At 38.0% G+C, this 72089-nt stretch overlaps 5 protein-coding genes across 6 annotated transcripts in view; 3 read left to right on the top strand and 2 right to left on the bottom strand.

Moving 5' to 3' along the window:
- Nucleotides 1-1568, top strand: part of LOC117296043 (COP9 signalosome complex subunit 2) — a 15353-nt gene extending 13785 nt beyond the window's left edge. The window contains exon 12 of the mRNA XM_033778903.1: nt 548-1568. Within this exon, the coding sequence (XP_033634794.1) occupies nt 548-692 (145 nt within the window). The 3' untranslated portion in view covers nt 693-1568. The remainder of the gene's footprint in view (nt 1-547) is intronic.
- Nucleotides 1569-11697: 10129 nt separating this feature from the next.
- Nucleotides 11698-49296, bottom strand: LOC117295891 (non-lysosomal glucosylceramidase-like). The gene is made up of 16 exons (XM_033778678.1): nt 48791-49296; nt 37173-37258; nt 36002-36117; nt 31899-32126; nt 30286-30534; nt 28398-28500; nt 26016-26169; nt 24344-24469; nt 23345-23541; nt 22295-22399; nt 19694-19801; nt 18427-18578; nt 17045-17151; nt 16224-16366; nt 13746-14059; nt 11698-12523 (listed from the first exon to the last, which is right to left on the bottom strand). The coding sequence occupies exons 1-16, from the start codon at nt 48973-48975 to the stop codon at nt 12290-12292; spliced, it is 2607 nt and encodes an 868-aa protein (XP_033634569.1). The 5' UTR covers nt 48976-49296; the 3' UTR covers nt 11698-12289.
- A 2018-nt stretch (nt 49297-51314) lies between these two features.
- Nucleotides 51315-55551, top strand: LOC117295904 (DNA-directed RNA polymerase II subunit GRINL1A-like). The gene is made up of 4 exons (XM_033778690.1): nt 51315-51485; nt 52532-52958; nt 53548-53633; nt 55237-55551. Exons 1-4 carry the CDS (start codon nt 51391-51393, stop codon nt 55334-55336), a joined length of 708 nt encoding a protein of 235 aa, XP_033634581.1. The 5' UTR covers nt 51315-51390; the 3' UTR covers nt 55337-55551.
- A 1926-nt stretch (nt 55552-57477) lies between these two features.
- On the bottom strand, nt 57478-65694 carry LOC117295363 (uncharacterized protein C1orf43 homolog). Of its 2 annotated transcripts, none has more exons than XM_033777969.1 (6): nt 65538-65694; nt 63425-63647; nt 61700-61753; nt 61153-61322; nt 59652-59710; nt 57478-58931 (listed from the first exon to the last, which is right to left on the bottom strand). In XM_033777969.1, exons 1-6 carry the CDS (start codon nt 65601-65603, stop codon nt 58463-58465), a joined length of 1041 nt encoding a protein of 346 aa, XP_033633860.1. In that variant the 5' UTR covers nt 65604-65694; the 3' UTR covers nt 57478-58462. The 2 variants fall into 2 exon arrangements, with proteins under 2 accessions (XP_033633860.1, XP_033633861.1); XM_033777970.1 differs by lacking the exon at nt 65538-65694 and adding an exon at nt 65175-65208.
- Nucleotides 65695-65913: 219 nt separating this feature from the next.
- LOC117295364 (adenylate kinase isoenzyme 6-like) lies at nt 65914-71081 on the top strand. Its single transcript, XM_033777972.1, has 4 exons — nt 65914-66071; nt 68411-68562; nt 69800-69945; nt 70561-71081. The coding sequence occupies exons 1-4, from the start codon at nt 66020-66022 to the stop codon at nt 70748-70750; spliced, it is 540 nt and encodes a 179-aa protein (XP_033633863.1). The 5' UTR covers nt 65914-66019; the 3' UTR covers nt 70751-71081.
- The last annotated feature ends 1008 nt before the right edge of the window (nt 71082-72089 follow it).

Below are 72089 nucleotides of genomic sequence, written 5' to 3'. Positions count from 1 at the left end.
ACCAAGCAATTATGGTTAAGTGCCCTGCGTTTACCTGCATTAGTGTCCCATGAGGAATCACAGATTTCAAGATTTCCTAATTCATGCACAATCACTACATTGCAAGTTGAAAAGACCCTTGGCCAACAACGATTATTGTAGTTTGAATGAAGGTAGTGCATTCTGCTCTACCAGCCAGACTCCTTACTGACTGTGAAGGGGATAACCCTGTTTTATCCCAATGAGCATGTGGCTATGTGCCCCTGGCAGCAGTTAATTTGGACTGATAGCCAAAATCAGTTAAGTAGCTCTTAATTCCTTATTGACTGTGAGGGGGGTAACCCTGTTTCAGCCCCAGTAGTACATGTAGGTGGCTATGTGCCCCTGGTGGCAGTTGATTTGGGTCAATAGCTCAAATCATTTAAGTGTAGCCCTCACCTTGAAGTGGCTTTCCTTGGCTTTGTGATGTTAGCAGTCTATCATTAAAACAAAATCAAATCTCATAATGGTTCCAATGATGAACCATGTAGTGTATGACTAATTTGTTTATTTGTCTTTTTCATTGCAGTACAATATGTGGGCGGATAGACCAGGTTAACCAATTACTGGAGTTGGATCGCCACTCTCAGGACACAGCGAGGTACCAGGCACTGGATAGGTGGACGGCCCAGCTAGCGTCTCTACAACAATCCGTAGGAAACAAGATGGCGTGATAGTAAGCACGTTCTAACCCCCCTCCTCCTTCACCAATCAGATGTTTATAAAAAATTAAGAAGACAAAAAATTAATAATGGATTTTTCATTTGTGTTTTTCTTTTTGTATTTTGGAAGTTCACTTTGTTACATTGGAAAATGTGATGGGAGAAGTTTATTCTGTCTGTGTATGTATGGCCAAAAGAGGGCGCTATTCATACAGCAGAGACGAGCATACCATGAGCAATGGACTCTGCACTAGGAGACTTTGAGACGCTGGTGGCAGCAGACATAACAGTCCTTTTTTGAGGCTCTGTTGCGTGCATGCTCATTATTGCGCGCGTATGCCTGAGCACGCACGCTACTGTGAAAAAGGACCATCTAAAAGTCTCCCATTGCTTGGATATTTTCCAAACCCAGTTGGGGCTAATTTTTTGGCTCTGTCAAAAGTCGGTGAAAATTGTTCTCTTAAGTTTCCAATTTGTATCTATATTTTAAGCAGAAGACCTAACTCGGCACAAACAAAACAGACACTTGCCCAAATTTCATGAAAGCATTGCTAAACATTTAGGCCCTGGACATACCTTGGGACACTCACCACTTGTCACTGATGTAGAAATATAAATTTCATTAAACCCTTTCAGCACCAATGGCAACTTAGTCAACTGTGTATATGCTCTGCTTGAGCCCCATTGGCTACCTTAGTCCACCAAGACACAAGCAGCACATAAGCCTGAGCACAAAGGCCATTTGTCAAAAAGCTTTAGTTTTGTCCATGTTTACCCTCCACATTGAAGCTGACTATGGTTGTTAACAGAAAGATCTGGGGCTGATTTCACAAAGATCTAAGATTGATCGTAACTGCAAATCAATCGTAGTTGCTATGAAAATGGTGATGTCACAATACAAATTACTATGGTGATACTGAAAAATTGTCTTGCGATGAATTTTATTGCTTTATGAAATCGACCCCTGATCTGTCTGATGATGGTGAAATAAAACAATGTTGCTGTAATGCAATCTCTTCCATTTAGACCGGAATTATCAGGAATGGCAAACACCAACAGAGCGCAGTATGGTTGTGTAGAAAAAAAAAGAGTTTGGATTCACAGAACACATAGGGGAAATAAAACCCAAGAACTTGAACAAATATTGGCAGATCTCTCTGTATGTTTGGATTAATGAGAGTAAATTCAGTGAACAAGACATTTTGTATTACTTATTCTTATTTTATTTGCCTCTGGGTTGAGTGGTAAAACAATATGGGCCCAATATCATGGCTCTGCTTACCATAAGCAAAGAATCAACGCTTACGGCGTAGGGATTTCCGAGCTAATGTCAAGTGTATTCTAAGGGTTAGCAGGGAATTTGTGCTGGTGCGTATGCCTACTCCACATAACAAGGCATTCTGTCATGCTATGTAAGTAAAGAATGGTGATCGTTAGTGAGCAAAGAATCAAGGCTTACGGCGTAGGGAATTCCGAGCTTATGTCAAGTGTAGTCCAAGGGTTAGCAGGGAATTTGTGCTTGTGCGTGTGTCTACTCCACACAACACGGCATTCTGTCGTGCCATGTAAGCAAAGAATGGTGATTGTAAGCGCATAATTTGGCAGTAAGCAAAACCATAGAATTGGGCCCTAAAAATATTTTGGTAACGAGGGTTAAGCTCTGTGTATATGCCCGTCACCTGGCTAGTACTCCCCCAAAGGGGTCTGTAAGGAAATGTACAGGGTACTCGTGTGTGATTTGTTACTTTCACTGGTATGCATGTTATGATCATGTCAATGTTGGCTTGATAAGCCTGCAATGAATCCAGAGTCACAATTTGTTTAGTCGGTAAACAACCTATTGAAGCATTGAGTATGAATATTTATAACATTATGTTAAACTGTTTTGGTTGGAAGTGGAATAACAAATCAACCAAACATCTTAGGCAAGTATATGTAGTTTGTATATTACTGTATTCACAGATTTGCCACTGGTACAATTGCATTACTTTCTGGAGCAATGTCTAAACTTTGTTACACATCTAAAAATTATAGTTTTGTCTCAATATGTGCAGTTCATTAAATCAAACATTAACCCTCTAACTACCCAATTTTCCTCAAAATGAATGTCAGAGTTTGTTGGATTCAGTAATGCACATGGAACTTCTTATTAACTCTTTCAGTGCCTGCTAATTGGGGGTATTTTGAATCTCAAATGCCAGCTTTTTGAGCTTAAAAAAAAACAACACTTTTTCTCACCAATCAAAATTTATCTTGCTGATTTGTGTTGCCTCGGTACATCCTAAAGTATTAATGCCCTCTCATGATAGCATGTGTATAACGGGTCATACAAACGATTGATGACACTTTTTAAGTACATAAAATAGGTCGTACATGTACGATAATGGCGCTTTTGGAATATATGAAAGATCATACAGGTACGACCTTGGCGCTGAAAGAGTTAACATAAGATAAAATAGCAGTACAAATTTATAAGGCACTAATCCATTAAGATCATAGCACACAAATTATTAATTAACATAGATAGAGGTGCTTAACTAACAGATTCCCTAATGACAGGAGGAAGATTGTTCCAATCTTTGTTCTAGCCTACCTCCATGGTCCAGCTACACTGTAAGCTTTGCATGTCACCATTGCCACAATCGGAGAGAGTGGACCCCATTTGTTTCGGCCAGTATAAGGGATTTACCATAAATGGTTTATACCATTTCGCATTTACGCTCTGTGACTGGTATCCTGTTTTCTTGTTGCTTAGCAGAAATTGTGAAGCGATATTCAGTTCTAAGGCAACTCCATGAAATTGAGCCCAGGTTCGGCAGGCTCTCTGCAATTGTACCCTCCATTTTTGTCAGCAAGATTTCTGGCAGTTTGACTTGAATCACCAAATGTCATCCTATAGTCACTTGTAACACACTAGTCAAATACAAACAACATTTCATCCCAGTCGCATTCCTATTTTCTTTTGTTAAAAAAATTCAACCTTGTTCAGAAGTGTTGACCTAGGTTTGAATGGTGAAAAGGCTAGTGATACAAGTTTAAGTGATAGTGAAAACTTCTTCACTTGGCAAAACTGCTACTGGTATGTTAGTGTGTCCTCAATGACTAATTTAGTCCAATGACTGTGCAACTTGTGGTTTGTCAGCATTTTTCATTGATTCCATTGCTCATCAAATTTGCATGAAATTGTCAACTTTACCATCACAGAGACGGAAGACTCATCTCTTGTTTATGATCAAACTTGTAGATTTGTGTCAATGGTGATGTCAAGAGTCTATAGACCTCTTAAATATAACATCTGATTTCTTGAGAGAGTTTCATCTCCAGATCGAGGGAATATATTGTCATCTAATGTTCAGTATTTGTCATACAATCTCACCCATACTGTATTTATAAAGTTACAATGTCATCAACATGAGGAACAAATACCAGATGAAAACCATTATAGCAAGACGTATTTGCAAACCATATGACGGCACTGGACATGTTTTGTTAAAAACACTCAAAATATATTCTAGCAGAAAAAAAACAAAAAGCTGTTGATAGTATAAGACATTGTGAGAACCGGTTCCCTCTGAGGTAACACAGTTTTTGAGAAAGAAATAATTTCTCAGTAAAATATTTGAAGGCATCTAAAAGCAAACAAAATTGTGCAACTAGGGTGTTTTTTCTTTCATTATATTCTTGCAACTTCGATGACCAGTTGAGCCCAAACTTTCACATGTTTTGTATTTTATGCACATGTTGAGATACACCAAGTTAGAATACTGGTCTTTGACAATTACCAAACGTGTCCAGTGTCTTTAAAGACAATTTCATTTGACAAGTGTCTTGGTCTTGTAAAAGGAATGTCGGTAGGGAGTGGTCATACACAAACCATTATTTTGCAAAAGATTGTTTTAATAACTGTTGATATACTGCCTGTCTTTCTACCATATTAACAGACCAGTGTAGAAATTAGCTTATTAACATTCAGGAAAAAGCCAAAGGAACTTTTTTCCCCCAATGTTTTTGTTTTCATCCAAAGCAAACCCTTGAGTTATTAATTTTGTAACAGGTGCCCACATATTCTTCTCTTTATTATGTCCATATAGGCTGGTGATTTCCCCAACAATTTATATACGTAGGGTAGATATTGTGTGTCCTGGGCCCAATTTCACAGTGCTGCTTAGCGGCCAATTTTGTGCTTACTGCACGATTTCCGTTTCATAGTGCTGCTAGCCCTAAGCACACGTAAAGGCGGTCTAACCTTTCGGTGCTTATTGAACAAAAATTAATGACGTAACAATCCAAATCTATCGAAACGCACAACATGGCCTCCTAATTTTTGAAATATGCTTGCACCTTAGCAGATTTTTCTGCTACAGTAATCTCAAAAATTTGCTTACTGTTAAGCTGCTCCATGAAATTGGGCCCAGGTGTAATGGTACCATTTTAGCTTGAAAAACAACTACCCATCTTTTAAAGTTTGTCAGACTCCTCCCCTCTCTACTCTAATTGCATCCTTTCTATGATATATTTATAACACATATGGTAGAATCTAACAACTTGATTAAGTTGTGTCAGAGTCAAGCAACTGCAACTGGGTGTGTGTCATTTGACTGCAATACCATTGAAGGATATTACCTTTTGCCAGTGTGGGCATAGCAAATGGTGAAGCTGTTAATTGGGACATGGCCAATAGCCCATATGCAACTTGGGACAGTTTTGGCAGCCATCACGCCAAGTTGAATGATTCCGACATGGCCTAAGAATGGCCCTAATTTAAAAATATTTGTGAAGCTTGGAAACAATCTTTCTTAACAGAAAACACGTTCGAGACAACCTACTATGTAATGTGTACATTGCTTGTGTTCTGTCCCTGTTTATTTAATGTTTGGGTAGCAGTCAAATTATAGATGCAATTTTCTATTACCTTAAATTGTGAAGTCAGGGGACACATAACTCATTTCTTTTCCACGGTGTGGAAACTCACATAGATATTGCTTACTATTGGTTGCAAGAACTAAAGACTTCTGCTGTGGCCAGTTTCTTAACACGAATATTCACATAAAACACAGTGAATTATGTTTACATAAACTTTGTATGTGACTCAAGTATCTTATGTGTGTCTTTATGGATTAATTAGCCGCTCATCGACAAGCAACATACGTGTACAGTGATGCACTGACCAGCAACATACGTGTGCAGTGATGCACTGATAAGCAACATACGTGTGCAGTGATGCACTGACCAGCAACATACCTGTGCAGTGATGCACTGACCAGCAACATACGTGTGCAGTGATGCACTGATAAGCAACATACGTGTGCAGTGATGCACTGACCAGCAACATACGTGTGCAGTGATGCACTGACCAGCAACATACGTGTGCAGTGATGCACTGATAAGCAACATACGTGTGCAGTGATGTACTGACCAGCAACATACGTGTGCAGTGATGCACTGACCAGCAACATACGTGTGCAGTGATGCACTGACCAGCAACATACGTGTGCAGTGATGCACTGACCAGCAACATACGTGTGCAGTGATGCACTGACAAGCAACATACGTGTGCAGTGATGCACTGACCAGCAACATACGTGTGCAGTGATGCACTGATAAGCAACATACGTGTGCTTTGACAGTAGTCAAACAATGGTCGACCAGCCTGGGTTCGAGTCAAAATAGTCAACCTTTAGTTAACCCTGGAGCGCACTTAAACTTGCTCATAGCGCTTGGAACATCTGGTGTTTTTGTAAAGATTTTCCTTTGTTTTTCTTCATATTCTTTCCATCCCGGGGGCCAGATCCTTTACCTTTAAGCATCAGTTAGTTGTATGATAGGACTATAGGGAACACTCATGGGTTTGAATTCCTAAGGATAAATTACATACATATGTCAACTAACAAAATATTAATTTTGGTTTTTACCCATACATCGATGTGTGATTCGAACCTACAACCCTTGCAATTCTAGAGCAGTGTCTTACCAACTAGACCCCGAGTTTGCCCGGTAACTAGAGGCTAACAAAATGTTGGTTGTGTGAAATGGTTTGTGACTTGGGTTATATGATGGGTCTGCGCCATTTAGCCAAAAAGCTTCAGGTCGGACTGTGTCACATGATTATATAACGCATGTATAGCTCAATGGTTTGAAGACACTGGACACTATTGGTAATTGTCAAAGACTAGTCTTCACAGTTGCTGTATCTCAACATATGCAAAAAATAACAAACCTGTGAAAATTTGGTCTCAATCGGTAGTCAAAAAAACACCCTTGTTGCTCCATGGTCACACAAAGTTGTGTGCTTTCAGATGGTTGATTTTGAGACCTCAAATTCTAAATCTGATGTCTCAAAATCAATTGTGGAAAATTACTTCTTTCTCGAAAACTACGTCACTTTAGAGGGAGCTCAACCTCTCCCACTATTACTCGTAATCAAGAAAGGTTTTATGATATTAATTATTTTGAGTAATTACCAATACATGTAGTGTCCACTGCCTTTAAAATGGTCAATAGTTGCAACTGGTTTTACTGAATAATAAGGAACCCTCAGACCTTATTAAACTCTTCATTAATCACAGCTGAACAATTTTAGGGTTGGGGGAAAAGGGGTTAAATCCATGCAGCAAAAAGACACTTTTTCATTTTTACAGTCTAGCCTTTTTATTTAATTGTGTCACAAATATAGTTTTAATTATTAAAATATGCCGAGTTTGTTACAGGCAAATGTTAAAGAAGTACCATCCAATATTCTTGACAGTATTCTGATGTATTTGTAGAGACTGGCTCATACAAACTGAGAACACTAACTCTAACCCTATCCATGATGACATCATGTGAATTGGGTCCATTGGAAAATGAATAAATCACATACATGACATAACTGAATTTCGATGTTGAAAACCCTCTTTAAGCAAAATTAACCCGGCAAAGACGGAGGAAAACATATTTGCATCCTGTGAGCCCATCACACAAATCATGTGGCTTTGATTAAAATAATTGAAAGATTTACACTTTGAATTCAACTTCCCTTTAAAAACAAAATCTATGTCACAGGTCAGAAGAACAAAATAAAAGAAACAAAATAAGTGTTCGGAATTGACAAACTGTTTCATCAAGTCCTTCATTCAACTAATGGAATGTTAAGAGAAAAGGTTTACAGCACTGCATGTAGGCACACTCTAGCTGAAAATTAACATTAAGTAAATCAGTATGAATTGCACTACAACATGAATACTTTGTGAATCTATGGAAGGATGGGAAATAGTTGGGGGGATGACCTCTCTTAATATTCATGCATGACATAATTCTTACCCAAAAAAGGACATCCACCATCACGTGCAGTGGCTACGCCTATGGCCTTGTTTTGGGTAAGAATTGTGACATACTCATGCATAAATATTAAGAGAGGTGTATTGTGCCTTGAATAAAACAAACATGGTACTGTGGATTTGAATTTTGAAAAATTATAATAAATATATTTTTTGAATAGGCTTCCATTGCTTGTTACTGACCCCTTGCACAATGTGGAATGCACCTCCACACAATGTGCCGCATTTCTGCCATTTAAAGAGTCAATTTCTTTGAGTACATTTTAAATCCTGAAGCGAGGACAGGATATGCGAGTGTAAGTGTGTTCCGCACTATGCAAGGGTTCAGTATTACCTAAATTTTTCAACGGACAAATCTGCGATGACTGAACAGCCAAATAGATTTCTCATGATATACTCCAACTGTCCGCCACATTCTATGCTGTATCATCAAGGCACAATCCCATCACTTATCTGGCGTACTTAACCGTCCCAAATCCTTCTCAATTCATTACCTGGAATCAACTCATTTGATAAATACAGTCCTTCACAGCCAAACATAGGGCCATGTCTACTTCTAGAAACTAAGGCGAAGGCTAAGGCTACCCAGTAAGCCTCACGGGGAAGCCTTAAAGTTGAGTTTCTAGAAGAAGGACCAAGTCTACCGATCTTATCAAAACATTTGATTTGGGAAAGTGTCCGGCCAAATCTTGAGCAAGTCAGTATAAAAACAACTGAACTTGTTATTAGCTGAGGTTTGCGGTAGCACCGTGTTTAAATCTCTTTTGGGTAGTGTTGGTTCTGAAAAGAAACCGATGGTTGACAAATTAAGGATTCAATCAGTATGCTCTGATCGCCTTCTCCTCAAGACGATCAGAGCGTACTGATCAAAAAAGGGTATTTTTCAACCATCAGTTTTTTTTCAGCACACTACTCAAAAGAGAACTATAATGGTGCCACGACAAACCTCACCTAATTATCCTTCCACACGGCAAAGTTCCAAATCCTACTTAAAATAACTTTATGTATTAAAATCATTACTGAAAGTTCATAAGGAATGCAAACTACATTGAAAGTGCTCAAAATTGTGCTAATGTGACAGTTATTAAGAAAGTTACAAATAAACTACTTTGGTTGTTATGATTGTGGGTTTACTGCACACAAACCGATAAAGTAAGAAGATTGCCACAAATTAACTTTTAATTATTTGAATAAACTATTAACATCTAAAAACGTTCATTCTATACCCTGAGCAAGTGACTGTTAACTTATCAATCATAATATAATAGAGCAATTGCAGTCTACAAATATATATAATATTTTAAGTTTCTTGGCCATCTTCTCAATCAACACTAGATGGTTACTAAATTAAACAACAAAAATCAATGGGATTTCTTTCCACTCCTTGTTCCCCATGAAAATTGTTTTACAATGGATGGAAAGCATGTTTGTTGTGTTTTAAATCTATACAATTAGAACAATATTTGGTTTGCAGTAACACCATGTGTGTGTCTACTTGCCAGGTAGATTTTGTTCTTTAAAGAACTATCTTGATCTATATTCTACTACCGCTGACAGTTCTTTTCAGAACTGAGATAGTCTCCTGAAAATCCGAAAGTAGTAGAATATATAGCATGACAGTTCTATAAAGAACAAAATCTACCTGGCAAGTAGACACACACATGGTGTTACTGCAAACCATCTCACCATGCAATGGCTCAAATTCCATAAACACAATATTCTTTTAAAACAGGGATGATTTAAAAAAAAACTAAATAAGCTATACTTATTTTGTATTGGATGGAAAACAGTATTGTTTGTTGGGCTTTAAAGCTATAAAAACCAAATGGAAAAACCTCAACTTAGAAAACACAATATTCTTTCAAAACAGGGATGATTAAAAAACCCTAAATAAGCTATTACTCATAAGCTCCAAGATTGTCAGAGTTGTCTACACACTATCAATGAAGGGCAAACCAACAACGATTCCCTGGAAATAGTATACATTACAAAACAATTGAGACATTAAACAAATACCCAAAATCAAGACTCTACCAATATGCAAAATTTGTGATGTTTGACAATTGTCTTGGAATGAAGTTGGAATTCTAGTGAAATTTCTTCATTTTCTTTTGAAAAAAAACCCACCCACATTTTCAGTGTCAAGAATTAGTATGGGGGGAGTGTTACTGACAATTAAATGTGGAGTCGCCCTTAACAACACTTTCTATTTATTTGTTAATAAAAATATGTGACACTGATAAATTGATTCTTTGGATTACTATGTGTTTTCTCTTTTAAAAAAACCCACATTAAACACCTGTAATTGGGGACCTGTTATTGTTCCTCTTCTGTTTGTCTTTTTAGCAACACTTCCCATTGGTTTTGTATACACTTTAAACCTAGAGACCTTCACCAAACCGGGACTCCATTGTCCCCTTTGTTTAAGATCCCCTGTAAGAATGTGAGAACCTACACACACACACCAATGTTGACCCCCCAAAATAGCAATATACTTATATTCATGCATTGTGAAAATTTCAATGAAACTTTACGTAGACACGGAAATGTCAGTTTTTAAGGAAAAAAGACGAGGAAAAATAGGACTTAAAAGTCACATTCTGTCTACATTGTATTGATGCGAGAAAACAACCAATAAATATGGTTAACATTCTTAAATTGAGCAATATTCCTATGGATATTGTTATAAATATTATATTATTAAGATATCTGCAAAAACTTATCAGGAATAGCTCTGACTACAATAAATACACTTTACCATTGCATAGACATTGATTTTAAAATTGTCACAGAGATTTCTGTTGTAAATATTTTGTTTTTTTCAAATTAGTGAAAAAATATACGACTAAATCTGACATAGAAATTTGTTGTTCTATAACTTGGGCTGTAAGATCTACGACTAGACTTAAGTTCCATTATGCTCAACACAAAACATTCTTAGCAGAGAAACTACCCCATAGAAATGTGTCACTATCCTACATTTTATTTAAAGGGAAACTACATCATTTGTAAATGTTGTAGTTTTGGAAACTCGTACATTTGTTGTCTATTTGTTGTGGACTATAGACGATGTGACCTATGTTTACATTCAAACCGCCCTCTGTTGACAAAACACTATATACGTCATGTTTCGCCGGGCACTGAGTTCAGTAGTCGTAGTAAGATTCATACACTTTCTAGCTGGCTGCCAAAACACAAAGGTTTTGCCCAGCGGTATGCGCGCGAATCATGTTATGGTTTTCGTGTGACGTCAGAGGTCACATCGTCTATAGGTACTGGCATACATGTATTCGTGGAAGTGTCGTGGCCAAGCGGTTAAGAGCACCGAATTCTAACTCTGGTGTTCCTGATCAGCAGAGTGTGGGTTTGAATCCCTAGCCGTGACACTGTGTCCTTGAGCAAGACACTTAACCATTGCTTCCTCCTTTGGATGGGACGTAAAGCCGTTTGTCCCAAGTGTTGTGTAACGCATGCAATAGAACCAAGTGCTTTTATGGAAAAGAGAAGGGGATCGCCCCGGTGTTCCTGGCTGTGGCTGCTGTATTCGCCATAGCACCTTGTAAACCCATATAAGGTGCTAACTAATTGGGTCTCAGAATTCATCACTGCAATAATCTATCCTCCTGAAAGTTTGTATATACTCAGCGCCTTAAGTACCTTGTTTGGTAGATACGTGCACTATACAAGACTTTGATATTATTATTATTATTATTTTCTTATTATTTTGTACTCAACATAATTGAAGGATATTTTATTATTTATTAGACTCCGAGTCGACATTTAACAGTATTTTAAAAAGCTTTCCTTTTACTAAACATTGCTCAAATTTAGGTATTGATGATCGATTGTAAAACAAAAGACTGGTCAGGAGTTTACTGGCCCTACCCTAAAGAGTAAAGGAAGAATAATCCATAAATAGAATTCATTCACAATCTGAGATGCATTACTGACAGTAACAATCCTCAGGGGAAAAATAACCTAATTTCCCATAACCTATTTCTCAAAATGCTTAATATTATCAAAAGCTGCTGTACTTCTATCTAACCAAGTAAGTTTTGATTGCCATTAATTTTAGAGTGATTCCCTTTAAACACGACGAGTCAACCTCTTTACCACACTTTGATTTCCTTTTTTAACACCCTCATCAGTTTTCAGAGCTATTTAATTAACAAGTGAACCGCTCCCCAACTTTGTCAGACACCATTTGTCTCATGGAAATGCGCTTAGCTAGTTTGCTTAGCGAGTCTGCACTCTTAGCACACATCCTCAGTGTACCTTACAGTATCAACCCAGTTACTCATTCCCGTTCTCAGCAGTCATTTTCTCTTTGTCACTAAACACAGTGCGGTTGTGTTGGTTCTCTAGTGCCCACTGCATGGACCAGATAGCTAGAGGGCGCATGTACCCAGTGGAGCGGAATGCCTTTTTGAGCATGTAGCCTTCGGGTGTTTGGTAACCCAGCCCTGCTCTCTCATAGCAGGTGCGGTAGATACCACTGGCAGTCTGGAAACCCTCTTTCACTAAACCCTGCAACCAAGTCAATAAGAAAAACATTTCTGTAAGGATTTGAAACTTTGCATGGTGGGAGTATTATCAGGAGAGGTTTGCGTTAGCAACATGTGTAAATTTCTTTTGAGTAGTGTTGGTTCTGAGAAGAACAAGTGGTTAACAACTCAACTTTCCGATCAGTACGCTCTGATCGTAATTGTTAATGATAAGAGTAGTGGGTTCTATTAAGTACATCACAAAACACACCCCATCCGAAGGACAAAGCAATAATGGTTAAGTGTTTTGCTCAAGGACAAAGGTGTCACAACACAAACTCGATCGCACACTTTGCTGATCAGAAACACCAGAGCTTGAGTCCAGTGCGCTTAACTGTTACGCCACGGTACAGCATATGTACACCGTTTGTCTATTAAAAAATGATTTTGGGGGTTGAACAAAGATTTTGGGGGTTGAACAAAGATTTTGGGGGTTAAACAAAGAATTGTCTGGATTTGGATTCGAACCAAGGCATCCGGGTTAACGTGCCTGCACTCTACCAACTCTAGTCAATTCTTTGTTGAACCCCCTAAAATAATTAAAAAATTTACCCCAAAAATAGTTAATAGTCTGACAGTTCGACCCTAGCTGAGTCTTTTTCGAAGGCTAAATGACAACGCAACAAACATGAACAGGTAACTAAATGAAACATAAGCAGTGAAGTGGAAATACATGAATGGGGTTAGAAAGCATACAGAAAAAAGCAAGGGGTAAACAATGAATAGGGGGACAAAAGGAGGGGAGGGGTTCACTTAGTTACCTGTTCATGTTTGTTGTGTTGTCATTTAGCCAGCTTCATGAAAGACTCTGCTAGGGTCGAAACGTCAGGCCATTAACTATTTTTTGCATTTATTCTCTCGGTCCATTTGGTTGGTAAGTTGTTTGCAACAGCTAATTCTAAAAAGCAGGACAGTTCTTTTCAGAACTGAGAAGTCTCCCGAACCTCCGATTATCTACTCCACGGCAGTAGAATAAAGCAAGACAGTTCCCTAAGAACAACTCTACCTGGCAAGTAGATACACACATGGTGTTACCGCAAACCAAATGTACAGCTAATTCTATTTTCTCAAAAATTTACCCAGTCAGTTTTCCTCGTGGTTTACATGTAAATTGATATTTATTAAAAAATGTAAGCAATAAAAAATACACAAATAATCACAATACTACATCTTCCATCTTGGAGGAGTACAGTTTATAACATTACCTCTTGAATCATATTGGCTGCCAATCCATACGTGATCCCGGTCCATACCTCCTCACACTGCAAACTAGTAATATCTACCTTGCCGTTAGGTTTAACCCCATTCATAGCTCCAAACTGACCATCACGGAAACCCATCACATTCATCTCATAGATAGTCTTCAAGGCACTCTTGATGTGATCCGGTGGGAAGACGTCAATGCCATTCTTGTCTTTAGTGAGGTTACAGGCTCGTAGGTACCAATGACCGGCCACCTGGTCAGCCATGATGCTACGGCTTGATTCCTTCGTGCTACTGTCGTAGTTGTAGTATTTGCCTGAGGGAAAAAGTATATAGAAAAGTATTTGAGAGGTTAAAGGGTTTATATACTTTTTCCTTACACAAAACATGATAGTAGAAAGCTTCCCTTGAAACTTTTTACTTACTGAGGTAACTTTTGAGAAATTAGAGAAACAAATAGTTTTCGTCTCAGTTTAAGCATGTAAAAGCGTTTTGACCAGTTATGCTATGGCTTTTGGTATAACATCATAACTGGTTAATGGGATTTTGACATGCTAAAATAATTTTCGTCTTCCGGAGACGGAAATTATTTTGTGACTTGTTTTACTCATTTCTCAAAAACTACACAACCTCAGTTAGTAATATTTGAAGGGCAGCTTTCCACTATCATTATCTTCAAACCCTGTAAGGTTAATGTAAATCTGTGGACATTTTGAAAAAGTACCCGAATCCTTTAAGAGTGACAACCTAAAGGTTCACCTTCTTTTACTACCTTTACTTGTTTAAATATTTGATTATTAACTCAGACTTTTCTGTCTTCTTTTACAGAAAGTTGCACATATGTTTACAGAATGAAGGCAGTGGACGCTTTATCAAAACTAGGTAAGCTAGAAATTAAAATTGTTATTTGAAAGAGGACCTGAATCCTTTAATGGAATTGTACACGCTTGGATATACATGTAGGAGACTTTTAGACAGTCCTCGTCAAAGGAGTGCGCTTGCTCTCCGCGCGCAATACTGAGCATGCGCATGCGAAAACTTCGTTCCAGTTCAAAAGGTCTTCTCATAGCAGCTCCAGTTCACACGAAGTTCTACGGTCAACGTTCCTTCCAATATGCTTCACCTAAACTATGGAATTCTCTTCCCAACAATCTCAAAGACTGTGCCACACTAGAACAATTTAAATCACGACTTAAAACCCATCTCTTCAATCACAGAAGCGCTTAGAGACTTTATTTTGTATTATGCGCTATATAAAACTGTTTATTATTATTATTATTATTATTATTATTATTATTATTATTATTATTATTATTATGCACGCTCAAAGCCGCAAAAAAGGACTGTTACGTCTGCTCCCACTAGCGTCTCAAAGGTCTCCTATAAGCCTTTTTTGAGGTATGGCGGACACAATGCTACACACTGTAAAGTTTGTGCATATTGACCATAGAAATAGAAAGTATGTTATTCAGTTATTCACGTCCGCCATACCTCAAAAAGGCTTATTGGAATCTACTGTTCGTTTCAATCCTGTACAGTTGTAGATTTATACCATAAAACTAACCTGTAGAAATTTAATTTCAAAAGGTGGTTGATTCTTTAGAGAAGATTTCTCTCATAAGTATTCACTATTCAACATAATTATATTTATTAAACTTAAAGTCAACATTTAATCACAAGCACAAGAACACCAGGATTGTCTGATCAAGAGTTTACAGGCCTGATGCTAATAAAGCCACTGGCCTCGAGCCTGTGGTCCATTGGAATATTCAATAATAATAATAATACAACAATATTGAAGTCTTATATAGCGCACACATCTACCAACAAGGTGTTTAAGGTATACCAAAGAGGGGTTATTGCAGTGATGAATTCTGAGACCCAACTATTTAGCACCTCATAAGGGTCTACAAGATGCTACGGCGCATACAGCAGCCACACCCAGGAACATCGAGGCAACCCCTCCTCTTTTCGATAAGTGCACTGGGTTCTCTTACATGCCCTAAAGGCCAGTTTACACCTTACTTGCTCCCTGTACATATCAATACAGCATGAAAAATTATCAGACTGTATTGATCCAATGCACTAACGTCACATGCAAAATGTCGATCATGCTCACCATTTTGATATTCAAAACCTAGGCATGTAACACTGTGTCGCCTAAAATGTGCAATACACTTTGATGATGACACAAGGGCCTAATTTCATGGCTCTGCTTACCGCCGAGTTCTGTGCTTCGATCTCCATCCTCTGCTTACTTGCATGCTCCAAATTTCAGAGCTAGCTGTGTGAGTGTAATATGCCTAGTCATGTCGAGTATGCACAAGCACAAGCCAAGATTCCCGGCTAACCTGTGAAATACCTGTGCGGAAGCGAGGAATTCCCTGCTTCCACAAATGCCAATTATTTGCTGGTAAGCAGAGTCATGAAATTGGGCCAAGGTGAATTAGGTCAACAAGGACATTACAAAACATACTGACCATTCCAAAGCTTCTTCTCAAATGACTCCTTGCCCTTGTCTAGTATCGCTGAGTATTCTAAGGAGTCTGTGATGTGACCTAAAATATCTGCCATCTCAATCATACATCGTAGAGCGGCTAACCACAACCCACCACAATAAGCACTAGTAAGACAAAATACAATCAAGAGGCAACTTAACATCAACGCCTCCATAAAGTCAAAGTTTATTGCACTGTTATCTGGACATGACAAAAATTTAATACCTGAGCTTCATTGAAACTTGTAATATTGATAATAACAACAATATTTGCTTCTTATTAATCGCTCAATTCCGTCATTATGTAATTGTTGGTTGAACGAAGAAATATTGACTAGATAAAGACTCAAACTTGTGACTTCGGGATTAGTGTTTCTCGTTTTGTTATGTAATAAAGCAGTGGGGCATTGACCGGTGGTCTCTGGCTGCACCATGTAGCCTGGCTGACCGACAGTCTGAATCCAGTCAGCTACAAGTCAAGGTCTGTGTGTCAGTTCCGTCTGTACCTGCTTGGACTCCAATGAACTCTGGCCTATGAGCTACGACCTGTGTAGGTAAACGACCAGCCGTCAATTTCACCAAACTCTTCCTAACTTAGGATTAATCTTAGGACTTAGGACGAGTTAAGTTCCATATACAAAGACGTTAGGATGCATTGAACCCAACCTAAGTTAGGACGGGTTACTCGTCCAAACTCGGGATTAATCCTAGCATTTTGTGAAATCGGTTGCTGTATAAAGGCCACTTAATACAACAAACCTAATGTTTTGAAAGCCACTCTACTTCAGTTGTTATTGGTCTCACCTTGCTCCTGTCATAACCCAAGCATCATACGTTTGATCAGGTGAGCCAGAATTGTCAATCAAACCATCGTCATCTGTGTCGTGCAATTTGGATGTTTCAATAACAGCCTACCAGTTACAAAACAAAAAGTAAAAATGTTCCTTTTTAATATTAACAACTTCAAAGTATTTTTAGCAATGTCTCAGAGCAATTATTTGTGCGTGACAAGCAGTGTATATCCGGTGCTCTCCCAAGTCCTCTGGAAAAAAAAAACAAGTAAGTTTGAACCTACAACAGTCTAGCTCAGAGCCCAAGCTTAGGTGTTGTTAGCAGCAGAGTGTGGGTTCGATACCCGGTCATGACACTTGTGCACTTGAGTAAAGCACTAAACCATAATTGTTTTGTGAAAAGTTTTGCTCTACCAGCCAGGCTCCTAGTGGATGATACCCATGCCTACATCCTTACTGAGTATGAAGGGGGTAACCCTGACTCAGCCAAAGGAGTAGGTGGCATTGTGTCCCTGATCAAACAACTAAATCAGTTAAGTATAGCCCTCACCTTGAAGTGGCTGTCCGGCCTTGTGATGTTAGGTAATCTCTCATTTAAAAATAAATAGTAGTAAACTTGCGGGTACAACTATGGTATAAAAATAATAACCAGTTCTTATATAGTGCTTTTCACACCAGAAAGGCGTCTCAAAGTGCTTCCAACATCAATACCCCATGCCTGGTCACTGGGCATTATTTAATTCCTGAAACCATCTCAGCTCCCTGGGGAGTATACAGCCTGTGCAACAAATATGCGCTTTTTGGCTAAATCAATCACAAGAACCATCACTGCCCTCACAGGAACCCACTTACCCCTGGGTTGAGAGGATCAATTATAGTTAAGTGTCTTGCTCAGGGACACAAGTGTCATTACATGCATTCAAAACCACACTCTGCTGAACAGAAGCACCAGGGCCAAATTTCATAGCGCTGCTTAGCGGCCGCTTCTGTGCTTACTGTGCAATTTCTATTTCATAGCCGTAACCGTAAGCACCAAAAAAAAAGGCATGCTAACCTCGCGGTGCTTACCGCACAAAAATAAACGACGTCACAATGCAAATCCACGGTAAACACGCAATATGGCCGCCCAATTTTTCTGCTAACCTGTGAAATACGCTAAGGCTTAAGCAAATTTTTCTGCTATGAAATTGGGCCCAGAGCTTGAGTTCAGTGCTCTTATCCGCTCGGCCACAACACCCTACATAAACTCTTTTCTTAAATGAACCGGTGTGGTCTCAACGTTTTCAAACAAAATACTCTGCTGTTCTTCAGGAGGTAACACATTTTTTTTTAAATAGAGGAAAATCAGTATTTTAAAAGGAAAAAACATGTGGCTGAAACTGCTCTTATTCTGACCTTGCATTTTGGATACATCTCCCTGAGAAACACATGATCCTGAGTCTGATAAAAGTCCCTGTATGTCATCAAGACAAACTTAGTGTTTAAATCCTTCCAATGGCAAGTATCATGCTGGTAGTAACCGTTTATTCTCTTCCATGGCTCCTCTTCTGCATAGTTAGAACAATTTATTTAATTATTATCAATAATAATAGTAATAGTGGCTTCTTATAAAGCGCTCATATCCGTACGCTCAAGACGCTTCAACATTCAGTAATTTCCTGCAAGATAGATGGGACTACGTTTGATTTATGAGACTTTTGCAAATCTGGAAGCACAATTTGGTCAATAACAGGATGAATGGGAAATGAGAAGAGATGTTCAGTTTTAGATGTGTGAGGAAACCCCCAAATGGGGGAGAAAACCAATGCAGTCAGGTAGAGACTGAAAAACCCAATCCACATGCAAGGCTCCGGTCTGAGGTGGGATTCAAACCGGGGTCCACAGAGATGGGGGAAGAAGCCACTGAGCCAATCTGATCCCCCAATAGACAGTATTAGTAACCCTTTTGTTGCTATGAAAGTCCCCATCATGCAGGGCAGGCTGTACAATGTATGTGCGTCTAAACAGGTACATCAATGAAGCATGTATCACACAGCACATTTCTACGGTACATGCACACACACACGTACACGCTTTGCAGACGCCATGTTGTAGGGCAGGTATTTGAGTGATAACATTATATTATTCGATACAGTCTATTCAAGCTGATTGTCAAATCTGGGCACATCCTATTGAGGTATCCCTAAAGGACTGTCACTGTCGAATAAATACTACAGTGACATCCTTTCAGAGCAGAATATTTAGTTTTGTTTTTTGTACTTTTTAGCCTTGTCGATATATTAAAATCTGTACATCTCACAGACAGATACATTTTGGGAAGCTGGGGTGTATTCTATCTGTTTCCCTTGAATAGTCTGGCCATAACATTACACAAGCAATTTTAAAAACTAAAATAATATAGGTGGTGGAAAAAAGAAGTGTGGAAATAGATCAAGATGCATTTAATCTAAACGGATTGTTCATCAATTCAAAATGTTTCAGCACAATAAGTTTATGCCGTTTAATTTGCATAACAAAGCCATAAACAAATTTTATGACATTGTAAATGTGTTGCTTGTTTTGTTGTTTCCTCATTTATTTGTTGTTTTTTACACTGGATGGAAAAGTTAGAGTCGGTGGGTGGTTAGGCTATAAAATGAAAACGACAATATTTTGAACTAACCTGGATCACCAATGTCATGTGGTACACAGCCAACCAGCTTCCGTTGAGCTACCTTACCGTTGCCGATCTGAGAATAGGTCTCTTCATCCTTAACGTTAACACAGTTACCTAACAATATAATATGATTTTGCGGGTTGAACAAAGAATTGACTAGAGTGAGACTCGAACCATTGACCTTTGGATTAACGAGCCAGCGCTCTACCAACTGAGCTATCTAGCCCTATATTGATGGTGTCCCTATTTTGTCAATATCTTTGTTCGGGGGTGCCAGTCAGAAGCCAAACAACCGTTAACTGCCGTGTAGCCAGGGATAACGCTCAAATTACGATACAACCTGGGAAGCGGCAATCAGGGGATCACCTTAAGGGGATGCAACTTTTGTTTCAGATATCAATATAAACCACAAGGGAAACTGACTGGGTAAATTTTTAAATGATTTTTGGGGGTAGAACAAACAGTTGACTAGAGCGTGATTCGAACCAACGTCCTCCGGATTAACGTGCCAATAATAATAATATTAACAAAAATTTATATTGCACCCCTTACATACAAATGATCAAAAGCGTATAACACACGCTAAACTCGTTTTGGTTTTACCCATAAACACTGATGTGTGTTAGCACTGTATACTCAGTACTTTCCTGAGTTCAGTGAAAAAAAATCACAGGCATATTACTCGGGTGTTAAATTGCACAGAATGGAAGAAAAAGATAACAAAAAAGACTGGTAACCACAGTATGGGGATAGGTCTTTCCCGCCAGCAGAAAACTAAACTGGTAACCAGAGAGCAGTGCCTAAACCACAGTATGGGGATAGGTCTTTCCCGCCAGCAGAAAACTAAATTCCTTATCACATTGTGGGGACCAGCATCAAAATGATCAGACATAGCTTCAAAATGATTGGATCCTGGCAATATAGAGCATTGCGTTTGGTTCTTCAAAGCAACTGAAGCTTGTAAAAAGGAATATTAGGAATGTGATTGGCCCTATGACCAGGGCACTAATGTAAAGCGCATTGATACGATTATTGTGAAATGCGCTATATAACAATTGGTTATTATTATTATTATTAGGAATGTGATTGGCCCTATGACCAGGGCACTAATGTAAAGCGCATTGATACGGTTATTGTGAAATGCGCTATATAACAATTGGTTATTATTATTATTATTATTAGGAATGTGATTGGCCCTATGACTAGGGCACTAATGTAAAGCGCATTGATACGGTTATTGTGAAATGCGCTATAAAAGAATTGGTTATTATTATTATTATTAGGAATGTGATTGGCCCTATGACCAGGGCACTAATGTAAAGCGCATTGATACGGTTATTGTGAAATGCGCTATGAAAGAATTGGTTATTATTATTATTATTAGGAATGTGATTGGCCCTATGACCAGGGCACTAATGTAAAGCGCATTGATACGGTTATTGTGAAATGCGCTATAAAAGAATTGGTTATTATTATTATTATTATTAGGAATGTGATTGGCCCTATGACCAGGGCACTAATGTAAAGCGCATTGATACGGTTATAGTGAAATGCGCTATATAAGAATTGGTTATTATTATTATTATTAGGAATGTGATTGGCCCTATGACCAGGGCACTAATGTAAAGCGCATTGATACGGTTATAGTGAAATGCGCTATAAAAGAATTGGTTATTATTATTATTATTATTAGGAATGTGATTGGCCCTATGACCAGGGCACTAATGTAAAGCGCATTGATACGGTTATAGTGAAATGCGCTATATAAGAATTGGTTATTATTATTATTACTATTAATACTGATATCATAAATTGCACAGTTGTTAATTGTTTTTTTTTACCAACCCACAGCTGAATGTAGCTACAGAATGTTGGTTCAAAGGCAAACTATACTTTTGTTTTTTGGAACTGCTCGATAGTTTTAATCCTATTTTTGTAGATGTGTACAATAAAATTATGAAACATTGTGAACATTTTATTTCAAAAGGTGATCAGGTTTTTGAAAAAAATAACAAAAAATCAAGAGTGAACCTGTCAAGGAAGGAAGAATAATCCCCGATATGAAACCACGTTTCTTTTAAGTGAAATGTTTCTCAAAGTGCTTTATACTATTGAAAGCTGCTGTTCTTCTAACCAGTAGTTATTATTGCCATTAATTCAATGGGTGATTACCATTTGTGTACCTTCCCTTAAAGATCAAAAGTTTGTCGGTAGAACAAATAAGAAGCAGCAACGTCTAAAGGCACTGCACACTTTTGGTAATTATTCAAAATAATTGTTAGCATAAAAACTTACTTGTTAACAAGCAATGGAAAGCTGTTGATAGTATAAAACATTAAGAGAAACTGCTCGGTCTGAAGTAATGTAGTTTTCGAAGAAGAAGTAATTTTCCATTTAAATATTTGAATTGGATTTCGAGGTCCCGAAATCAAGCATCTGAAAGCACACAACTTCGTGTGACAAGGGTGTTTTTTTCTTCCATTATTATCTCGCAACTTCGATGACCAATTGAGTTAAAATTTTCACAGGTTTGTTATTTTATGCATATGATGGGATACACCAAGTGAGAAGACTGGTCTTTGACAATTACCAATAGTGTCCACTCACCTATAAAATACTGCAGACTGATCTCAATCTTGGGCCACAGCATTGCCAGGGCAAACGATGCATAAAAATGAACATCATAGGTGTTGAACATTCTATACTCATGGCCTGCAAACAAAGTTCAGTGAAAATGTATAATGTTCAACATGTTCAATTGCATCAAGTTACTTGAAATTGTGGCTTCACAAAGCAAAGGTTAGGAATTTGATTTGCTTTAAACAAAATAGATTCTTAGAATCACTGATATTTTTTTAGGATAGAAAGGCACGAAGCAACAACGACGATAGAAGTGGTGATGACATTGACAACAAAAACGGTGGCAAGCTAACTGCGTGACTTTTCAATCCACCAAATGATAGAAATTCTTGATAAGACAGTCAGTCAGGTAGCCAAACACAAGTTGGCAAAATAAGCATTTGACACCATTAGCCAACATGGTTCATACAAACACAAGCCACACTGCAAGGGAAAGCCTTTCATTTACCCCGACTACATGCCACATTCACAAGCCATACCAGAAATATAAGCCACATAACAAGCCATTCACGTATCAGAATAAAATTAACCACCCAACAATCAATCTATTCACCCACAATACAAACCACATGCAAAACCATCTATTTAACCAAAATATAAGCCACATAACAAGCGTACAATGTGTCAGATCATACAACTACAAGTGATCGACTGCAAGGACCACAACGTTCCACAACATTTATAAAACCGTCAACAACAGCCAAGCACCACTGCCCCCCCCCCACCAATTCACGTTAATGATACCCCTGTGTACATTATCATGGAGCATATACATAGAATATACAGACTTTGCGTGTGCTGTATGATGCATCTGTTGCCGGCCGACCAGAGAAATTCATTGGAATTTTTCTTTTCTTTTGGTGCCTCAATGCAAACAAAACGGCTAAAAAGCGGATATTGGCTTAAAAGCAGAGATTTCACACACCTGATAGTGATACATGTATTATAAACATCCATTATATCAAAATACAAGCCACATTACATCCATCCATTTAGAAATGCCAGCTCTACACTCACCCTCAAGGTATGCAAAGAGGCCTACTTCTTTCTTGAGTTCTTCCATCTTATTGCCAATGTGATCATTCAAGACACCATTGCTAGTGGTTCCATTCTTGACCTGCTCCGCCTCTCCAGATTCCAACCACACAGTGCCACCATCTGATACGAAGTATAACTCATTGAACAGTGCTGACTTGTACCAGGCTGGTGTGGATCTGAAATGAACATAAGAATGATACCTCACTGGTTTGCTTCAATTTTTTGAGAAAATAACCCCAGACAACTCAACAAAAACAGATTCAACTATGCGTCAACAGTTCTGGTATTATTCCACAATTTCTGGTGGTTAATGTAGGTCATCAGGGTGTAGGGTCCAATCCTGCGAGGGTAGAGGTTATTATTGTGTTTAAAAAAGCCTTCCGAGCCGCCGCCGGCAGCCAATGGCTGCATACTCCCCAAGAAGTTGAGAAACATTACTGGAATGTTGTTGGCTAAATGACTGTGGTTTGTGTTTGTTTTTCTGCTATTTTTACATGTAAATACTGTATTTTAATGTAATGATGTAGTGATTTCATGCTGGGCATGATGAATAAAGAAATGATTTGAATGGAATTGAACAGCGATGCACCGCTTCTTACCCCACCTAACTATAAAAGCCGACTAGAGCAAGCTAGTCGAAACATTGAGACAAACGGCTCACTCTGCTGCAGTGAAGTTAATAATGAGAAGTCCCTGGACCCACTAATCTAAAGTACATGTAGTACAGTTTCGGGCGATTTCATACCTTCCGCCCGGGTAATTGGTTGTCAAATCTTTTTAGAACTGAGAAATCTCCCGAATTCAGAAAAATCTACTCCGCTACAGTAGAATATAAAGCAAGACTAGTTCTCAACAGAACATCATCTATACCCATATCAAGTAGATGTTCACATTGCGTTAGCATCAACCAAATAAACATTAAACCAATAACATTTTGAAACACTTCTAGCAAGCAAGCAAACTCGGTAATCGACTTACTCATTCTTAAGAATTGGTCCTTGCCAAGCCTCTATCTTTTCTTCCCATTCTGGATAGCTGTGTAGAGCATAGCTGCATAGTTTAGGTGCTGCCTTCCTATCACTACCAAACCATCTTGTGTAACGCCTGTCAACACATACAGAAATGGCATGAATTCATGAAGAAAACTTTCTGCTTATTGAAGTTAGTATAAATTTGCAAGTAAGCTGTGCTAAATAAAAGGACTCTCCATTTGATTCCCACTGTACAGTCTCCATTTTTAAGGTCAATACTCTCCATTTGATTCCCACTGTACAGTCTCCATTTTTAAGGTCAATACTTACAATGTTTTCTTAAAGGGAAGGTACACATTTGGTAATTACTCAAAACAAATATTAACTTAAAAACTAATTTGGTAACGAGCATTGGAGAGCTGTTGATAAAAAAAACATTGTGGGGAACGACTCCCTCCGAAGTATTGTAGTTTTTTAGAAAGAGGTAATTTCTCACTAAAATATAAGACTTTTAGCTAGAAGTCTTTTATTCCTATCTGAAAGCACACAAATTTTTCCAACAAGGGTGTTTTTCTTTCATCATTTTCACGCAACTTCGATGACGGATTGAGCCCAAATTTCCACAGGCTTGTTATTTTATGCTAATGATGGGATACACCAAGTGAGAACACTGGTCTTTGACAATTACCAAACGTGTACAGTGCCTTTAATGATGAGCCTCACAATAAGAGTTTGATGACAAGAATAGTGGTCCGGAACTAGACAGAGCCTGGTAGTATTCTGCATGCTATGTAGCTAATTCTTTCATTCTTGGTGTTTAACTTTCACCAAATTTGTATATTTGGTTTGCGGTAACACCATGTGTGTATCTACTTGCCAGGTAGAGTTGTTCTTAGGGAACTGTCTTGCTTTATTCTACTGCCATGGAGTAGATAATCAGTTCACCAAATTGTAATCAAATTGAGAGTTACATTATTTCATAAAATGACAGATTAAAGAAAATTTAGTGGCCAAACCCTGGTGTCCCAAAACATATTTGGCCCTGGAATGAATTTGTCCATGGAATGTTTTTAGCTATGGAATGTATTTGGCAACGGAATTTACATGTAGGTAGCCATTGATGAAGTGACCTACTTGGCCATGGAAAATAAATTGGCCTGGAATGGTCACCAGGCATGCAAGGTGAAATAAGTAGCTTCTTAGTGGTAAGAGTTCCATTAAAGACACTGGACACTATTGGTAATTGTCAAAGACCAGTTTTTCTCACTCGTTGTATCTCAAAATACTTTTGCACAAAATAACCAACCTGTGAAAATATCAGCTCAATTGGTCATCAAAGTTCCGAGATAACTATGAAAGAAAAAAACACCCTTTACTTGTCACACAACGTTGTGTGCTTGCAGATGCTTGATTTCGAGACCTAAGTTCTAAATCTGAGGTATCGAAATCAAATTCGTGGAAAATCACTTCTTTCTCGAAAACTACATTACTTCAGAGGGAGCTGTTACTCACAACCAAGTAAGGTTTTATGCTAATACTTATTTTGAGTAGTTACCAATAGTGTCCACTGCCTTTATCCTAAGACAGACCATTCCTGTTGAGAAATCTATATGTACAGCACAGAGGGAATGTCCCAGCCAGACCAAATGTTATTCCAGTAACTAGACAGACAAGTTTACCTTAAGTATGAGTGGCCTTTATTTTTGAAATGAACAGATGGCATGTCCCAGGCCAGGACGAACTCCATCTTGCTCGTTGACTTTCCCTCAATGCAACACGATGAGCACACAGCTGCTGCTGTTAGCTGACCTTGTTGGGTCTTGAAACTTGGGGCTGTAAGCATAAGAGGATGTAGAAGAGCACTGCAAATATAAGACTAGAGTTTAAAAGCAAAGAATACCTTTAGTTTTTGGAACCATTTGATTATAATTATTATTGTTGTTGATTTCTTCACACCAAATTGCAGCCCAAAGGCTGAATTGCACAGTGGTTACAGTTGGAAAAAGAAAAAATCAACACACAGAAAGAAATAAAAGATTACAAAGACTATATGATTTGAGGCATTGTATGGTGAGCTATATATATTTGGTTTGCGAGAACCTATTGTGTATCTACTTGCCAGGTAGAGTTTGTTCTTAGAGAAGTTCTTTCTTTATTCTACTACCGCAGAGTAGATTATCGGATGTTCGGGAGACTTACAAAGACTATAAAACAGCAGGGCATAAGAAAAAAACAAGCACAATCACCAACGGACAAATGCATTTTAAAAGACACGAGACATTTTTAGCAATCCTCCAGTTGGGTACAAAATAGGGCTATTATGAAATCCAATAAAAAACAATATTTTTGTTTGATTGTTTTAATCCTAAATTTAAAAAAAATATATATAATGAAACTAACCTCAGGAGGTCACATTTTTGAGTTATGCCAAAAAGCCGGAGCTATTGTGTCCAACAGGAAGAACAACCCATAATTGGAACACACAATGTGAGAACTGTCAGTTACGCTTCTCAGATTCAAACTTTGGGTTATAACAACTGATTTGTGTTGTCCATATCATACTTCAAATTGAAATGATTCTCAAAAAGCTTCCTACTATCGAAAGCTGCCGTACTTCTAACCAAGTAAGTTTTTATTGCCATTAATTTTAAGAGTGATTACCAAGTGTACATGGTGTACCTTCCCTTTAAACATTAGTTTTTCTAAATTCTTTCCATTTCTCCCTCTCGATTTTGTTCCATTTTGTACTTTTTGGGGGACAAAAACACAATGTCCACAGAATGATTTACACTAAACTTACACAGTTTGAAGATAATGATAGTAAAAAGCTTCCCTGAAAATATTACTTGCTGAGGTGCTGTAGTTTTTGAGAAATGAGTAAAACAATGTCATGAAAAAAAAATTTGTCTCACTGATCACGAGATGAAAATTATTTTAGCATGTAAAAACATATTTTCATAACATTGTTTTACTCATTTCTCAAAAACTACAGCACCTCAGCAAGTTATATTTTCAGGGAAGCTTTTTACTATCGTTCTTCAAACGTTGTAAGTTTAATGTAAATCTGTGGACATTGTGTTTTGTGTTACAAAAGTACCCATTGTGTTATGTAAATCTGTAAACATTGTATTTTGTGTCCTACAAAAAGTACCCAAATCCTTAAAAAAAGAACACTTTCCACTGGAGAAAATAATCCTGATCACACTGCATGATGAACTGACATCCCGATCATTCCTAATTCCTGATAGAATACAATGTAGGTATGTGTATAAATCCCTTCATCAATAACTCTTGGTTATAAATTCTTCTTTATCTGTTAGACAAGGTTTGGAGCCTCAAAGAAGAGGCGTCTAACGTTTGTGTTTTTCATGCTGAGCACGCCAGCTGTCTTGAATTATACATGTATACATTATTTACAGCTCATTTAAGATGATTCCTCTTTCAAATGTTAAGCCTGTAAGTCTTTAATGCCCATCAATAAGAAGATTATTGTATCTATAGAGACGCTTTACCTTTTATTCATGTAGCCTCATATGTATATATTGTATCTATAGAGACACTTTACCTTTTATTCATGTAGCCTCATATGTATATATTGTATCTATAGAGACGCTTTACCTTTTATTCATGTAGCCTCATATGTATATATTGTATCTATAGAGACGCTTTACCTTTTATTCATGTAGCCTCATATGTATAATTGTACATTGGGAGTCAATGCCCATCAATAAGAAGATTACTGTATATATAGAGACGCTTTACCTTTTATTCATGTAGCCTCATATGTATATATTGTATCTATAGAGACGCTTTACCTTTTATTCATGTAGGAGTAAATTGGGAGTATCATCTTAGTCATGTGAGGGGGGAAAACAAAATATTTAACCTCGCACTGAAAAGGTGTAAATTTACATTGCATACAACACCCTTCACGGGCTTAATTTGTCAATTTCCCAAACATCTGATGACATCTTCCTGAGATTAAAAATAAAAAATTGTTTAGTAATTGCCAAAGGTCAAACCCTCCCTTTATTACACACATAACAAGGAACTTGTTTTACCTGTTGAAGACCTGAGAGCGCCATCTTCTAAGAGGTCTTCCCATAATGCATTGGCTTGAGACTCAGGATTGAATGCTACGCAGTGTGTGACCTCATTCCCCTCCTGACGATGACAACAAAAATGAAAATTATTCAACAGAAAACTATAATAATAGTAACAATAATTTTGGAGGCTAATCATCCTTACTAGCATCTAAGAGCTGACTTGCGAATCGCCCGGCTACAACGTGTTGGAGAAGCAGGCATGCAAGGGCGTCTTTAGCAGCGAGGCACGAACCCATTATGACTATGGAGCACAGCCAGAGATCAAAAGTGCTTGTTTTTTCCCAAGGGAGGAAAACCGGATGGTCTGGAAAACCCTCGTGGCACAGCTGAGAACCAACGCACAACTTAACTCACATATGGCCTTGGCTGGGTATCGAACCAGGGTCACCTTGGCGAGAGGCGAGTGCTGAACGCACAAGCCAACCATGCCCCCATATCATACCCATTGTACCCTCTTTACCCTACATGAGGGTGATATACCCATTGTACCCTCTTTACCCTACATGAGGCTGATATACCCATTGTACCCTCCTTACCCTACATGAGGCTGATATACCCATTGTACCCTCCTTACCCTACATGAGGGTGATATACCCATTGTACCCTTCCTTTCCCTACATGAGGGTGGTATACCCATTGTACCCTCCTTACCCTACATGAGGCTGATATACTCTTGTACCCTCCTTACCCTACATGAGGCCGATATACCCATTGTACCCTCGTACCCTACATGAGGGTGGTATACCCATTGTACCCTCGTACCCTACATGAGGCTGATATACCCATTGTACCCTCGTACCCTACATGAGGGTCATATACCTATTGTACCCTCCTTACCCTACATGAGGCTGATATACCCATTGTACCCTCGTACCCTACATGCGGGTCATATACCCATTGTACCCTCCTTACCCTACATGAGGGTGATATACCCATTGTACCCTCTTTACCCTACATGTGGCTGATATACCTAGTGTACCCTCATACCCTACATGAGGCTGATATACCCATTGTACCCTCGTACCCTACATGAGGCTGATATACCCATTGTACCCTCCTTACCCTACATGAGGGTGATATACCCATTGTACCCTCCTTACCCTACATGAGGCTGATATACCCATTGTACCCTCCTTACCCTACATGAGGCTGATATACCCATTGTACCGTCCTTACCCTACATGAGGGTGGTATACCCATTGTACCCTCCTTACCCTACATGAGGCTGATATACCCATTGTACCCTCCTTACCCTACATGAGGGTGGTATACCCATTGTACCCTCCTTACCCTACATGAGGGTGATATACCCTTTGTACCCTCGTACCCCACATGAGGGTGATGTATGCTCACTCCTTACCCTACATGACGGTGATATACCCATTGTACCCTCGTACCCTACATGAGGGTGATATACCCATTGTACCCTCCCTATCCTACATGAGGGTGATATACCCATTGTACCCTCCCTATCCTACATGAGGGTGATGTATGCTCACTCCTTACCCTACATGAGGGTGATATACCCATTGTACCCTCGTACCCTACATTAGGGTGATGTATGCTCACTCCTTACCCTACATGAGGGTGATATACCCATTGTACCCTCCTTACCCTACATGAGGGTGATGTACACAATGTATGCTCTCCCCTACCCTACATGAGGCTGATATACCCATTGTACCCTCGTACCCTACATGAGGGTGATGTTTGCTCACTCCTTACCCTTCATGTGGCTGATATACCCATTGTACCCTCCTTACCCTACATGAGGGTGATGTACACAATGTATGCCCTCTCCTACCCTACATGAGGCTAAATACACCAGTTTTACCCTTCTCACCCTACACGAAGCTGATATACCCATTGTACATCTCATACTGGATTGTTCACTATTATGAAGTAGAATTCCTTGCATGCTACACTCATTGTCAGCACCCTCCGTGTTAAATGGTTCGTTCCATCGCCCCCCTTTCTTGTCACACGACGTTCCGATCCCATTCTGCCATGTAAACATGATGCTGACGTCGACTGGGGTGTTCCCATGGTTATGGATCTCCCAGACGAACACACCTACTGGTAGGCATGTGTCCTGCCAAAGAAAAAATACAAATATACACGTTTACGTCAAGGATGATTGTACATGAAGTTTGAAGCTTTGCAATGGTGTGGAAAATAAGAAGTAACTATATATAATTGGTTTGCGGTAACACCATATGTGTATCTACTTACCAGGTAGAGTTTGTTCTTAGAGAACTGTCTTGCTTAATTTTACTACTGCGGAGTAGATTGTTTGGGTGTTCGAGAGACTTCTCAATTCTGAAAAGAACTGTCCTGCTTATTAACCATTACCTGGGCGGATGGTTTAGAAATAGGCTAGGACTATACTTTAGCTTATAGGATCATAATTAATTGTACAACTGCGTAGTCAGTTCTTGGGTTTGTCTCAACGTTTCGACCAGCTTGCTCTAGTCATCGTCAGGATAGTTAATAAGTAGGACAGTTCTTTTCAGAATTGAGAAGTCTCCCGAACACCCGAACAATCTACTCCGTGGTAGTAGAATTAAGCAAGACAGTTCTCTAACAACAAACTATACCTGGCAAGTAGATACACACATGGTGTTACCACAAACCAAATATACATTGATACCTCACCATGCAATGCCTCAAATCCTATATAAAAAGTAACTATACTTATGTATAATTAGTAAACTTGTGGGTATTACCATTCCTACCTCCATGGTATAACCACGTTTAGAATCTCTTTTGGGGAGTGTTGAGGGAGCTCTGAAAAGAGGCGGATTGGTCTTGACGTTTCGAACAGTATACTCTGCTGTCTAAAATGCTGTTTAATTAAGACAACATTAAAGGAACACGTTGCCTTGGATCGGTCGAGTTGATCTTTGAAAACGTTTGTAACCGTTTGTTATAAAATGCATATATGGTTAGAAAGATGTTTTAAAAGTAGATTACAATGATCCACACACATTTGCCTCGAAATTGGGTGGTTTCCTTTTACTTTGCGAACAAACACGGTCGGCCATTTATGGAAATTTGATGCCCATAATAGGCCGACCGAGTTTGTCAACGAGGTAAAAAGAAAACCATGCAGTTTCGAGTGATACTTGTGTGGATTATTATATTCTAAAATATCTTTCCAATCATATGCATTTCATAACAAACGGTTACAAACGCTTTTCAAAGACCAAATCGACCGAGCCAAGGCAACGTGTTCCTTTAATTTGGATAATACATTTTGTCTGCAAATCTTCGTATACCAGTTTCTCAACATTGCACAAGGATATAAGCTATAATTTGTTTTGAATAAGGTATAAAATCAGGCTTACGTTGGGGAAGGCTTACATTATTTGCCAAATTGGCACTCCCCTTAGAACGATTTATAGAAACAGACAAAAAAGTCAACAACACCAACTGTTGAGTGACACTGACACTCACTTTATACTCATGTGGAAATATTGGCGAGATCTGCCTGCACACGAGCGTCACGTCTTGGTCTGGTATCCTATACACTGTCCAGGCACGTGGATAGAGACCATGGTAGTGGGCCTGACTTCCTGGGAATTCCCATTGCCATGCCTGATTCAGGTGTTTGTTGGAGACTTTGCCGGGATATAGAACCTGCTGATACAATGGCTGGCCAGAACGCTTGATCCGTACAGTAAACTGGGGTTTTTAAAACAAAACAAAAATGTATTTGTAAAAACAACAACAAAACTCAAAACATTGTTATTCAGTAAAACTTTGCCCCTTAATACTCTTGCTTAAAGGATTCGGGTACTTTTAAAAAATGTCCACAAATTTACATTAAACTTAATGAGTTTGAAGAGAATGATAGTGGAAAGCTTCCCTTCAAATATTAGTAGCTGAGGTTGTGTAGTTTTTGAGAAAGGAGTCAAACAAGTAACAAATAATTTTTGGCTCAGGAAGACGAAAATTATTTTTGCATGTAAAATCCCATTAATCAGTTATGATATTATACTAAAACCATAGCATAACTGATTAATAGATTTTTACATGCTAAAACTGAGACAAAAATTATTTGTATATTTCATTTCTCAAAAACTACAGCACCTCAGTTAGTAAAACTTCAAGGGAAGCTTTCTACTATCATAATCTTCAACTGTGTAAGTTGTAAGTTGAATCTTCAACTGTGTAAGTAAATCTGTGGACATTGTGTTTTGTGTGGGAAAAAGTACATACAGTGTAGACCCTTTAAAGTTCATGTAATTTAATTTTATTAATGAGCATTTTAAGTTAACCGCATATAATATGCGATAAACTTGAAAAAAGGTATTCAGTAAATTATTTTTTTTTTATATAAAGACTTAAAAATACTCAGCGAGAGGCAAAACTACATACATGTATGTATACTGTGACACGTATGCAAATGTATGCTACATGTATACCATGTAATCTTTGTTTTACAAAAAAAATTGGCCTTGTCGATTCGGGACATTTCCTGGCAGGCACCACACTACACTTGTCAAATGGGAAATTGTACATTTTGTGTCAGCAGGATTTCCACATAAATTCCAGAAATGATTATAAAAAATAACAGCTTGAGATGTTTTCTTCATACCAAAAGTTGATACAAATCGGACAGTGCAATCTGCATAATAACATAAGATTCAATGTGTTCTTTGCATATGACTCGACTCTGTGGCTCTTTTGTAAACTGTCGTGGCAGTGATTACATCTTTTATTAGTCTAGAAGAATTAATACAAGATTAAGATCCAAATGCGACATCAGCTGGTACAGTGTTCACATGTGAACATGTAGTACATTATGTACATGTACTACCAGCAATTATCTGAACATTTGAATGGCACGTCAATCATGTCTAGATTATTTTGCTGTTTATTTAGGGGGGGGGGGGGGGTAATGCATGTAAGAATAAAGGTTTAATTTACACCAGACATCTTGATCATAGCTATATACAAATAGTCATTTGTTTTCAAAGAACAGTTTCAAACAGTACACTGGTGCTACTTCAAATATTTATACAAATTCTTTAAATATTTAAACAGATTTGCACACACACGATTTGTTGCAATTTCATCTGTTCTTGGAAAATGTTGTCAACGATGTTGTCAACTTTTAGGCCTGAGCTGTTATAAACAAGACCCAATTTTGTTGAGTTGCTTAAAGGCAGTGGATACTATTGGTAATTACTCAAATAATTATTAGCTTAAAACCTTACTTGGTAACGAGTAATGGGGAGAGGTTGATTAATGACAGTACAAAACATTGTGAGAAACGGCTCCCTCTGAAGTAACATAGTTTTTGAGAAAGAAGTAATTTTCCTAGAATTTGATTTCCAGACCTCAGATTTAGAATTTGAGGTCTCGAAATCAAGCATCAGAAAGCACACAACTTTGTGTGACAATGGTGTTTTTTTCTTTCATTATTATCTCGCAACTTCGATGACCGATTGAGCTCAAATATTCACAGGTTTGTTATTTCATGCATATGATGAGATATACAGCAAGTGAGAAGACTGGTCTTTGAAAATTACCAATACATGTAGTTCTCTAAAAATTTAAATTGTTACGTAGTCACGCAACACATTAAAACATGTCTGCGCCCAGGGTGGCTTCCAAACACAGAGCTAGTTAGCGCGCTAGTCAATAGATATAGCTCTATGATCTTAACTCTTTGTGAAATCGGCTTCCTGCTTGTGATTGCAGAATGAGATGGTAAGTAGTGTTTGAATCTCAACCAGTCAACTTGAGGTGGATGTGGATTGTATTTTGGAGACCTTAAAAAAAAACTATGCATGCATTGCTTGATCTTATGTCCATGCACAGCCCAATATTGTAAGCAGTTTTAATAGGAAGTGTGTTCTACAGATAAGATAAGATAACATAAAGACCTTATTGACTCTGGGGGTGTTTTTGACTCACAAAAATGTAAATAAGTGAAACATTAAGTATGAGTGCATTGTCATGAGGTGAAATCTAGACTATTCCATTTCCCAGATGAGTGAAAAAAGCTAGATTTTACAGAGTGATTATTTTTGGTGAACGGAAAAGGAGTCAATGTATCACAACTCACACATCCTTATCACTCACACACAGATCCTTCTCATTTGAACATTTTCCACAAAAATACAAAAGATACACTGAAACTCGTTCACCCCACACTATGCAAATTCTATAGAAAAGCATATGTAGTACACCTTACCTAGTCTAGACAAACAGGCGGGGAACAATTATTTGGGGACCAACACTGCGAGAACACATTGACAGCCCATCACTCATTTGCATTCATGGCATGTGGGGAAATACTTTCAACTAAAAATTCTACTGAAAAAATAACACTGCCGATTCATGGATCATCTCTCTTTACACAATGCCAGACTGAAAGCATTCATTTTAATGGAGTGAAGAGTTATGCTAAACTTGCACAAATCCTATGGAATGATGTGATATTTGGGAGAAATTTCGAAAACCCACTTCAATCTCCTGTAAATAAAAAATCAAGTCAAAATAAGAGTCCTTTGTTTTCAAAATGTGTTTGATACAGATATGGACCGCCTTGGGCCAAAACAATGTGTTAAAATTATTTTTACTGAAGGTTTCAAACCTTTTGAAATTTGTAACTAATTGTCTGCACAGGTGCAAGCAATTCCATGAAACATTTACAGCTTTATCTCTAGGCCTTGCTGGTTATTTCATATTACATAACTCTTCCCTTCTGACCATTGATACAATTTTTATATTGCCAGTTACATAACGGCACCAGCATGTAAGTTGTTAGGGTTAGATCAACTTTTCAATGAGTCTCTTCTTTTTACCTCCATAGAGTTTTACATGTGGCGTGTTGTGGGCGAGTGGTTAAAAGGACAAGAATCAATCTCTAGTGTTTCTGATGAGCAGAGTCGCGGGTTCAAGTCCAAGTCAAGGCACTTGTGTCCTTGAGCAGTTGCTTTATCATTCGGATAATAATAACAATAATAATAACAATAATAATAACAATAATAATAATAATCAGGCTTGCGAACTACAGTGATTAAGTTCTCTTACATGTACATATATTAGGCAACCTTGGTTTCATTACCAGGTACATGGGAACCAGTGAAACTTACTAAAATGCCCGTATGGAACTTTTACTGACACAATATTTCTGTCATCCGGGTACTTTTTACGAAAGCATTCAATACGCTGATATATTTTTGCCTCCCTGGAAGCCTGATATAAATAATAATATAAGTTATCACACAAGCACAAGTAGAATACAGAAAAATATTGCGCTTCTGCGTCCCATATCCATCGAGGCGTTATAACATATCCATCTTCCAGTCTCACGTGCAACGCACAAAATTTAAAAATTCAGAACGTTATTTTGCGACGAACAGCATGCACGCACACAAAGTTTTGAATGTAATTTTGCATTGTCCGTATACGGAGCATGATGCATTGCGGACTGTGCAATCGAAACACTGGAAGTAGGTTATAGGTTTTTAAACCACCCTCCAGTGTCGAGCATCTGATTGGTGGATTAGCGCGTACTGGAAGCAAATAATAATAAACCTCACCTGGTTTGCCTCCACTAAGTTGTAGGTGTAAATCCCGGGATTGAGGGACCAGCGACAGAAACCTCCTTTCCACCCTCTGTTGATTGCACCACACCCAATCCCACCAATTGGCACCCCTGTCATCAAAAAGAAATCAATCAGTCAATCATCAAAATTATGATTTGTAGAAAGTCTTTAAAGCCATTGGACACTTTGGTAAACAGTATTGCCCAAGGCCCACACTTCATGTATCACAACTTCTATATAAAATAACAAACCTGTGAAAATTTAGTCGGGAAAAAATAACGGGAAAACCCACCCTTGTTTCCGCACCTTTCGCTGTGTCATAACATCTGTTTCAAATAAATCCGTAATTCTCGATATCGAGAATTGATATTGTTTTAATGTTTTCTCAAAAAGTAAAGCATTTCATGGAATAATTTTTCAAGAGAAGTCTTTCACCATTACCTTCTGTAAACCCTGTAAGTTATTTGTAAATCTGTGAATTAAAAAAAAAATTTTGTACCGAAAGTGTCCAATGGCTTTAAAGCCCTTTTCACAATGTTTCTCTTATCCACATGGAATACAGCACTAGGGAAGCCCCGGGATTTGTTTTACCCCACCGATACCCAGGCGCGCTTTCATACCATCCCCTCCTTGGTCCCTATTTCACGGGGTTCGTGCTGCACGTTTCAAGAATACTCAGGGGTTTAACCGGTAAACCCTACTTCAGAGCAGGGGTGGCTATTCCCGGGGTGTATACCCATTTCCCAGGGTTGATCAGGGGTTAAGCGATCCAAGTGTGAATGAAAGGGCTGGCCATTATTCCCTGGAGAATAGAGAAGTGTGAAAAGGGCTAAAGTGCCATAAGAGTCCACAAAATTTACCTTTTTTTTCTCCAAGTTTATTTATTTTCAGAAAAGACCCACAGAACCACTGTTGTACATGTACATGTAGGTCGCGAGACCTGGTCTCGATCTCAAGACCGTCTCAAGACCTTTCTTTGGTGTCTTGGTCTCAGTCTCGGATGGGGAGGTCTCCCCCTTGGTCTCGGATGGGGAGGTTTCGGTCTTGGTCTCGGACTTAGAGGTCTCGACTACAACACTGAACAGAACTTTGGGACAGATTTTGCAATCAGGAAACTGTTCTTCCTTTACCCTTGTTACAAATGATGTCAAAATCCAAATCTTACCGTATACAGGTTTGAATGGGATGGGGTAGAGGTCTATGAATGGTCTCCTTCCCAATGCTCTCATCTTCTTGATAAACTTCACATATCTACAGAGGAAAACACAAATAAACAAGTGTTACTGAAATGAATACTACATGTATACTAGATTTCAAAAGAATTTATATACCCAACCCCAATTATTTTGGTTGTCAATTTGTTCAGTATTAGTGAAATTACGATAAAAAACCTCCATACAGGTGTCCAACCCACACTCCCACACATCCTTTTGTTTGGCCTTTTTGGTCTGTTGTTCTGGGCCACCAATTTATACACAAAGGAAGCATTCCCAATATACCCAATGAAGGAACAAGACAAAAATATGTAAAACTCTCCAAATTTGGCAAAACTTTCCACCAAATATGGTTTTGGGAGATAATTAAATGGGTGAAAAACAGTAATAGTCAGGCCATTTCATTCAATGTGTTTAAGAGTTTTAAACTTTTTAAAAACAGTAATAGTCAAGCCTTGTCCGAAACAGCAACTTTGGCTACAGCTACGGCTAGATCAGCGCATCTTCCAGTGTTGAAGAATAGGCAGACATCCACGATCCAGCCGTAACTGTAGCCGAAGTCGCTGTTTCGGACACGGCCATTCCTAAGGTAGGACACCTGTAATGGATTTTCATTGTCTAATTTGCTCTTTTTATCCCTGCTGGCAAAGTCAGTTTCATAACATTTGTTTCCTATCCATTGCAAGGTCTTAATTTTGCCTTTTGAAATAGTTACAGCATATTGGCAGCAATGGCATGGTGTAATTGCAGATTGTCAAAATCAATACTTATTGACAACCGGAAAAGGACCCTTTAGAAATTTTACCAATGATCACTCTACTCACAGCAATCCTTTGAAATTGCTTTTATTGATGCTCTACAGCTTGGGTCTTTCATGGTACCAGTTTTACAAAACAATCAAGAAATGTGACAAGCAATATGAGTCGTTAGTAAAACCTAGGACGTATATATATTTTTTAAATACATTTGCTTTACTGTTGAAACCTCATGTTAGTACCACCTGAGTGTATGATTTAAAAGCTGTGAAAGTAGATGATTGAGAGAGAATGAAACTGAGAAAAAGGAGTTTAAAATTGAGATATTTATTGAACATCAAATTTTCTTTCAATGTTCGTTTACATGTATCCATCTTTTGATGATATTTACATGTATCTGGAACAGAAGGAATTTGCAATATAAATTAAGAAGTATTTTAGCAATTAAATTTATACAATTTTTTCTACATTAAATTTCATCCAAGTTGTTGGACTGTCTGGCTGTTACGTAGCTTGATAGGTTATATTATGCTGGACAGTGTAACGCATTTCATGATTCAAATGCCAAGGGTACACATATGGGACACACTTGTTAGTTAAAACAATGAGCCAAACATAAAGGCCCAAAGCTAATGCACTCATTGAATATCTCTCTTAGAAATACACACAGTCCTTGAATCTCATATTTGAGAGGGCAAGGCCATTTTAATTTTGCAAAGGGCACCTTCATTGGCAAATTGTGAAATCCATGTTAAATTTTTGCCCAGGTGAAACAAGTCTCTGTGGTGTGACCGCCATATAACTCCAGTCCTGTATACACTACCGGTACAGCCTTATTCAACATGTTCAAATTTAAATTTTAAAATGTTATCTAATCGACAAATAGCTTATGTATGAGGTAAATGTCTGTCCCTTTCTATCTCAGGTTTACTTAATACAAATGCAGGTTTACAAGTTGTCATTAAGTTTGTCTGGTAACCATGCTATCACAATGAACAAAATGTTTGTTTATATCCTTATTCAAATGCAAATTTCAAATCATCTAATCAGCAAACATTTGAAAGGTTTACTATCATTCTTTCTAATCTAACAGACAAATAAACCCTAATAGTGCCCTCATGTGTTGGACACCATCTCAAAGTGGCCTATTTGTTCACTATGTACATACGGTGTCAAGACCTTATTCAACTTGACTGTCAAATTATACAGAACGTGTGTACAAATCCACTCATCAACTGAACACATGTTGGTATTGGAGACTACTTGTCCAGTTAATGAAGTCAAATCTTGTACTAGAGGTCTACTGTATAGCAAATGTTAAGCTACAAGGACAGGTCATGGATGAATGGACAGACTTTACAAAAACTCAATTACTCCGAATATTCCAAATTAACATGTGTTTGTAGTATAGTGTGCATTGCAAAGAGAACAAACAATTTATTAAAGGAACATTACAGTATTGGTTTTTGCAAACAAAACAGTTGCTGGCAGTGTAAGCACTTAATGTAATCCACCAAATACATAAACTGACAAACCTGTAGAAGTTTGAGATCGATCCGCCATCTGGGTCATGAGAGAATAGTGAAAAACCGATTACAAATTTTGCATTGCATCGATGCCAAAATAAAAATGAATAAAACGCTCACTGAGCGATAAACTCCAATGCAAAGTTATATTATTTGTTTCTCATCAAATATAACATTTCAGACAGAAATACTTCGCGGGATATTTTCAACTATCATCATCATTAGACCGTGTAAGTTTTATGTAAGTATGTGATCTTCACGATTTGTTTTCTTACCAATTCTGTAGCGTTCCTTTAAAATGGTACAATTGATGATAAAAATCGAGATACAAAAAAAGCTCAGTATAATGTACAAGGGCTCATTTTGTATTTGATTCCAGTTCATCATGTGAGCTTTAATGAACCCTGCATTCCAAGCCATAAGGCCTTTTCACACTACGAAAAATCTCTGTGTTGGACACAAGTCCGACACGTGTTAACTTTTTCACACTGCAACAATTCAACAATGCACTAATCCGTGTAGAGCGCTTACCCCATGTTGAAACTAACTCTGCTCAGTACTAGGGTTGAGAGCTCCCACTCCAGGTTGAGACTGACACAAAGTGTCAAAAGTCATAGTGTGAAATGCTTCTGGCTTATAGTCGGATCCGGGCAAAGCCGTGTAAGATTTGAACGTTTGTGGTAAGTGACAAATGATTGCACACAACATGGGTCGCAAAACACTACCCGCGTAACACAAAGGCAGGTGTCATGTTGTGTAGTGTGAAAAGAGAGAAGTAAACCGTGTTGAAATTAAGCTTGGGCGATATCGATTTATTTTATTCACGATATATTGCCGACAATATTATACACATAATGAATGTTTATGAGTGCAATGGTGCGAATATGTTCATGAGTTGAAAGATGGAATGTTCTATTCAACGAGGCGGAGCCGAGTTGAATGGAACATTCCAGCTTTCAACGAATGAACATATTCGCACCATTGCACGAATGGAAAACATTCATTATTTGTTTTATATAACATCCAAGTAGAACTTTGTCATTTTGATTGAAAGAAACAACTTTCAAAACAAACAATTTCAACTGTAGAAGCCGAATGCTAGTAATTTTACTATGCCTTCTTGCAATAACACCTGCTGCGTTACCAAAGACACGCGCACGCAGTGATGTTTTTACTCAGCTTTTTCGTTCCATCCGAAAAGTACCATTGCACGCTGGCAGCGTGCCAGCGTGCAATGGTACTTTTCGGATGGAACGAAAAAGCACGGCGAGTGACTCAGCGTGCAATGGTACTTTTATTTGCTATCACGTGACGGACAATCCTCCAATCAAATGGCAAGGATCTGCTTGGGTGTTATATAAATCACGATATTCGATATAATCGCGATTAATGAAATTTGACATCATCAGTCTTAAAACTCCAAGTGAAAGTTGTAGAAGAGACAGTCATAGCATAAGAGAGGTGTTCTAATGACCTATTCTTCTGGTTTTACTCCAAACCTATGGGGTGCAAGATGTCTCAGCTAGCGATATTTAATCGATATATCGATATATCGCGATTATCGCGATATAATATTTCGATTAAAACCAAATCCATCCGATATCGAAATCGTACCCAAATCAATATCGCGATATTCGATAATATCGTGATATCGCCCAAGCTTAGTTGAAATTTTACGAAGTTGACACGCAGTGGATCCAAGTAGATCTCGAAGGATCAGACGTTCATAGTGTGAAAAGCCCTTATTACATTGTTTGTGGCATATTCTGTAAGTCACTGAATGTGATCCTTGTACTGTCAACAAAGTCAGAAAAGGACAAATTTAGTTTTTTCTTCAACAATTTAAGCATGAACATTTCACACCTACATTGTACTGAACGAAACATTAAGGGCCAGTCACACTGCAGCGATAACCAAAAACGATACATCAAGTTAACAAGGCACGCTCGATTGGTTGTATAAGCGTGCGCGTGTTCTGTGCGAAGCAATTCAACCAATAGAATGCTTTCTCTTTGCGACATGATCCTTATCGTTTTCGTTATCGCTGCAGTGTGTTGCGAAAGCTTTTTTTATGAAAATGCCACTAGCCTTTTTGCGGTATAGCAGACCTTAAATGAGCACACTGTTTGCTTTGAGTGTACACCGGAACATTTTCCCAAACAATGAATGCATAGGCCTAGTGTTGTAGCATTGTGTCCACCATATCTCAAAAAGGTTTAATGTATTTGAACGCAATCACCAATCTGCAGATCAGTACCCAGAGTCTGAAGGGACTGCCAATCAAATTCACAACATATTTGTCATAAACTCACATTTACAGTAAATTTAATTGGTTTTGTTATACTTGTAATATCATTTTGTAAACCCGTCACAAAATTTATGAAAACAAACTGAACTAGCCATTTTTGATAAATTGTTATAACGATTTTCTACAATGGCCATATCTTCCATAGATTTTAGATGAATATAAAGATGAGTAACCAAAGCAGTAGTTTTATCAGTAGTGCACAAACTGAATCCTAACTTAATTGCCTGCACTTTAAAAATTACTAGTATACACAACAGGCATATTTAATCATTGGAGAAAAGTAGACATTGAGGTACAATACATGGTGTCATGTACACGTACACATAATGTAAGGTTAAGAGACTATTCACTGTCCGCTATTTAAAGGCAGTGGACACTATTGGTAATTACCCAAAATAATTATCATCATAAAATCTGTCTTTATTCTGAGTAATGTGGAGAGGTTGATGGTACAAAACATTGTGAGAAACAGCTCCCTCTGAAGTGATGTAGTCTTCAAGAAAGAAGTAATTTTCCACGAATTTGATTTCGAGAACTCAGGTTTAGAATTTGAGGTCTCGAAATCAAGCATCAGAAAGCACACAACTTTGAGTGACAAGGGTGTTTTTTCTGTCATTATTATCTCACAAATTCGACGACCGATTGTGCTCAAATTTTCACTTCGTTATTTTATGCATATGTTGAGATACACCAAGTGAGAAGACTGGTCTTTGACATTTACCAATAGTACGTGTCCACTGTCTTTAATCAAAACATTTCTGTGTTTTCCAAGGGCAAAAAATAGGAAATCAGACTAAAGTAGGAAAAATATCAGTCACGCCTGGCATATCAGCTCAGGCGAATGATAATACACTGTACGTTATCACTATGTATGAGTATCATGTAGACAATGAATGTGCCTTTAGTTAGAATAGCAGATAGAGTTAGTGGTGATGTGGCAGTGACACCACATCGCAATGAGACATGCATCAGTTGGCAACGGACTACTCCTCATGAGGCACTGACACTCAGTATGGAGCATTTGTCGTGGGCTGTGCGAAATGGAATCACAAGGAGGAAAACTAACTGTGTGAGTTATACATGGCTGAAAAGAATACAATCATTTTAAATTTGCGTATGCCTTCACCACTTGTGTAACTTTTGCATCTCAAGGTAAAACTACTTCTTTCTTGAAAACTATGGCACTTCAGAGTACATGTATTTCCCTTAGACTACAGTCCATAATACTTCTAGACCCCATTGCCTAAGTGAAGGAACCAGAAGGACAGGGCCAGTAGGGAAGACCAAGCAACAAGTTCTTAACGTAGAGTCATGCATACTGTACATGTACCAATCTACAATAAAGTTCAAACTATTGGTGAGGAGTGACAAGAAGAGAGAGGATAAAGAACTCAGGCCACTAGTTGTCCTTTAGCAAAACTGCCCTAAAGGTAGTGGACACTATTTGTAATTACTCAAAATAATTATTAGCATAAAACCTTAATTGGTAACGAGTAACGGGGAGTGACATAGTTTTCAAGACCTCAAATTTAGAAATTGAGTTCTCGAAATCAAGCATCTGAAAGCACACAACTTCATGTGACAAGGGTGTTTTTCTATCATAGTTATCTCGCAACTTTGACAACCAATTGAACTACAATTTTCACAGGTTTGTTATTTTATGCATTGTTGAGACACACCAAGTGAGAAAACTGGTCTCTGACAACTACCAATAGTGTCCAGGGTCTTTAAGGCCAGGTCCCACTGCAGCCAGCGCTAACGAGAACAATAATGATAACGATGCAAAGAGAACGCATTCCATTGGTTGAATGTGCGTGTGCGTATTCTGCGTGGAGCAATTCAACCAATAGAATGTGTTTTCTGTGCGTCATGATCGTTATCGTTCTCGTTATTGCTGCAGGGTGACTAGGCCTTTAGTCTGCAGTTATTGCAGAGACAGGCTGAAAATGTTCAGTTCTTGGCACTGACAGTGACACACTAGTGACACAGTGTTTAAAATAAATCCGTAATTCTCGCTATCGAGAATTGATATTGTTTTAATGTTGTCTCAAAAAGTAAAGCATTTCATGGAATAATATTTTAAGATAAGTCTTTCTCCATTACCTTCTGTACACCCTGTAAATTATTTGTAAATCTGTGAACTTTTGATTTCCTTTTGGTACCAAAAGTGTATATGGCTTAACAACAGTTTTTTTGACTACAGCATTAAAACAATTTACAGTAAATATTTCATAATAAATTCAGGACATGAATATTTTTGCAATTAGAAATACTGTCACTTCTGAGAAAATCTTGTTTATGAATTCTTTGTAAATTTCATTGAGCACGATCTAGACTAAAATGGAATTTCACACCCTGTGATCAATTTGAAAACTGTAAAATTTTTGAAAACATGAGTTTGCCCTTGAATTGCAAACATCAAAGATGTACATGTAGCAATCCTTTAATTTTGTTTTACAGATGACCTAAGGAAGGGGAAGTATATTGTAATAAAACTCAGCTTGTGTCACTAACTTGAGACATTTAACGGAAGTTGGAGGAAATCATACCAACAAAGAATCTATTGAAAAAAAGAGAGATTAATTTCATTTATTGTGGGTTTTAAATTGATCTGACGTCAAAGACACTACATGTACATTAATTATATGGTACAAAATCAATAACAAATGGATTATAATAGCTGAACAAATATTGTATTTAATTGAACACTACACACAGGGTTCTACGAATGCTCAAGCTATACTGCGTATAGCGTGAATTACGTACTGATACGCACAATTAAATTATCAAATAAACATATAAATAACATATTATGTTACTAATTTAGCATAAATAACGCCACATAGTGCTCAAGTAGTGCAATTCAAACAAAAATAAAGACAGAGTAGAGAATATTTTGAAGACCTTGTTTCAAACCAGCGTGCTTTGGCCAAACTTCCTAAATTTGAGTCCAGAATGTCCCACAGTTCTGAAAAATCCCAGAGGGAACCCTGAATAATGGTAAATGCCTTCAGTAGAATATTATCTCCAAAGACTCTATTTTTATCGTCTGGTTTGCTTACAATGAAATTAGCATGAGTGGCAAACAATCCCTGCTGAAAATGCTAAATATTATTGTAACTTTGTAAGCAGTTTGATGAAACTTTTGAAGGTTGATTGTCTGGCGTTACTAAATTGAAACAGCAAGAAGATTGATAATGCGCTCTACCCAAAAAAACAATTTATTGTAGACGTTTTAATGCTTTCATTGAGTAGCATCTCACTGTGTCATAAAAACTTATAAATGCTCAAATGTTTACATTTAGTGTAATAAAAAAGCTGTTACTGAGTTTCCAAATATTTTCCCATCATGACAATAAGAAAATCTTACTCTAATTCTCTTGTTCAAATGAAAACAGTTTGCGTTACACCTAAAACTGAGTTTGGATTTTTTTTTTTTTTAATTATGTCTGTTGTAAAACTTTGGTCCAGGTAAAATTGTGAACTGCCAGTGAGTCCTACGGTATTCCTGTAGACATTTCATTAGTGATTTTAGATGAGAAGTGTTTGGGTCCTGACACTGTGCCCAGTGGTACACAACCACCATTGGAATGTGAACAATTATTTGACACCAAAGTCCACATGCCTGATGTTGATGCTCTGTCCATTATGAAAACAGCTATCCTGCTTTGAAGGTGACAATACATGTTAACCTATGAGGTCCAATTTGCTACACAATTGCGGAATGAAGCTCAATAGTTCTAACTTCTACATGTGATGTAGGATTAGTCTTGGTCATGCATTGGTCATGATCCTTCTTCTTAAAAAGAGCCAATAAAAGATGATCTCAATATTTCAACTATTACCTTTTTATGGCCAAATAGACATCGTAGATACTCTCAAAATTTGCATTTAGTAACGAATATTAACTCAAGTCAAAAATGCACCCGGCCGGGCGGCTTTTTCTATTATAATGACCTCTTGACGCCAGTGACGATATTCCCCTAATTGGGTGTGAACACAGTTCTCCAGCTTTGGCAAACTGAGGGCGCTATTTTCCCGACCAAATAGCTGCCACTGACGTCACGATTCCTTTGTCCCGCAGGTTTGTTTGACCCCGCGTTTTTCAGAAATTTTGCTAGAAGCGTTCTGTAGAAAAAAAAACATTTTTACCATGTTTTAACGTAAACTGTAGGAGACTTGTTATATTTTTTGTAGGTTTCCTATGGACTCCAGCTATTAGACAACTGTAATATCTATATATTTGAGATCATCCTTTATTGGCTGTTTAAAGTTGCATTGTTAGATTTTTTGCAGATTTGGAGTCAAAAATCAATTTTGAATAGTGAACGAATTTAGAAAGGATGTATATTTTGTGTAACGAAAAATATAAAAAGTGAAGATTTGTGGCGAAAGTAACTATAGTTATAACACTTTTAAATTCTGCATTCCGAGGACTTCATTCTGATTGGCTGACTGCTGGCAAATCTGGCGGCCAATCAGAAGGATAAGCAAGTTAATGAATATTCATGATGAATACTAATTTTTCACATGACACACAGCGATCGCGATATGTACACCATAGAGATATAAAAGAACTAGAGGGCGCACTGGCCTATATACGCGCTCTGGCATGCGCGCAGGCGGCCATTTTCTTAGTTGACAAAACTGGCATTTTGTAAGTTGAACAAAACAGCATCGCGTACCGTAGCGTTCAATAAACACAAACTCCATCTAATGTCAGTGCCAAAACTGCAGCAACATTTAACAAAACACTAGATTCTCACTTGAATGAGGAAAGGATAAGATATTGGTGTCACCAAGGCTATCTATGCCTAATAATTAATTTACATATGTATTAAACCGGCGTAAGTATTTAAGATGCAACAAATTGGTTAAACTTAGTTAAAGTCTATTTTGTTCCTGATCTTGCCAAACACCCATTCAATAACAATGTCAATGGCTTTAAAAATTTAGACAGTGATGGGTGTCACACTGTGTCAGTTTATAAAGAAAGTAGAAATTATCTTAATATGGTACAATTATAGAATTCAGGGCCACTCCACTATACGTCAACGCATCCAAGGCTGCGTGGATACCCAGTCAGCCACAACGGACTGGCCTACCCACTTCGCATCCACGCATCCACACATCCGCACATCCGCACATCCAGACTCCCATCTCTTCTCACTACTCCCCACCGTTACCTCTATATTCCCTTATTTATGCAAATGATCCCTATTCAAGGATTATTTTTTAAAGGAAAAGAAAGCCCGAGTTCCATTTACTTAATATTTATTGCCGCTATGCAAATGTTCCCCATTCAAGGATTATTTTAAAAAGGGAAAGAATGCCCGAATTCCATATACTTTATATTATGTACTGCCGCTATGCAAATGTTCCCCATAAGGATTATTTTAAAAAGGGAAAGAAAGCCTGAATTCCATTTACTTAATATTTATTGCCGCTATGCAAATGTTCCCCATTCAAGGATTATATTTAAAAAGGGAAAGAAAGCTCGAATTCCATTTATTTAATTGCCGCTATGCAAATGGTCCCCATTGAAGGATTTTTTTAAAAAGGGAAAGAAAGCCGAATTCCATTTTCTTAATATTTATTGCCGCTATGCAAATGTTCCCCATTGAAGGATTATTTTAAAAAGGGAAAGAAAGCCCGAATTCCATTTACTTAATATTTATTGCCGCTTACAAATGTTCCCCATTCAAGGATTATTTTAAAAAGGGAAAGAAAGCCCGAATTCCATTTACTTAATATTTATTGCCGCTAAGCTTGGGCGATATCAGGATATTATTGAATATTGTGATACTAATTTGGAAACAATTTCGATATCGGATCAATTTGGTTTTAATCGAAATATCGATATATCGCGATATCGATTAAGTATCGCAATATCGCAATGTATTCTTAGCTGAGACATCTTGCACCCCATAGATTTGGAGTAAAACCAGAAGAACAGGTCATTAAAACACTTCTCTTGTGCTATGACTGTGTCTTCTACAACTTTCACTGGGAGTTTGAAGACTGATGATGTCAAATTTAATTAATCGCGATTAAATCGAATATCGCGATATATTGTCGGCGATCGTGAATAAAATAAATCGATATCGCCCAAGCTTAATTGCCGCTATGCAAATGTTCCCCATTGAAGGATTATTTTAAAAAGGGAAAGAAGGCCCGAATTCCATTTTAAAGTTCCCTTCTTTGCCTGCCCACTTCGCATCCACGAATCCGCGCATCCAGTCATCCGGACTCCTATATCTTCTCACTACTCCCCACCGCTACCTCTATTTATTGCCCATTGAAAATACCGCCCTCTATTTATTGAAGTTCCCTTCTTTGCCTACCCACTTCACATCCACGCATCCAGCCATCCAGACCCCCATCTCTTCTCACTACTCCCCACCGTTACCTCTTTATATTCCCCATTGAAAATAATGCCCTCTATTAATGGAAGTTCCCTTCTTTGCTTGCCCACTTTGCATCCACGCATCGCGCATCCAGTCATCCAGACTCCCATTTCTTCTCACTACTCCCCACCACTCACTACTCTATTGCTCCCTAACCACCACCGTTACCTTAATTATATTATTCCCCATTGAAAATACCACCCTCTAATAAGGGAAGTACTTGTATTGCTCGATACTTGGCCATATTTCCCACTCGTCACATCGCATCAAACTGCATAAAAAACCTGTCGCCGAATGTGGCCCTGTATTCTATAGTTACTCCCTTAATATTATTATAATTATTAATTATCAATTTAATTTTTATTTAATTCAAATAAATACTATTAAAAACAAGTAAAGGAGGACTATATGATGGAGTATGGTATGTAGACTGATTTTCATGTTTTTTTATTTTTACTATTTCACTTGGTTTGGAACTATGTTGTTCCTATAGCAACATCAAAGAGCATTTTGTACTTAACCTTAAGTTTTGTAAAACGTAAAGGAAATAACAATGTGTGACTTTTCACTCACCTGTAAAGCGCTGGAATAAGTTGGAAAGTTTGTGATAATCGTATAACTCTTAGAGGTCCCCACTTCTCTGGAAACTCGTGATTCAGAGGGACCCTCCAGCCAAACTCTGGTATGCCGTATACTTTTTCCAAATCCTTAATAAAGTCACTGGGAATGTCACTGTTGCTGCTTGTAACACTTGCCATTGTGAACAAAGACGAACACCGTGCGCTCTGCTGGGTTCGCCGGCCAGCTTTTCTTTTGACGTCCTTCTCCCCCGTGTGTGTGTACTGTGTGGTCCAAAAACTCAACTCAAAAACTTGCCACGTTATATATTTACACTTTAACGGACAAAAAATGAGATTGTCTGTAGAAAATAAAGGTCAATCACTTGTCTCGTCCACATTAGCACGCGCTTACCAGGTTGTTATAAATAATTAACAACATCATTACAAAATGCATACGCTGGCTTGGCTCTGAAGATTGCCTGGCCCGGCCGCACATTAAAATTGGACGTGCTGTTGGGGTGAGCGTGATGTACTTTGTGTACGAGAGTGTTACGGGTAGTGTTTCGTACACTAACGAATCAGTGAATTGAACCCTGTCTCTCTCAGTATATTTAATCATTACAATTTTTGGAGGTAGCCAGGCTATCCATCAGCTGTTCATTGTCTATTTTTAGCATTTTGGGCTGGCGCGCGACAGCTGATGATGATGTCAACAACAACAACGTGATGACGTACGCAACGTTCTCAGGATACGCAATAAAAATGAACGTCAGCGTTGCACTGATCACAAGCGGCGGGGGCGTCGCGCGGACTGTATGACATGTACACGTATCGGACAGTACAGATGCATCACAGAATAAACCGTACGCGAACGAAACATGAGAAACGTCAGGATTGAGGGTTAAAGGGGGGGGGTATTATAGTGGGGACATTTTAAATTTAGGCGAATTCATTAATTTGTCAAATTTTTTTTCTTTCTCGACCTCAAGGGCTGGTAAAAGGAGGTGGAGCGAGCCGGTTCTGGCGGCCTACTGATATTTAACGAGTTTGATCTTATAAGGCCCCTCCCAAAAATATATTATCCCTTGTGGTTTATTATATATACCAGTTGATTACGGAAGCCGGATAGTGCCAAGAAATAGGAATGAATTAATAATTTATTTCATAAGCGCGAGAATAATAATTGTTGGTACCTTTTATCTGGCGGCCGCCACTTTATCCGGCGGCCTACACATAAAGTTATGGCGGCCGCCACATCTGGACTACACCCTCTTTACTTTATTGAGTGCGATGCACAGTTGTTTTGATTGCTCTAGTGTTACAGAGATGCTAAGTCAGCGGCCAGGAGAAAAAAAGAGTCCATTATTTGGAAGGCCTTTTCTTAATGGCGGCTGGATAATATTTCGGTATTTGAGGGTCACTTCTTCACACGAAATAAAACTACTGCGCACATTTGCAGGCAGCCTTCATTCTCTGTCCGAGTTCATAGTTCCCAAAGGTGATAATTTTTAATGAAAAGGCCCCCGAACAACAAAAAATGTCCTTTTTTTACTGTGTAAAAAGATTACAAGACAGAAACAAACAATGATATACAAAATAAACCTACATTTAGTTCGGTCTAAAAAAATAAGACGGGGAGAGTTCCCCTGGCGGCGGACAGAAAGTCAAAGCCGGGGATCGGGGGGAACAGAATCCCATGGGAGATTCTGCCCCACGGACCGTTATGCTCAGGGGGGGGGGGGGGGGCAGAATCCCCGTGACATGAGCGGGCTGTGATCGAAAGTATTATTCTAATGGCAGCAAAATCATTGCATCAGTTTTTGACAAGTTTTTATCTGTTTTACTTTCATTACGTCACCAAGGCCAGTACATACACAGAGCAGCATTCTTTGAAATAAGATTTTCACACAATTTTTTTGTCACGTTGACAACATCCTTGAGATAGTTTTCTCTGTAGAGTTTTGAGAAAAGAGTAAAACAAATTTTGATATAAGTTCCAAACGGCCCTTGTTTTAAAACATTGCACGCATAGCTTTTTTACTTTTTTGTATGATTACTTTTGACTGACCATCTGACCACACCGAATGAGCTTCAACTTTTAGAAGTGATTCTGGTCACTGTAAAAAATGAAACATAATTTAGACCATATCTTTGTTTAGACCACAGACATAAAGGTTCTTATTGGGTGCGTTCGTTTAGCTTCCCTGGGTCGACCCCGGTGTGTGGTTGGTTTTTTTTCCAGGACGAATGTGTGCAGATAATTACCGACGTTCGTCCTGGTGGAAAAAACCGCCACACACCGGGGTCGACCCAGGGAAGCTAAACGAACGCACCCTTATGGCCGTGTCCGCATATGCGACTTCGGCTACAGCTACGGCTAGATCAGCGCGTCTGTCAGTGTTGAAGAATAGCAGACGCGCGCGCCCTAGCCGTAGCTGTAGCCGAAGTCGCCAATTCGGACACGGCCTAAGTATGTGGTTTAGATTCAGTAATTTGAGCCACCAAGTGTCGAGATTTAGTTAGTGTAAAATGGCGCCGCCCTAGGGGATAGTGCTTTTTCGGTCGTCGTGGGTTGTCAAATTACAACTACAAAGTTTGAGAAGTTAGGACACTATGGCTAAGCAAGGAGATATGGGAAAAATTGAATCAAAGACTAGAGCCGAATTGATTGATCTTTTCAATAGACAACAGATGGTATTGTCACATAAGTGAGTATCATCAGTATACACTACACTACAGCCTTACTTACTATGTCATTTTAATAATAATAATAATATTAATAATAATATCGAATTCGAAGTCTTATATAGCGCAAGTATCTACCAAACAAGGTACTCAAGGCGCTGAGTATATACAAACTTTCAAAAAAATAGGTTGTTGCAGTGATGAATTCTGAGACCCAATTATTGTCAGTGCAGTGGTCAGTCACTGAGTACTCGAACGTCAGTGTGCAGTGTGTGTTTAAAAAACCTTCCCAAGGTGTTTTCATGCAGTATATTTTCTGAAGATTCTGAAGATTCAGTGGCGCTGACTCAGTGATTGACGTCCACCACACCAGGGCTGAATGCTTGCATTGCCCTTTTGTTGAGTTATAAATTAAAAAACATGCGGCCAAGTTGGACTAAACCATTCTGTAACTGGGGTGTTTCTATTGGAAGTGAGTGGGCGCTGTCCGTTTCTGATGCTCGTCGTTCGCACCTATATAGCCCACACGCACTGCCGCGCAACACCCTTTTTGAAAGAATGGTTTAGTCCAGCCAATGGCAAACGATCGTAAAATGTTCATCTAACAACGATTATTTTGAAAACGTATAGCGTTATTGAGGCCCAAAATGTATTGTTAGACCCCTATTAAGGCTCATGGGGGAGCCTTAGATAGTTTCTAGAAATATATTGTAGTATAATTAAATATAAACTATTATAATGAGTTATAAAAGTATATTTTTATGTGTAGTAAAAAATTGTATTCATTCTATTTATTTATTTATTTATTTATTTATTTGTTTATTTATTTTATTTCCTCAAAACCTAAAAACATAGAGAAGATAAAAAGATAAAATACCCAGAACTTATGAATAGGAGACTTTTTTCCACTGTCATCTCCACGCTTGTGGAGATAATAGTGGAATGAATCTCATAACAAAAATATGTATTCACAGGTTTAGTTTTGAGATATATGTCTCTTGCAAAATTAGAATCTTCCTTCATGCAATGTTGTGCCAACCCTTAATTTAAATATTTTATGCATCCACAGGAAAAGGCTTGAAGTACTTCCAGATAAAGGTAAAAAAGTTCAACTTTTAGCAGACAAGCTACAACAACTCATTGCAGACTATGCAACACCAATGGACGACACTGCAAATCTGTTTGATCAACTTGACATTGGTACAACCAAAACCACACCGCATGCTGTCAAGAACGCATTTCTGAATACAGACTCACCCAGTTCAAGCTTCAAACCGTACAGAACTTTGAAAACGAACAAGATATCAGACTTAGGGGAGGGATATGAGCGGCCCCAGGCTCCGCCCTCTCGAGGTGGAACTCCTCGCCAAACGGTTGAGGGACAGCCTCCTGAGGTTTCTGCAGTTCGTATACCTCCACTTAGACACCCAGGAACAAAAGCTCTTAATGTGAAGGAGGCTGGAGATCTCTTGCAGACACAGAAGAGCAAAGTGGAGGTAAAGAATAACAGCTAACTTCTTTTAAGGGAGAGTTGGAGGTCTTCGTCTCTGAATATGATGCTGGGTTTCCCAAATTTCACCATAGCTAACTGGGTGCTTTTCGCACTTCTCCAGCAGACTAATTTTTAACTTCACCAATGCTATTATAAACAACCTCAAAATCGTAAAAAAAAAATATAAAAAAAAAGAAAAGAAAAAAAAAAAAAACACCCAAAACTATGAAAAAACACTCTAAAGCTAAGGAACTACCCCTCCCACCCAAACAAAGTTAACAGAAACACCCAAAAAGCTATGACAAACTCCCTGAACTGGATTGAAGTTGTTTTGTGTCCATTGGATCGATGCTCTTGGACTTGTTATTTGGCGATGATTCACAACTTGAGTAAATGTCCCAACAGTAGGACTCGTTGGACATGGGGCACAGAAGCGTAATCCACTTGCGCGATAACTTTTAATATTTACTCGTGTCTACTTTTAAGTGATTGTACATTTCTAAAGTTTTTTCTAATGGGTGTATTTTTGAATGTCATGTTGTGCAAGTCTTTTGCAATAATTTGTTTGATATAAATGTGTGTATCTCCTACAGGCATTAATGGCTCAACAAGCTGCAGAGAGATTATCAGAGAGACTGGACATTAGGATGGGTGAATACAAACCATTAACACCAGGCAGGTAAGAAGAAATGCAAAATAATAATGATGAATCATAATAATAATGCATTTAATAGATGTTAAATTTGCATCATGGATAAAGAATATTAATTTAAGTTTTTACCCATACACCGATGTGTATTAGCACTGTATATTCAGTACTTTCCCCCGAGTCCTGGGAAAAAGTATCACAGGTATGTTACTCGGCTGGGATTCGAACCCTCGACCCTTGCAATTCTAGAGCAGTGTCTTACCAACTAGACTACCGAGGTTTATGGGTATTAACATCTATTATATCGTTGCGGTACCCGCTGCCAAAACATAGGATTCGAACTGCCTCTAGCTACTTGTAAACCATACATGGTGCTATGTAAAAGGAGTAGGTCTTATATTTCCACTGTAGTCCCACATACCCTGCAGGAAAATACTGAATGTTGAAGCGCCTTGAGCATTACTGAGTGTTCAGTGTCGGATTTGCTCGCTATATAAGAAGACATGCATACCTGTGTCATACATGTGGCAAACTGACTGACATTATTAACATGGAGTAGGCTTCTGGCAGGCTCTTGAGAATAGGACTCAAACTTTAGGGCCAGCACTTCTATAGCTTATTATGAAAATGTATTTAAATGTGTGCATGTAGTAAAGACAGAGAGACAAAACAGGAAATTTATACTCCCAATTAAGGTTTTAACAATTTTTAGAGTTGTGTGTTGTGTTCGTATTTCGTTTAATTATCGGCAGCAAATTGCGCCACAACACCTTGTAAAGCATTACATGGTGCTATCAGAATTAGGTCTCTTAATCTCTTAAATCAAAAGTAGTCCCATATCTGGCAGAAAATACTGTATGTTACAGCGCCAGGGGCGTCACTGGGTGACGGACATTTGCGCTTTATACAGAAGCCAGTTATTATAACAGACAAGAAAAGGTGTAAAATTGCGTCAAACACTCTGGGTCTATTCATGTGATAAAAACAAGCAAAACAATGGAACTCAAACTAGGGAGAGTGTTTTGAGAGTACCACTCTTTGTACTACTAGAGAAATAGAATCCTTTGACTGTATTAGTTATTTGATTTTACAGTACATGATGTACATGTATGTACCTTCTGACACTCAAAGCACTTCATGGTTCAGCCCCTCCCTACCTTCAGAGCATGCAACAGCACCGGCATGCGAGGCCAGGGCCCAATTTCATAGAGCTGCTAAGCACAAAACTGTCCTTAGCATGAAATTTGTGCCTTGATAATAACAGGATTACCAACCAAATTTCCACGCGATTTTGATGATAAGCAAACAGCTGAATACCTGTAACAAGCAATATGCAACAAATGGAAATTTGGTTGGTAATCCTACTTTTATCAAGGAAGAAATTTCATGTTTAGCAAATTTGTTTCCCAGACTAGCCTTGCCTCCTATGGTGATACGACCTTCTCTAACATTGCCCCCAGACTCTGGAACTCTCTGCCTAAAAGTCTTAGAGATACACATGGCACTTATCACTTCGTAACTCTCTTAAAACACATGTTTTCAGATTCTTTGATTTGATCTGGACTGGGGCCTTTGAATGTTATATGGAGAAAGTGTGCATTATTATGTGTTTTTTTTGTTTTTGCTGCCTAAGGTTCAGAGAGCAAGAGACAGATAGTGATGACAGCAGTGATGATGATGAAGATGATGATGAAGATGATGATGAGGAGGAGAAGACAGAGCAAGCAACCTGACAGACAAGACAGTGGTACAACATTAGAGAAAGACCGATTCTTCGTCACCCTTTCAGGCCCAATGGTGACTTTAATCCACTGTGTATTATATGGTGGCTGTTTAGACAACTGTGCACTATACCCTGCGTGAGCCCCAAAGGTGACTTTAGTCATCTGTGCACTATACCCTGCTTGAGCCCCAATGGTGACTTTAGTCCACTTTGCACTATACCCTGCTTGAGCCCCAATGGTGACTTTGGTCAACTGTGCACTATACCCTGCTTGAGCCCCAATGTTGACTTTAGTCCACTGTGCGCTATACCCTGCTTGAGCCCTAATGGTAACTTTAGTTGGCTGTGCACTATACCCTGCTTGAGCCCCAATGGTGACTTTGGTCAACTGTGCACTATACCCTGCACTATACTATGCACTATAAAATTGTATCCTTGACCACAAGAGGGGGGTTGTTTGGTCATGTTTTTCTTTGTGCAGTCATGATAAACGTATTATTTTGAACCCTAACGCTGACCACACACATGTCTATGGTCTGCCCTCTTGGTAGTCAAATTGCACGAAAAGATATGGTGCAATACTTGTGACCACACTTGCACTGACTAAAATGTGCCCAGCACAGAACACACAGATTTTAAACTGACTCCCAAATGGCGCAACAAAGACTTTTTTGGTGATGATGTCAGACGATTTTTGTCAATGATAGTAAATAAACAATTTATAGTAGTTCAAAAGCCTTAGATTTGCATGTAACATTCTGCAGTTACGGAACCCAATTAAATTGAACCTAAACTTTCCATACACCTTCAAAGTTCCAGGTTTGTTTTGTGCCTAATAAAAAACAACAGTACTAAAATTTACATGTATATTATATACAAATATTGCAACTTATTATGTAATAAATTGTACGGAGTAATACATCTAATTTACTATAGACTAGTAAATGTGTAAAACAGTAAATCTTGTTACCACATATCATGAATTCTTGTCCAGTTCCATTATTCACAAAACAGTTGCAGGTAGTCGTTGCAATATGATAAATTCAAAGGCACCTATCTATTTTGTTAACTCAATTCATAATTAATAGATGGAAATTTGCATCAGGGATAACAGACACTATCTAGAATTGCAAAGGGCATGGGTTCGAATCCCACCAGAGTAATATGTCTGAGTATACAGTGCTAACACACATCGGTGTATATGGGTAAAACCAAAATTAATATTCATTTCATTATTAATGTCTAAAACTTTTGTCGCAACAAAAAATTGTCTTGACTTGCACCTAGTTAAAATACTGTCTCTTACTCGCCTTAGTTTTTTACTCAACACAAGTCTTTGTTATCCTGCAGACTAAGTGCCTGCAGGAGACCAGTCCACTTTCTGTTAAAAAAAAATGATAGAACTGCATACTTTTTGAGAGCCGAGTCCATTGGTCAAAATGTTGGATCATGTTTCTAGTGGTGTTATTATAATTTATAATTGTACAAAACTTTGAGAGTATTTCAACTACATATATTTGGTTTTTCTAAGTACTTGAAAGAATAAGAATTTAATACATTATAAAATAATACACAATATTCCAGAATGAATGTACACTTATCCACAACAATTTAAAAGCTATTTATAAAGTACCGTCTTTTCAGATGAAAGTAAAAATGTAAAGAATTGTATGTCAAATAAAAAATCAATTTAGAAAAAAGAATTGAAAAAACTGAATATTTCTTCTGAAAGGCTTGTTGTAAACTCAATGGAAGTTATACTAGAACACAGCTTCAGGCGCAGCTGGACAAATACATTGTAATAATACACTTTTTTACTGACAGGGCAAGTTTGGGGGTTATCATGGTGATGCAACAATGGACAGTACACTAACCAGATTAAAGGCAGTGGACACTACTGGTAATTACTCAAAATAATTATTAGCATGAAACCTTACTTGGTAACGAGTAATGGAGAGCTGTTGATAGTACAAAACATTGTAAGAAACGGCTCCTTCTGAAGTAAAGTAGTTTTCAAGAAAGAAGTAATTTTCCACGAGTTTGATTTTGATTGAGGTCTCGAAATCAAGCATCTGAAAGCACACAACCTCGTGTGACAAGGGTGTTTTTTCTTACATTATTATCTCGCAACTTCAAAAACAAGCTCAAATTTTCACAGGTTTGTTATTTCATGCATATGTTGAGATACACAAGTGGGAAGACTGGTTTTTGACAATTACCAATAGAGCCCAGCTGAGTGTCTTTAATACTGTGTTCTCAACCATGTGTGCATTCAGAGCTACATGGACAACAGACATTTACCTCATAAACATGTCTGCTGTATCATAGAAAACCAATACAGTCTCCTACAAGGGGCACTTTGGACATTCTGGATTTACAGATGGGTCAGTGTATACATGTATTGAATCTTTAACATTGAGCCCAATTTCATGGAGCTGCTTAAGCACGCACAATTAACCAAGCACAAAACAATTGGCTCACTATAATAAGGTTACCAGCCAAAATAGCACTCAATGTATTATATTTGAGACTGGTTTCCTGCTTATTTGCTAAGCAGAAAATTGTTAAGGACCATTGTCTACTCCCCCTCAAAATGGGATGTTATGGCTTTCTTTAAACATAGGCCACATGATAAGACTGACGTAAAAAGACAGAAAGAGAGCCATTACACCCAACAAGGTATGCTATATTGTGTGCTTAAGCAGCTCTATGAATATTAAGGGCCAAGCTGGTGAGAATTTTTATGGTAAGAGAACTATGCTGATGAAAATACATGCTTAAGCCCTTTTCACACTACTCTATTCCTCGGGTTTACCCCAGGGAGATAATGGCCGGTATTTTCACACTACGATCGCTTTGCCCTGGCACATGGGCATACCCTTGGGAGTAGCCACCCATTCACCAGAGGAGGGCAAAGCGGTAAAACACAGAGTATTCTTGAAATATGCAGCTGGAATAGGGACACAGTATGAAAGTGTGCCGGGGTAACTGTGTGGTACAAAAACTTCTGGGGCCTCTCCAGGGCTGCATTCAATGAGGATAAGAGATACAGTGTGAAAAGGCCATAGGCAAATGGGGATTTTAGCAGCATACGCTGTGATACAGCATCACCTCCATTGATCTCTACCCAGCTTTTTTACAGCATTTCCTCAGCCATGGAGTCTTGATGTACCAGCCTACCAGACACCATAAGTGGCTGTGTTTCTTCACTCTGACCAGATGATAAATTAGATGCCTTCATCCTTAGTCCCTTCTCACTCTCACTCCCCAGCTCAGAGCCTCGACTTGTTCTCTTCCTCCTCAGCATCTCCATCGTTTCCTCTGACGTCCCCGTGCTGGATTTCGTTGACGGATTCCGTCGAGTCAAGAGGGTGACGGCCGTCTGAGCAGGACTCATGCTGTCCATTTGGCTACTAGTACTTGCTTCTGATTGTTCGGTCGACGTCACACGAGCTAAGACTGGCTCTCCTTTTTGACTGGTGTGGGATTTAGTCTGAGGCCTTGATTTGATACTGCTCCCTCCTGGTGTCCTAATGCGTGATGCTTCAGCAGTGGGTAAAGAGCGCTGACTGGACTTTTTACTTTTCATGCCTTTGTGTCGAATACTGAAAACCACAAAAAATGTTGAGCTTTATCAGTCAAAACAAACATAGAAAAAATCAACAACTTTTTATGGGGCACTTTGGTTTAAGAAATTTAAACACATGAAGTATTCAAAATTGACAGAAATATTCATGTCTAAAGCTTACTATGTATAAAATTGGCACTGATCTTCCTGAGAACTAGTGTGAGAAATTTTCTGAATGTCTCTAACAGAAAATTATAATTATTATTTGTGTTCAAATTCCTTTTGCCTTGTTCAACTATTTCTCAACAAATGTTTATGTGTATTTGGTTTGCGGTAACACCATGTGTGTATCTACTTGCCGCGGAGTAAACGTTCGGGGGTTCGGGAGACTTCACAGTTCTGAAAAGAACTGTCCTGCTTTTTTAACTATTACCCGGGCGGATGGTATAGAAAATAGGCTTGGACTACTACTAAGCTTATAGGATCGTGATTAATTGTACTACCGCGGAGTCAGTTCTTAAACTGGTCTCATTGATTCGACTAGCTTGCTCCAGTCATCGTCAGGAGAATGCCTCAAATCTTATAAACAAATTTAGATATGCACTTTACGTTTATGTACAACAATAGCCCGAACCAAAGGATTAGAAGAAATATACTTGTATAACTCAAATAATGATGTACCTTGAAAAATTACTCTTTCGGCACTTTAGAGGTAATTTTCAATTTTTAAAACTTTCAAAAAATCATGTTTACTCACCATGATAAGAGTTCATGTAAAAGTGTCATGAAATTGTTGTATTCTGTTTCACCGAATGGCTGAAAATAGATATGGGAAAAAACACAACATTATTATCTTAATAAAATATTTGTTGCAAAGCACAGTCAAATTCATTTATAATGTGCAAGTTTCATAAAAAATATGTACAGATGTGCATTACAATAGTAAAGAAGTACAGACTTAGGGAGGTCTCCATTGGTTTTGAACAGTACAGCCAAGCCAAGATGTCTTCTGTCTGTCCAAACATCTTTAATGGTTAAACACACTTATATACACATACATTTTTTTAAAGGGAAGGTATACATTTGGTACTCACTCTTAAAATTAGTTTTGGCTTCATTAGAAGCCTACTGCAGATATCGATCTAAAGTGTTTTGAGAAACATTTCACTTTGAGGTCATGTGGTTGTGTAAAAAGAAATCAAATTTACATCCAGAAAATTTTAACCTGAGAAGCATTACTTTTCTCAGACTGTGTATTCCTATTAGGGATTATTCTTTCTGCGGGACATAATCACTTTGAATTTTTAGCAAAGTCTCAAAAATCGCTACATTCAAACAATTCCAAAAACCAAAGGTATACATACATTGCCTTTAAAGGCAGTGGACACTATTAGTAAGTACTCAGAATAATTATTAGCATAAAACCTTTCTTGGTAACGAGTAAAGGGGAGAGGCTGGTAGTATAAAACATTATGAGAAACTGCTCCCTCTGAAGTGGAGTAGTTTTCGAGAAAGAAGTAATTTTCCACGAATTTGATTTCCAGACCTCAGATTTAGAATTTGAGGTCTCGAAATCAAGCATCAGAAAGCACACAACTTTGTGTGACAAGGGTGTTTGTTCTTTCATTATTATCTCACAACTTCGATGACCGATTGAGTTCAAATTTTCACAGGTTTGTTGTTTTATGCATATGTTGAGATACAGCAAGTGAAAAGACTGGTCCTTGACAACTACCAATATTGTCCAGTGTCTTTAATTCTTATACTTCTTGTTGGCAACAAACCATCCTTGCAAACAAATAAACAAATCCCATGCAGTCCAAAAAACCCATAAACATGCAGGTGACAGGGCCTTTTTGCGTTGCCTCTCCCTGATTATGGAATAGTCTAATGTACCAATCCAAACCAGGGACTGCAACAGTGTCCCACTCCCAGCCTTCAAACAGGCTCTCAAGACCCACCTTTCCACTAGTCTTAGCTGGTCTACAGCGTCTTTGCTCTCCCATTTCCTCCTTTCTTCAGCACCTTGTATCCTTTGGCAATTTGGTGCTTTATAGTGTTATTATTATTATTACAGCACCATGTAGAAACATTACATGGTGCTATCAGAATTAGGTCTCATAATTAAAACGTAATCCCACATCTTGCAGGAAATACAGTAAGACATGTGCGCTATATAAGAAGCCACAATTGTTATTATTATTTATTATTATTATTATAACTATTATTATTAAAAACAAACCAGGACTAACACTTACCTTAAGTCCATAATGAGCATTGTCATAAGCAGCAGCAAAAGCCCTGCACAATGCAACTGAAGCTCCCTTCAGAGGGGCTTGTGGAGGATCTCGTAAACTTAGAATGTACTCTTTCAGATTCCCGCATGGTGGACGTACTCTCCGACACTCAATCTTCTCCAGTTGGTCATCTGTTTTGGAAAAGCGAAATATAAATACCTTTCATTATTATTATTATTATTAATCTTGCCTTTAATTCTTTTACTTTTTGTTTGCAACCAACCATCCTCGCAAACAAATAAACAAATCCCTTGCAGTAAAAAAACCCCCATAAACATGCAGTAGACAGGGACTTTTCTATTTGAATAGTTTATTCATCTGTAATTGACAATAAATTAGTGTGATCGGAGAATAGTTTTGCTTTGGTTTTCTCAAGAGTACACTCTGTGCATGCAGCTCAGTGGTTTCCTTTAAAGGCACTGTACACTATTGGTAATTGTCAAATCAGTCTTCTCTCTTGGTGTATCTCAACATATGCATCAAATAACAATTTTAATTTCTAGCTTACCTAGTTTTGATAAAGCGTCCACTGCCTTCATTCTGTAAACATATGTGCAACTTTCTGTAAAAGAAGACAGAAAAGTCTGAGTTAATAATCAAATATTTAAACAAGTAAAGGTAGTAAAAGAAGGTGAACCTTTAGGTTGTCACTCTTAAAGGATTCGGGTACTTTTTCAAAATGTCCACAGATTTACATTAACCTTACAGGGTTTGAAGATAATGATAGTGGAAAGCTTCCCTTTAGTATTACTAACTAAGGTTGTGTAGTTTTTGAGAAATGAGTAAAACAAGTCACAAAATAATTTTGGCCTCATTACAGACCAAAATTATTTTAGCATGTAAAATCCCCTTAACCAGTTATGATATTATACCAAAACCATAGCATAACTGGTTAATACGTTTTTACATGCTAAAACTGAGACGAAAATTATTACTTTTACTCATTTCTCAAAAACTACAGCACCTCAGTAAGTAAAATTTAAATGGAAGCTTTCTACCATGTCTACTATCATAATCTTCAAACTGTGTAAGTTTAATGTAAATCTGTGGACATTGTGTTTTTTGTTAGGGAAAAAGTACATATACCCTTTAAAGACACTGGACACTATTGGTAATTGTCAAAGACCAGTCTTCTCACTTGGTGCATCTCAACATGAGCACAAAATAACAAACATGTGAAAGAAAAAAACACCCTTGTCACATTTGTGTGCTTTTAGATGCCTGAATTTGAGACCTCAAAATCGAACTCTGAGGTCTTGAAATCAAATTCAAATAATTTTGTGAGAAATAACTTCTTTCCCGAAAACGACGTTACTTCAGAGATGTTCGGAGAGAGTCGTTTCTCACAATGTTTTATACTGCAAAAAATGGTTGATGGCCTGACAGTTCGACCCTAGCAGAGTCTTTCTCGAAGGCCTTCGAGAAAGACTCTGCTAGGGTCGAAACGTCAGGCCATTAACCATTTTTTGCATTTATACTCTCAGTCCATTTGGTTGGTAAGTTGTTTGCAACAGCTAATTCTATTTTCTCAATGTTTTATACTATCAACATCTCTCCATTGATCGCTAACAAGTAATTTTTTATGCTAACAATTATTTTGAGCAATTACCAATAGTATCCAGTGCCTTTAAAATAAATGGCAATACAAATTAACTTGGATAAAACATGGAGGTATTACAGTGAGTAGCTTTTGATACTACAGTTTGTATATAAAGCATTTTAAAAATAATTTTACTTTGAAGTAATTTGGTTATGGAAAAACATAGTTTTTATCCCCCAAATTTTAATCTGAGAATATTGTGTAAAATGTGTATTCCAATTACGGATCTTCCTGCATGGACAAATTCGTTCTGGATTTTTAGCAATATCAGGCATGCAAGTAACTATCAATGAAAAAAAGAGGAAAAGAGACAACTGGACAAGAAAAAAAGAGGAAAAGATACTATTCCTATCCTTTTGTACACAGAAAGTAAAGAACAAAAGAGGAAAGTCAAAACCAAAAAAGAGGAAATCAGCTGAAAACACGAAGTCTCACATGCATGCAATATCTCAAAAACGCTACAACCTTTTGAAATGAAATTTTCACAGGTTATACTGTTGTAATGTACAGATAGGATTAAAACATCTGAATGGTTCCAAAATTAATGGTAAACATTCCCTTCAATTGAATAATAAACAAAATCAAACGCAATTAAACAAATTATTTCTCTTGACTGATTTCTGATGCCCATACCTCCTGCAATAGTGTCCCTATTGAGGAATTTAAGTCTGTAGTCATCGTCTCCAAGTAGCCGTGGTTCATACTTTCGACTTGAAGCATTTGTGAGCTGTCGATCAATTTGTGTTTGCAAACTCCTGGGGGCGCCATGACCAATCTGTACATGGGGATCTCGATGAGAGCGAAGAGCAAACCGCATAATCTGTCTCTTAACAAACAGGATGACTACTAGTAATGCCTATCAACGAAATTGACATAAAAGAAACAGTTATTAAATATTGAATAATAATAATAATAATAATCACAAGTTATCGTACAGCACTATATCTTTGGGCACCTACATAGTAAAGGGCTTGCTATTATTTATTAAGGACAGTTTTTTTTAAAGTTTGTGAATCATGAAACCCATTTATGTAATAATTCAAGGTAATTTTACAGTAGATTCAAACGATGATGGTACTATAAGCAATACTATTCTGTGTTTAGCAGGTTTTTGTGCTTGCTCTATCCAGAGATGCCAAGTCAAGAGGCCAGCTATGCGTGAGATTTTTCAAAGCTCACCACCTAGCCCCCCCCACCCCAGATTTTTTTTCCAGTTTTAGAAGGCCTTTCGAAATCGCCGCCCAACTTTTTTTTTTTTTTTTTTAAATAAGATAAAAAAAAATTGCAGAAATTTAATTGTCAAAAAAAAAGTGTTCCGAAATACATCAAAAACCTCTTCAGAATAATTCAAACTCACATGAGGTACACAGGAGATGTTGATGGTTAATGTGGAGGTACGATTGTGTCAGATTATTTCCTTCCCAAAAAAATAAAAATCTACTAAAAATGATGTCCAAAATCCTCCACTCAGTTCTCCTTTTCTCCTCCACAACCTCCTTTTGACCTCAATGCGAGGGCGCCGTACTGAAATGACGTCATGTGCATAAGGTCTATAAGTTCTATATGGTCTACTTCCTTGTTCTAACTTCCAACTTCTTCCTACCCCCTAGTTCTATTACTTTTTGTATTACACTGACTAGAGTTTTCAAGTTGGAGTCTAGTCATACTCTACTTAAACTTTATACCGGTAATAGTACAACTACAAGTATCGTAGCGTCATACGTTATTGACCCTCATATGTTTTTGAACCCCCAACTTTGATTCCCGTTTACCGCGAGATTGTGCAAGCTGCACCGGTTGCAGAAGCTATTAAAATGATTGATTTTTGGTACTAATCACTAGTGCATTATTATGCCAACATTCAAATGAGTCAAAGAAACATCATCCAACCTCGAAAGTTCAAAACAAAATTACTATCTGCTAGATTAAGTTACATTCTGCTTTAGTCACTAGATGGATCACATGAGGTGGTTACTATTTGAGATTCTATGGTGTGCCAATATGAGGAAAAAATTAAAATATTTTAAAACAAAATGACAAACAATTTTTAGTGTGGATTAACTGCATACTGTAATAAATTCAGATAAGCGTAAACAATATTATGTCTACATTAAAGAAAACATATCTTAGATTGGTTTCTTATCTCCTGAAACAAAACATTACTGGTCTGAAATGGGGAAAAACGGATTGTTATGAAGTGTGCGTGCTTCAAGGGGCGTGGGGTGTTTTACTTCCATGCCTTATGATATCTCTGGATTCTAATATAGTAGCCAAAATGCCTTGAGACAAAAATGTAATTAAATTTGTTAAGTTGTAATTTAATAATATGTTTTATTTATTTTGCACGCCATACTAGCTTCAGAATATTCAATAAAATACCAACCAATGAAAGGTGTGAAAACATATGACGTTGCTCCAATGTTGTGCATGCATTTAAGCACTGTTAATGGCGGACTGTCTCTCGCAATGTAAAACCAAACTTTAAAATTTTTAACACACCATGAAGTGTAAGTGTTATTGTTAAATAATTGGATAGATGATTTGAAAAAAAAACATTCAGTTTTTGATTGTGAACAATTTTCACTGAAACACACATGACACAGGATACAACACGAGCAAGTTATAACTTTTACAGTATAGCGCCCTCTTTGGACAGGTATCCACTGCCTTAAAAAAAAAATAACACCCGCTGAACCCCAACCCCGCTGAATTGGTCAGTATAGTCATAACAATAATAATTTCTTACCGATCCTCCGATTCCTGCTATGAAGATCAACGTAGGAGTTACTATAGAATGATCCTGACTGACCATTTTTGCAAGTCTAATGTCATGGTCGTTACAACTTTACAGCACAATACTTATCGCAACGATTTTTGTTGAGAGATTTTACGTTACAAGGAGGCCGCCATGACAGTCTCTATCAATACTTTTACGAACTCCATTCGTAAAAATGCATTTTAAAATTTTATGTTTTTACGTTTATATGCACGATTACTATCTTAAATTAATTAATGGTTAATGATATGTTTAACAAAATTGCTTTTTAGTAATAAAACATTAACACAGATATTATTTAAACAAAAGCATTTTTGTACATACTGAAAGTGGATATTTTGACCTCATTAATTTGCCGTTCAAGCACTGCTGGATCATCAATCTTCTTCTCTCTTTATTTTATTTATTGGGCCCAAAATCTTGCGTATACAGTAAAAAACAAAACAAGAACGATGGCAACAGGAAATGCTGAAGAGAGGAACAATCCTAATGTGCTTTTAACTGGTAATGATAACTGGTCTGAGTGATAGTTTACATTTATAATACATTATAAAATTTATAGTTAAGAATAGGAAGAAAATATTAAATAAAAAAATGTTAGGCCTACTCCTTAAAAAAAAAAGGATTTTTGCTTAATTTTATTTAGAAAATGCTGGTTTGTTGACTTGGATTGGAGGAGACTGCAGTTCATTGGTTTGGTTTCTATAATAAAATGATTTGGTGGATAACTTTCCGTATTGCGCCACCACTTTCTCACTAATTTTTACTAAAAGGGATATCTCATTGGACATTGAGGCAAATACTATATTATTTCATATAATGAATAGGGTAGATGGCCTTAGCTTTCGATCCAAACTGGACCTTCTTCAGAGGCATAAAACAAGTACAAACAAATACACATCCATTTATAGAAAAAGAGAGGGGAAAAGGATTAAGAGAAGGATCCAGAAAGAAGCGGGAAAATAACAGCCAATCAAAGTTTCTATTTTAGACAATATTGGTGGATATGAACCAATAGGTGTAAAGTGGCGAGGACAAAGGATGTTAAGTATGAAAGGATGGATTACTGGACCATAAAAGTGGTAAATGCATTGTTCGATAACAATGCAGGGAAACATGAAAGGGTAGAATTAGAGAGCAAGTTGCACCATGATGCAACTAACAATGGTCAATTAATAAAGAATAGCAGAATCAGAGGTAGGATGGTATTAAAAATAGGTATGAGGGACCTGTGGAAAAAAGGGGGGGTTACTTACATGAGATAGTTATAGTAACAAATTTATAAAAAACTTAAACAATTAATTTATACTTTATTTACAGAATATAATATACAACATAAGTTCTCAGGCAGGAGTGAAGTGGAGGGTAATGGGAAGTTATTTAACACCAGTGTTTATGTTTAGTCCAAAGAGTTTGACTGTCTTGAGTTGGTTAATCCAGTGTGATTCTCTATGCTTGCGGTGTGTGTCATCACCATTGCAAGCTTCAATCACCAGAAGTTCAACATCATTGACACTATGATTGGGGCTGTTGAAGTGGATAGAGAATGGGTACGGTTTCTTGGTCTTTATGGAAGAGACATAATTCGCAAAGCGAAGACTAAGTTTGGTCTTAGTCTCTCCCACATATTGTAGCCCACATCTATTACATGATATGACATAGACTACATTAGACGTGCTACATTCGGAGTCGGACTGAATGTTGTATGAAGAGCCAGTGGTATGACTCTTCACCTTAAGTGAGGGCTTAATGTACATACACGTTTTGCATTTGGAACGGGTACATTTGTGACGGCCCAGTATATCTGTCGTGGGTTCTGTTCAGACTGTACCTGGGGGAAGTTTGGCCCTGACCAGGATGTCACCAAGGTTCTTAGGGCAGCGGACTGCAACCATGGGAACCTCGGTGATTGCTGAGTGTAACCTGTTGGAGGAGTGAAGGATAGTCATGTTATTATTGAGGATTGAGGAAAGTTTGGGTAGTTTGGGGTGGAAGTGGTGACCAAGGCAACTCTATTGGTAGGAGCTTTTTTGGCTCCCATGTTGGTCAACAGAGTATGACGAGGTGCGTTGAGAGCCCTGTTGATAGCAAGTTGGACCCTGCGTTCGCTGTGACCCCTAGATACAAGGTGTTTCCTCAGCTCTGATGAGCGCCTCTTGTACAGGGTATCTGTCGAAAAGATAGGTCTGATACGTAAGGCCTGACTGTAAGCAATTGCCTTCTTACAGTGACTAGGGTGACAACTGTTAGAGAGAAGGTAGTGGTGGGTGTCGGTGGGTTTACCGTAAACATCCGTGACAATGCCATTAGGGGATTTGGTTATTGTAACATCTAGAAAATTCACACTGGTGAGAGAGTATTCGGTAGTGAACTTTATGGTGGGGTGAAATGAGTTTATATGGTTAATAAATTCATCCAAGCTGTCTTGGCCACCACACCAGATGGAGAAAATATCATCAATAAATCTCCACCAAACTAGTGGTCGGTTGGGGGCGGAGGACAGGAGTCCTCCAACTGAGACATGAATAGGTTAGCATATGAGGGTGTAATTTTGGTACCCATGGCAGTCAACAAAGACGACCAGCTAAGAAGAGGGGAAAAGGTGGGTCTTGAGAGCCTGTTTGAGGCTGGGACACTGTTGGAGTTTCTGGTTAGGATAGGTAGAGAATTCCATAATCGGGGAGCAGCAATAGAAAACACAATCGGGAAAATTAGCGTAATAGGAATGTGAACAAGATACTGCATTTTCAATTTCATTTACATTGTCACCAGTGAAGTACTCATTGTGAAGAATTGCTTATATTTAACGACTCACTAATGCAAGCATTTTCTTCTTGTACCAGGTACACCAGGCACAGGTAAAACCACCCTTGGCCAGGAGCTTGCTGATAGACTGTCAATGAGCTACATTAATGTTGGAGATATTGCTAAAGAGAAGGAGCTGTATGAGGGTTGGGATGACGAATATCAATGTCCATTCCTGGATGAGGAGAGAGTAAGAAAATAATTCTATTGTTCCTTCCCCAACAATTTTTGTTTTACAAATGAAGTTACCCAGGGGTTGATTTCACGAAGAGATGAAACTTAAAGGGAAGGTACACGCTTGGTAATTACTCAAAACAAATATTAACTTAAAAACTGACTTTAACGAGTATTGGAGAGCTGTTGATAGTATAAACATTGTGGGAAACGACGAAAGAGGTAATAATTTCTCAATAAAATAATAAAATACTTCTAGCTAGCTAGAAGTCTTTTATTCCTATCTGAAAGCATACAAATTCGTCCAACAAGGGTATTTTTTCTTTCATAATTTTCTCGCAACTTCGATGACCGATTGAGTCCAAATTTTCACAGGCTTGTACTTTATGCTTATGATGGGATACACCAAGTGAGAGCACGGGTCTTTGACAATTACCAAACGTGTACAGTGCCTTTAAAGGGATTGTATACGTTTAGTAATTGAAACTCACTGTTTGTTTCAATCATAGTTGCGGAAATAGTGTGTGAAATTTCAAAAGGTAGTAGTGTTTTTGAGATATTACCAAAATCCGGAGCGGTGTACGGTTATTTCCACACAGAAAGAATTATCTGTGATTGATACACAATCTGAGAAACTTCACTGTCTGGGATAACAAGTGGCATCTTTTTCCATAACTGCAGTACTTTAAACTGAAAAGTTTTTCAAATTGATTTATACTACCCAAATGGCTAATGAAGGCAATAACCTTGCCCCTAGTCAATCAATTAATTAAGTCAAGACCATACAGCATCTCAAGCCTGCCTAATGATTTTGGTCCAGATGACTCAGTCCAGCATACATGTATTTTGTAGCTCTTCACCGCTGGCTAAGCCAATTTTAGCCAATGTCCCATTTCAGTAAGTTCATGAAGGAGAAACATCTTCTGCAACGTGAGGCCGTGCCCCATGTGGGTTCCCACAGAATGGTTGGGCTAGCTACCAGCTTGAGACAGGCGTGGAGCTGACAGACCTTGTGTCACCTTCAGCATGCTAGCGTAGAGGTTTACTTTCCTGATGTGATCATGCCCTGAGATGTTCAGGGCAATACGCAGCATCCTGGTTTAACACCCGTCCAGAGACTTCTCCATCTTGGTAGTGAGTGGAATAAAAAGTCTCAGCTCCCGTAACACAAACAGTGACACTACAAACCATATTGAAATACCTATTATTCTGCATGAAATGTTAAATGGTGATTTTATAACCTTTATGCACAGGTGATTGATGAGTTGGATGACGCATTGAAACAAGGAGGCTGCATTGTGGACTACCACAGCTGTGAATTTTTCCCCGAGCGCTGGTTCGACTTTGTATTTGTTCTTCGAACAGATAATACAAATCTGTATAACAGGCTTGAACAAAGGTAAGGTTAATGCAACAAATCAAACAAACGGGTATTCAAGGAATTGCTCAAGCAAGAACTTGAAACCAAATACAAGCACTCAACTCACCGTGGTCCAGTGGTTAGGTTTTAGGACTTGCACTCACAAGGTTTTGGGTTCAGATCCCACAAGCTGACGGCCGATTTCACAATGACTAGAATACGTTTTGTAGTCTAGTTATTGAATCACAATTTCTTGATTTTTGCAATTCATAATCTTAATATAGACGTTAAAAGCAATTTTTGTATTAGAGAGACTGGCTGTTGCAAGCTTGGTGTTTCCTTGTATCCTAGTTTCCTTGACGGGGAAGAGCATATAAACAATCAAACAAACAAACAGACAAGCAAACAAATAAACAAACTAAAAACAACAAACCATAGAACCCAGAAACTAAAAGTGGCGTATCCTTATTTCAGTACCATTAGCCCTAGCCCTCTATCAGCAATTTACAAACTCGTAAAGCTACTCTAGTAAAATGAAACCCAAAGCCTTGCAGCAAAATCCCAAATCTTGAAACCCCAGAACTGATTATATTCCTGATCTCCATTGGTTTGATACGTCTCAGTAATTACCACACATTTTACTTCTCCTGACAGAGGTTACAGCGGTAAGAAACTAGAAGACAACGTCCAATGTGAGATCTTCCAAACCATCTTGGAGGAGGCAGTCAGCTCTTACTTGCCCAGCATCGTCTTCGAACTCCAGAGCAATACCCCGAACGATCTGGAGTCAAATCTGGAATCCATCGAAGAACTGACGGAACGATGGAAATCCAGCAAAAGATAAAAGGATTTATCGGTATCTCGTGTAAATGTTTTCCTCATTTTTATAACTCAGGTGGAATTTTTTTGGATGCAATAAAAACAATGAATGTAGTTCCACCCTTATGATGGGAGGTTGTATGACTGGATACAAGCGTGGTTATATGGAACACATACCTCAGAGCATTTCAATATTTGTAGTCATCATTTTGGCCAATCTTGTTCAAGAAACAATTTTTATGTATCTCAGATCGACTTCATACACAAATTTGGTTGAGAAGCCCTTTAAAGGCACTGGACAGTTTTGGTAATTACTCAACATATATTAGCATTAAACTTACTTGGTAACGAGCAAAGGAGAGCTGTTTCAAGTGTAAAGCATTGGGAGAAACGGCTCCCTCTGGAGTAACAAAGAGGTAGAGGTAGAAAGAGGTAACTTCTCAAGAAAAAGACTTCAGGTCTGAAGCCTTTTATTCAGGCATCTGAAAGCACACACAATTATGCATCAAGAATATTATTCTTTCACTATTTTCTTGCAACTTTGATGACCAATAATAAGTGCAAATTTTCACAGATTTGTTATTTTATGAATATGTTGAGATACACCGAGAGAAAATACTGGTCCTTTAACAATTACCAAATGTGTCCAGTGCCTTAAGAGGGAATCCATGTTTGTTTTTTGCCAATTCCTGGACGTTTCCCAAGTGCGTGGCAATATTTGTGAAACAACTTTTAAATGTCCTAGAACGTCAAAAGAATTGATTCAGAGAATAAAATAATCAGTGACCATAATTTACTTGCAGTTGTAAAGCCATTCCTCTTTCCCAATCACAGATGTATAATTATTGCATAGTTTCATTAATCTTTCAGTTTGAATGGAATTGTTAGTAATTTCAAGTATTAGTTTAAAACAGGAGGAACAATGTTGGTTAATATCATCTTATTTTGAATATGAACATAAAGTATGTAAATGCTAATTTACCATTAAAGGCAGAGTATACTTTTGGTACTATCTGTACAAGATAATGACAAATTTCAATGTACTTGGTTAGGAGCACTAAAGATCTGTTGATAGTATAAAATATTCTTGGAAATGACTCCCTTTGAACTAGTGTAGTTTTGAGAAAGCGGTTATTTAAACAACCAACATTTGAATTTGTGAAAGGCTTTCAGGCCTTAAGCCTTTCTCTGGCATATGTAAGCACACATTTCAATGCTATAAAACTTTTGTTGTTCCTTTAATTATTTTCTTGCATCTTCGATGGCCTATTGAGCCACAATTTTCACATATTTTTAGTTTATGTTTGGATAAACCAAGGGAGGATACTGGTCTTTGACAGTTACCCAAAGTAAACCCGGCATTC

Source organism: Asterias rubens, chromosome 10 (genome assembly GCF_902459465.1).
Source record: "Asterias rubens chromosome 10, eAstRub1.3, whole genome shotgun sequence".
In the NCBI taxonomy this organism is placed as follows: domain Eukaryota; kingdom Metazoa; phylum Echinodermata; class Asteroidea; order Forcipulatida; family Asteriidae; genus Asterias; species Asterias rubens.
The sequence above is the reverse complement of the archived record's forward strand: the minus strand, read 5'-3'. Positions and strand labels throughout refer to the sequence as shown.

Bases quoted from the DNA above. Each gene is read 5' to 3' on its own strand.
- LOC117295364 (XM_033777972.1), top strand. From the start codon at position 66,020: ATGGCAACAGGAAATGCTGAAGAGAGGAACAATCCTAATGTGCTTTTA. The intron at 66,072-68,410 runs GTAATGATAACT...TTCTTGTACCAG, and splicing joins TCCTAATGTGCTTTTAACTG to GTACACCAGGCACAGGTAAA. The intron at 68,563-69,799 runs GTAAGAAAATAA...CTTTATGCACAG, and splicing joins CATTCCTGGATGAGGAGAGA to GTGATTGATGAGTTGGATGA.
- LOC117295904 (XM_033778690.1), top strand. From the start codon at position 51,391: ATGGCTAAGCAAGGAGATATGGGAAAAATTGAATCAAAGACTAGAGCC. The intron at 51,486-52,531 runs GTGAGTATCATC...ATGCATCCACAG, and splicing joins CAGATGGTATTGTCACATAA to GAAAAGGCTTGAAGTACTTC. The intron at 52,959-53,547 runs GTAAAGAATAAC...TATCTCCTACAG, and splicing joins CACAGAAGAGCAAAGTGGAG to GCATTAATGGCTCAACAAGC.
- LOC117295363 (XM_033777969.1), bottom strand. From the start codon at position 65,603: ATGGTCAGTCAGGATCATTCTATAGTAACTCCTACGTTGATCTTCATA. The intron at 61,754-63,424 runs GTATGGGCATCA...CTTCTTTTACAG, and splicing joins TAGGGACACTATTGCAGGAG to AAAGTTGCACATATGTTTAC. The intron at 61,323-61,699 runs GTAAGCTAGAAA...TTTCCAAAACAG, and splicing joins GGACGCTTTATCAAAACTAG to ATGACCAACTGGAGAAGATT.
- LOC117295891 (XM_033778678.1), bottom strand. From the start codon at position 48,975: ATGGCAAGTGTTACAAGCAGCAACAGTGACATTCCCAGTGACTTTATT. The intron at 30,535-31,898 runs GTGAGTGTCAGT...TTTCTTTGGCAG, and splicing joins TATTTCCACATGAGTATAAA to GACACATGCCTACCAGTAGG. The intron at 19,802-22,294 runs GTGAGTGGACAC...TTATATTGTTAG, and splicing joins CAGTCTGCAGTATTTTATAG to GTAACTGTGTTAACGTTAAG.